The sequence below is a fragment of the Triticum dicoccoides genome, chromosome 3A, assembly GCF_002162155.2.
Source record: "Triticum dicoccoides isolate Atlit2015 ecotype Zavitan chromosome 3A, WEW_v2.0, whole genome shotgun sequence".
Taxonomy (NCBI): Eukaryota; Viridiplantae; Streptophyta; class Magnoliopsida; order Poales; family Poaceae; genus Triticum; species Triticum dicoccoides.
Genome location: NC_041384.1, coordinates 529,584,784 through 529,656,530, shown reverse-complemented (window position 1 = coordinate 529,656,530; position 71,747 = coordinate 529,584,784). Strand labels below are relative to the sequence as shown.

Genomic DNA, 71,747 nt, shown 5'->3' with positions numbered 1-71,747 from the left:
TCCCGGACCGGCGGCGGAGGGAGTGGCGGCTGAGGCGCGGGGCCAATAATGGCATGCCACGTGGCGGCGGAGGGAGTGGGCGGACATGTCCTTCGGTGGCGAATTTTGTCCGGCGCGCGCGAGGTGGCGGATCTAGGGTTTCGGGGGGAAGAAGAAGAAGAAAACGGAGGGGGTCTTTATATAGGCATAGAGGGAGCTAGGAGAGTCCAAATGAGGTGCGGTTTTCGGCCACGCGATCGTGATCGAACGCTCTAGATGATGGAGCAGGTTTAGGTGGGTTTTGGGCCAAATTGGAGGGGTGTTGGGCTGCAACACACACGAGGCCTTTTCGGTCCCTCGGTTAACCGTTGGAGTATCAAACGAAGTCCAAATGGTACGAAACTTGACAGGCGGTCTACCGGTAGTAAACCAAGGCCGCTTGGCAAGTCTCGGTCCAATCCGGAAATATTTAACCCCCACACACGAAATAAAGCTAGAAGTGACCACCGGAGGAGAACGAAGCGCCGGAATGCAAAACGGACAACGGGGAAAATGCTCGGATGCATGAGATGAACACGTATGCAAATGCAATGCACATGTTGACATGATGTGAGATGCCTGACAACGACAACAACACACGGAGACAAAAACCCGAACCCGAGAAAATAAAATAACTTAACGCCGGAAACGGCAAGAGTTGGAGTACAAATCGGGAAAGTCATATCCGGGGTGTTACACAAAAGAAATGGATATTGTAGTCTGCTACTTAAAAGTGTTACCTCATATGATTACATAGTGTCCATTCCATAAATTGCGTACTCGTTGAATTTATATATGAATATTACATATATTACTTCATAATAGAACCTTAAATCATGCAAGGCTAATGAATTTGAATGCAAGAGTAACAATGGTGCATGTACATGATAACTACATTGGTTGTTTGAAGAAACATCACTATGACTTTGGCATGCACAATTTAAAAGGTTTATTTACATAGAAAAAAATGTGATATGTGATTTTCCAATCTTTATAGCGTTGAATCGATATTGTACCTTTGGCCACGATAAGAAGTAGATATTGATTTATGTTCAAGCGATGCACGTCCACGGTCTCTAGATAGTGATACGTGAATGAATTGTGCAATCTAACTCACACGCATACATGTCTCATTTCCCCGTGGGCATAGGAATCACACACGCGCACTTCGTGTATTTCTCTCCCTCCGTCAAGGTTAGAATTCGTCTTTCTACCCCGTCCTACAAGTCTCTCACACAGAAACACGCACGCTCTCTCTGTCGAACATGCCCACCCCTTTAATTCCGCCCACCCACATCCACTAATGTCTCAAAGAATAATTATGTCTCTCACACATATGCCTAAGGTTAACTCAAGTTCCGGAACCATATGAATACATACAATGGGATTCCAGCAGAGCACCTTTTGTTTTGAGATCTCTCTCTCTCTCTCTCTCACACACACACACACGCGCGCGCACACGCAGACATTGTTTATCGCTTCATTTTTCTAGCACTTGCATGCACACCGTTTGTTTATCTCCGTGATGCTTTAAGTATGCCTCGCACACATCCTACCTACCTATCCCTTAATATAGATATGGGTGACACAAACTCCTTCTCACTACTAGCAAGATGCCCATGCGTTGCACGGAACATCAAGATGCATTTGTATGATTAGTTTATCTTGTGGGAGAAAAAGATGAACGAGGGAATGCCTTATTTGCAAATGTGGAGAGGGGTGTGGGTATATTTTTGCAAAATTGCCATAGTTTCCTTCCTATCCATCATATATAAATTGGATGGCCTATATTGCAGGATGGCAGGAACACCATCATCACCAACTCTATTTTTTAAGAGTAGAGATATGTAAGTGTCACTGCCCCCTCCCACCCACCCACCCACACACACACACTTCCCGGCACCGAAGGAGTAGGGTGACACCTCAATCTTGATAGTAATCTATCGAATGGATTCTCTCTCTCTCTCACACACACACACACTACCCGACACCGAAGGAGTAGGGTGGCACCTCGATCTTGATAGTAATCTATCTACTCCTCTTTCAAACACACATAGATACACACACACACACACACTCACTCGCTAGTTGTGCCTCTGTGCCTACCGCGCACACTCTCGATACGTATTTCTCTCCCTCCCCTTCCCCACCCCCAACCCCAACAATGACAGCAGAAGGGTGACAACTCGATCTGATCTTAGTTTGTCAATCGGTTTCTCTCTCAAACATTGTGTCTCTGTGCCTCACTCAAACACACGAGATACATCTTTTTCTCCATAGCCCCCTCAATATGTAGGGGTTGTTTGGTTTTCAGCCACAAATTGCCACACTTTGCCACACCTCACTTTAGGCAAGTTTGACCAAGTTAGGTAGGTGTTTGGTTCTAGCCACACCTAAGGCAAGAATTTTTTTATGAGCAGTGAACCCCACATGTCATAGACATAAAAAGTGTGACAAGATTCCCTTAGGCAAGCCAAAGTGTGGCCAACAATTTGAGCAACTCAAATTAGGCAAGTGTGGCAAAAATAATGTGGCAACACAAGGCAAATATAGTCCCAATCCAAACAGCCCCGTAGACTTCTCGCGCACGCACAGCTGTAGTGATGATGACGCTGAACCCAATGTGCCTTGTTTTCACCAGCCTCATGTGATAGTTTTCACCCTATTTTCTGTTAATTAACAAGACAACCTTTTCTTTGTTACTACTAGTGAATCTGAAATCACTCGGGGCAGACATATAATATATCACTTCAACCCAATTATCACAGTAACTATTTTAAAAGAAACTAGCTAGATGCCCGTGCGTTGCACGAAACATCAAGATGCATTTGTATGAGTAGTTTATCTTGTGAGAGACTAGCAAGATTGTAGCGACCCGACCCGAATGGATCAAGTCTCTGTGCTTAAGTGTCATCCCTGGATCGGTATGCTGACACACACAGTACTCGAGGATTTATAACAGAGGTAAATCACATGTATAAATAACGTAAAATACTATTACCTAAATCCAAAATAGCGGAAGTAACAACAAGGTTGTGGATTCCCATCAACACCAACAGCAAAGTTGAGTGTAGAAATCGTAACCCTAACGTATCACTTACTCGTCGTAAGAAGTCCTGCAACATGAGACGTTGCAGCCACAAAGGGTCAGTACATTGAATGTACTGGCAAATTCACACCAGAGGATAATGATGAATAATAGCTATCACTACATGCATATATGGCTGGTGGAAAAGCTCTATGGTTATAGTTTTTGCGAAAAGCCAATTTTTCCCTACTGCAAAGGAATACATTTTATTTAACTACAAAGTTGGTTGAAAATATTGAGAAGGTTCCTCCAAATCAATCCCAAAATAATAATCATTAACCCAACAAATTATTTAAGTAACATGATGAGATCAATATGATAATCCAAGTACCAGAGACTCAAGATTGTCCATAACCGGGGACACAGCTAACCATGATTAGATTGTACACTCTGCAGAGGTTTGCACACTTTTCCCCACAAGACTCGATCGCCTCCGTTGGATTTCTCGCACTGCATGATGTTTGAGAAACGGATGACCGAGACACGGTCTTTCAGAAACATTAACTCTCTACTCCGGGTAGACCATACCAAACCTACAAAACCCACTACCTGCTGATGAAAGTGCAACTATCCCTAGGTGGTTTTGGTAATTCATAACAACATATAGCTCATTGAGCTAATGCTATTCCAAGATGATTATTTCAGGAAAGCTCAATGATTGGCATGACATGGATGTGAAAGTGGAACCCTCAAAATGCTAAGGACAAAGGATTGGATCAAGCTCAAAAGCTCAAGACTCTTCATTTTACATTTTAGTGATCCAAGATCACATTGAGTCCATAGGAAAAGCCAATACTATCAAGGAGGGATGAGGTGTTGCTTAATGAGCCTCTTGCTTCATGTGCTTAATGATATGCTCCAAAATCCTCAACTACTTTCCCATATCCACATATGACCTAAACCCTAAGCCAAACTCGGTCCTACCGATTCTTCCTATCCGGCGCCACCGAGTTTCACTTGTCATTAGCCACTGCCAAACCCTAGCAATTCGGTTCTACCGATAAGGATCTCGGTCTCACCGAGATGGGATTGCAAACTCTCTGTTTCCCTTTCGTAACTTTTCGGTCTCACCAAAAGAGCGAATCGGTCCCACCAAGATTGCAATGTAAACTCAGTGTTTCCCCTTTGTAACTTTTCGGTCTCACCGAGTTCCACTCGGTCTCACCGAAAGAGAAAATCGGTCCCACCGAGTTTGCCTGACCAACTCTCTGGTTAGCTAATTACCAAATTCGGTCTCACCGAGTTTGTGTAATCGGTCTCACCGAGATTACGTTATGCCCAAACCCTAACCATATCGGTCCTACCGAGTTGCATGTCAGTCCCACCGAAAATCTCTAACGGTCACTAGGTTTACATTTTCGGTTCGACCGAGTTTGTTGATTCGGTCCCACCGAGATTGGAAAACTGTGTGTAACGGTTGGATTTTGTGTGGAGGCTATATATACCCCTCCACCTCCTCTTCATTCGAAGAGAGAGCCATCAGAACACACACACCATTCCAACTCATATGTTCTGAGAGAGAACCACCTACTCATGTGTTGAGACCAAGATATTCCATTCCTACCATATGAATCTTGATCTCTAGCCTTCCCAAGTTGCTTTCCACTCAAATCTTCTTTCCACTAAATCCAAATCCTGTGAGAGAGAGTTGAGTGTTGGGGAGACTATCATTTGAAGCACAAGAGCAAGGAGTTCATTACCTACACACCATTTGTTACTTCTTGGAGAGTGGTGTCTCCTAGATTGGCTAGGTGTCACTTGGGAGCCTCCGACAAGATTGTGGAGTTGAACCAAGGAGTTTGTAAGGGCAAGGAGATCGCCTACTTCGTGAAGATCTACCGCTAGTGAGGCAAGTCCTGTGTGGGCGGTGGCCATGGTGGGATAGACAAGGTTGCTTCTTCGTGGACCCTTTGTAGGTGGTTGCTTCTTCGTGGACCCTTCGTGGGTGGAGCCCTGTGTGGACTCGCGCAACCGTTACCCTTGGGTGGAGCCCTATGTGGACTCGTGCAACCGTTACCCTTCGTGGGTTGAAGTCTCCATCAACGTGGATGTAGGATAGCACCACCTATCCGAACCACGGGAAAAACATCCGTGTCTCCAATTGCGTTTGAATTCTCCAAACCCTTCCCTTTACATTCTTGCAAGTTGCATGCTTTACTTTTCGCTGCCTATATACTCTTTTCATGCTTGCTTGAATCATGTGATGATTGCTTGACTTGTCCTAAATTAGCTAAAATCTGCCAAGAACTAAAATTGGGAAAAGGTTAAGTTTTTATTTGGTCAAGTAGTCTAATCACCCCCCTCTAGACATACTTTCGATCCTACAGCTGATCCACCTCTTTAAGAGCTTCACATAACTTACTCAACTATGCTAGAGCCCATAATAGCTTGTGGCTGCACACGGAAGTTTCTAGCATGAATAATCTTATGATCTCTTTGAGCCTGGGTGGCGCACCATAGGATGATCACACGGTAACCCCGGGATCTCCTAGGACAACACTGGTATATCCTCAGGTGTCCGAGCAAGTCCACTGATATATCCCCAGGGTGCCCCAACCAATCCACCCAGATGTGTATTAAAGTAGCCACCTTAAGTTAAACCTTAGTTAACAATAATCTCTCACATCTTTCATGAATTCTCTCAAACCAATCCACGTCTACGTGCATAGCATAGCGATATAAGCATAACGTATAAGTAACTCCCAGGGTTTGATAATAAAATGGCAATAGGTTCTACCTCATCATCTACTCCCCAACCCACATGTTAATGACATCCTAACCATGCAATGTTTGAGGATTGAAACTGATGCATAAAAACTGGGTGATAAAGGGTATGATCAAAGTGTGAACTTGCCTGTACTGTTGATGAAGATGATTCGTACTCGTCATATTCCGTTCAATCTATCGTGAGCAAGCAGTAGTAACCACACATAAGAAATCATTCAAAAGATCGGGAAGAACGAAGAAGATAGTTCGGAAAACATCAAAACCAAGCACATAACTCTTGCAACATAAAAAAATTTCTAACAGTATCAAAATTATGTGAATTTGGCCTTATCAGAAAGTTTAGGTCAAGAGCTTCGATTTGCAAAAAGAATCAACTAAATCGGAGTTACGAAACTCAAGTTATGTTCAAAAGAAGTTTGAATATGAATCTGAACAAAATTCGAAAATTGAAAATTTTAAAAAGTTGATGTGACAGGTTCACTGGATAGGTGAAAACAAGACGAAGCTATAGGCGCTGGTTTCATCTAATTTGGATAAACGAGTGAAAAGTTATGGCTATTTGAAAAATCAGGGCCAAGCTGTTTTACGAAAGAAAAATAACTACGGTTAAGGTCTGACGTATAAATACTTAGACTAATTGATAATCTAATTATTCTATTGTATTAGTCTAAAAATAATAAACTACGGAAGTATAAGAAGAAGAAAAAAAACATAGAAAGATACCTTTATAAGACAGAGAAAAGATGACTTTGGAGAGAAGAGACAATTTTCCAGAAGTCGCGCCGGAGAGGAGAAAAATATTTTTCTTAAATGAATCTAGTCAAACCAAAATATTGATTTAACCCGAATCAGATGATTTTTGGAGGCTCTATGGGTCTATATTTATTGATGGAAAAGAGGCTTAGGAGTCAAAGGTTAGGCAATGTGGGATTAAACGTAGACGAAAATATACGAAACAGAGAAGAAAAGAGGCGGATGGGCCTAAAGGCGTTCGGCCGGCCGCACGTGCACGCTGCGGCTGCAGTTTTTCTTTTAAAGAAAAAAACAAAATCGGCTTAAGAAAGAAAAAAAGGCTGGCTGGGCCTGGCCCATTTAAGAGAGAAAAAAACAACGGGGCGCCAGAAGCTACTATACTGCACACGTAGGCGATAAATAAATATGGGTCGCACGTACAGTTTTTTTAAATAGAAATAGAAGGAAAACCGAATAAGGCCCATTGGCTCCCCGGGGGGTTCCGGTAACCTCCCGGTACTCCGGAAAATGCCCGAACTTGTCCGGAACCATTCCAGTGTCCAAACATAGCCTTCCAATATATCGATCTTTGTGTCTTGACCATTTCGAGACTCCTCATCATGCCTGTGATCACATCCGGGACTCCAAAATACCTTCGGTACATCAAAACACATAAACTCATAATACCGATCGTCATCGAATGTTAAGCGTGCGGACCCTACGGGTTCGAGAACTATGTAGACATGACCGAGACTCACTTCCGGTTAATAACCAATAGCGGAACCTGGATGCTCATATTGGTTCCTACATATTCTACGAAGATCTTTATCGGTCAAACCACATAACAATATACGTTGTTCCCTTTGTCATCGGTATGTTACTTGCCCGAGATTCGATCGTCGGTATCTCAATACCTAGTTCAATCTCATTACCTGCAAGTCTCTTTACTCGTTCGTAATGCAACATCCCGCAACTAACTCATTAGTCACATTGCTTGCAAGGCTTATAGTGATGTGCATTACCGAGAGGGCTCAAAGATACCTCTCCGACAATCGGAGTGACAAATCCTAATCTCGATCTATGCCAACTCAACAAACACCATCGGAGACACCTGTAGAGCATCTTTATAGTCACCCAGTTACGTTGTGATGTTTGATAGCACACTAAGTGTTCCTCTGGTATTCAGGAGTTGCATAATCTCATAGTCATAGGAACATGTATAAGTCATGGAGAAAGCAATAGCAATAAACTAAACGATCATAGTGATAAGCTAACGGATGGGTCAAGTCAATCACATCATTCTCTAATGATGTTATCCCGTTCATCAAATGACAACTCATGTCTATGGTTAGGAAACTTAACCATCTTTGATTAACGAGCTAGTCAAGTAGAGGCATACTAGTGACGTTATGTTTGTCTATGTATTCACACATGTACTAAGTTTCCGGTTAATACAATTCTAGCATGAATAATAAACATTTATCATGATATAAGGAAATATAAATAACAACTTTATTATTGCCTCTAGGGCATATTTCCTTGAGAGGAAACTTTATACCACATTTTGTATACATGTGATCATGCAAGGTTGTTTTGGGATGAGGCGGAAGCAAGTTTAAGAAGCCGAAGCTCCACTCAAACACTTGGACTATGGATCTCGTTGACACAAGAATGGTGGAGAAGGATATAATGACAATATGCATAACGGTGTGTTGGGCTGTTTGGAGCAGCAATAACAAATTCATGCATGGTGAGGACACGTACCAGCCACACCACTCTATGCAAGTCATCGCCGAGATAGTGAGGCCGCTGGAGATCCCTCCCAAGCTGAATGTGAAGGTGTAGCCAGCGGCACCCAGATGGGAGGTGCCAGACACAGAGTGGATAAGTGTGGACGAAGCGGTGGATCTAGAGCATCAAAGGGTGGAATTTGAGTAATGGTGTGCGACCACTCGGGTGCTTTCTTATCGGACAGGTGTGTGCCATATGTGGGCATTGTTAATCCACTCAGCCTTGGACCTCTTGCATGTCGTCATGGTGTACGGATAGTGAGGGGCAAGGGTATTTGCGGTTCCTGGTGGAGAAAGATACAATGGCAAAGCTATGTTAGGGCAAAACTATGCCATGGCCTGCCCAACCCAGGAGCAATCTCGTACTATGCACCAAGCCCAGGGAAGTGAAAGGCCAACCCAAGAGTAATTTAGTACTCCCTCCGGTCCTTTTTTCTTTGTGTCTAAGTTTTTTTTCCATTTTTCCCTGAATAGTCTGCATATTCCCTCTTTTTAGCATTACTTTCCAACTGTGCCCCGCTGCACCCCCTGGTAATTAGCATAAGCGTGCATCATTTTGGCGGCTGCAGCTTGACTCAGCCAACCAAGGACGCTATGCAAAGGGGCCCATGCTGTGTTATGGCAAGAAAAGAGGAGATATCCAATCCGTTGCATGCATCGGTTAAAATACTTCACCTCTCTCTCTCTGCATGCGCAGTGGCAAAAGTGTCCAAAAATGAACCAACGAGGTGCTCCTTGGTATGTGTGTTGCTGCTTAGACGCAGAGAAAAGCGTACCGGAGGGAGTATAGCTAGGCATGCCCAGACTGCCCAACCATTTATTTCAAGCTCAGCCACTCGACAGATAGCCAAGACATTCAGCTCGTTGTGGGAACAACAAAACACAAGAAGGCCTATGGGCATCCATATTCTCAAGGAGATTGTAGAGCTAGTTCATAGTAGTATGCAAGTGTTATAGCTTTGTTATGCTAGCAGAAATGTTAATTGTGTAGCTCTTTATTGTGCTAAAGAAGCTCATAATGTACAGTCGTTTGTAAACTTTACTGATGTGGCCCCTGGCTTTTTGACGTGCCCTTTGCACGCATATACTCCCTCCATCTGAAAAAACTTGTCCCAAATTTATCTCTCAAATGGATGTATGTAGCACCAAGTTAGTGTTAGATTCATCCATTTGAGGGACAACTTTTTCTGACAGAGGGAGTATGAATGAATAAATCCTGGAGAGCGGAGTGTTGGATTATGGATGGGCTTAGGCCCATATAAGACAATAATCCCTGGTTAATCCCTAAGGCCCATGTGTATGCACGGAAAGTGGTGGGAAGTGTGGGAAGTTTAGTACCATACTGCTACGGTAAGAAGAATGAGACCTCTTTATAAGGGCTGCTCCACCACTTGTTATTGGGAGCTTGGAAATAGGAGACGTACATGCGCGCTCCTCCTTCGCCGCCACCCGCCTCGCCTCGTCACGACACGCACGCGCCGCGGGTTGCAGGAATGAACCGAGCCAAAGATTATTTTTGCCGGTTAGAAATGGTGACTTAATCTCGAATTAATTAATGAGTCACTTACGAAAGTGCCACTGTCAGAGACGTTGGACCGTGGGCTGTTCACGGACTCGGTCATGGGCCTGAGCCCAGGCCCATCTACCTGACGACCTATATAAGAAGGCACTGGTCAGTAGAGTGAACTCTAAATCAGTTCACTCATTACCTCTCGCACAAACCTAGTTGTCATCTACTGTTCATCTCACTATGCTGCTTCCGGCGATCCCATCCAGACGACCGCATGCACAGTTGGTCGAGAGAGCAGGTGCCTCCGGAACCCTGTCGTTCAAGATCCTGCCCAGGAGAACGACAATAAAGTTTTTGGGGAGCGTCTTGGCACGACTGCTCCCAGTCCGTCCCCGTCTCCGTCCGCCTCTGCTTCCACTACTTCCCCTGCATTGACTCCATGGCTAACGACGCTGCTGCCAAGAAGACGGCCTTGACCGATGCCGAGGCTGCTGTCGCCGCCGTCGCGTTGGCCTGGCCAACCGGAGGGTATGACACATTCATCCCCTATTTGCTCGTTCATGTGATGGCTGTATATATGTTGTTCATAGATGTTTCGGTTCTATGTAATGTGCATGCTCACATCCTTAGGTATCGGTATGAGATGCATATCGTATTTTCGTTGTTTACTGTTTACTCGTGGATTAGATTAGTCGAGAAAGTGCTAATATTTCCAACAATCCAAAAACCTTATTTTAGGCACTTTTCGACTCATGGCTTCACCACTACGCTGAAACCGGAAAAGTTTACCGGGACGCATTTTAAGCGTTGGCAGACGAGGACTACCTTGTGGCTCACGGCTATGAACATGTTTTGGGTTGGTGGTGTGTCTCCCACCATAATGATTGCTCCTGAACAGGAGAATGTGTTTAGGGAGGCAACCACCATCTTTGTGGGAGTCGTTCTTACTATGATCGGAGACAAGCTAGTCGACGCGTATCTCCATATGCGTGTTGCCAAGAATTTTTGGGATGTGCTCGAAGCTAAGTTCGGCGCAACCGATGCTGGAACCGAGTTGTATGCTATGGAGTGGTTCCATGATTACAAAATGGTTGATAACCGTTATGTATTAGATGGGGCCCATGAGATACAATGCATCGCTAAGGAGCTGGAGCTCCTGAAGTGTGAGTTATCGGACAAGTTTGTCGCGGGTTGCATTATTGCAAAACTCCCTCCTGGATGGAGGAACTTTGCTACTTCTCTCGAGCACTTGAGACGTGAATTCTCTGTTGAGGATGCCATTGGTCATCTAAGTGTTGAGCAGAACTCAAGAGCAAATGACTCACACGTGAAAGGTGTAGAGGGTTCTTCTAGCGCCAATGTGGTGTAGAAGAATTCCCAGAAGTTCAAGAGAAAGAACTCTGTCCAGCAGAATATTGCCTTTAACAAGAAGGGTAAGAAGAAAGACAAAAAGAGAGATGGTTGCTTTACTTGTGGTTCAGAGGAACACTGGACAAACAAGTGCCCAAACAAGTATGAGAAGTCAGAACAGGACACCAAGTCTGTCAATGTCACTTTGAGCAATAATGATGGGGCATCTAGGTATGGTGATCTGTTTACCGTACTTTCAGTTTGTTAGTCCACCGATTGGTGAGTTGACATTGGGGCCAATATTCATGTGTTTGCTGACGTGTCTTTGTTTACTTCTTACCAGATCGCACGAGATTGTTCTGTCCGGATGGGGAATGACTTGCATGCTTCTGTTCATGGTGTTGGCACGGTAGATCTGAAGTTTACTTCGAGAAAGATCGTGCAACTGAAGAATGTGCAGCATGTCCCCTCTATCAAGACGAATCTCGTTAGTGGCTCCCTTCTATGCAAAGAAGGGTTTAGGTTAGTGTTTGAGTCTAACAAAGCAGTCATATCTCGGTATGGACTACTTCTTGGAAAAGGATATGATTATGGTAGCTTGTTCCGCCTTTCCCTAGAGGATTTCTATAATAAAGTCATGAACCAAATTCATTCTAATGTGAATGAATGTTAGGTTTGGCATTCACGTCTTTTCTCACATAAATTTCAGTTGTATGATGCGGCTAGCTAAGATAAATCTAATCCCGAGTTTCTCTTTAGCCAAAAGCTCTAAGTGCCATGCGTGTGTGCAAGCAAAGCAACCTCGTAAGCCTCACAAACCTGCGAAGGAGAGACACCTGGCACCACTAGATCTCATACATTCAGATCTCCGTGAGATGAATGGTGTGTTGACTAAAGGTGGAAAGAAATACTTCATGACTTTGATTGATGATTCCACTAGATTCTGTTATGTGTATTTGTTAAATACAAAGGACGAGGCTCTACACCACTTTAAAATCTATAAGGCTGAAGTTGAGAACCAACTTGAGAAGAAAATAAAACGAGCCCGGTCTGATCGTGGTGGAGAGTACTTTTCTAGTGAGTTCGATTTATTCTGTGCGGAACATGGTATCATTCATGAGAGGACGCCTCCCTACTCACCCCAGTCAAATGGGGTTGCCGAATGGAAAAATTGTACTCTAACAAATTTGGCTAGCGCCATGTTAGATACATCAGGTTTATCCAAGGCATGGTGTGGGGAGGCTATATTGACATGATGTCATGTCCTGAATAAAGTCCTGCAAAGGACAATGAGACTACTCCCTATGAGCAATGGGAAAAGAAAAGAACTACACTCTCTTACTTACGCACTTGGGGCTGTTTGGCGAAAGTCAATGCGCCGATCCCCCAAAAGCACAAGCTTGGACCAAAGACCATGGACTGCATTAATTTGGGCTACGCTAAGAATAGCGTTGGCTATAGATTTCTAGTAGTGAAATCTGAGGTACCTGACCAGAAGGTCGGTACAATTATAGTCTAAGGATGCTACATTCTTTGAGGATATTTTCCCCATGAGAGATATGCAAATCACTTCTAGACTGGAATCTGATGAGACTCCTGAACCTGCCATTCCGATGGAATATTATGAACACAAAAGTGATGAAAGTTCCACTGAGGATGACGAGGAAGCTCCTATTAGGAGCGAGAGACAAAGGACTGAAAAGTCTTTTGGTGATGATTTCCTCGTGTACCTGGTGGATGATGACACTCCCAGTTCCATTTCAGAAGCTTATGCATCTCCGGATGCTGACTACTGGAAGGATGCGGTCCGTAGCGAGATGGATTTCATCATGGCTCACGGAACATGGGAGATCACTGATCGTCCTTATGGTTGCCAACCACTGGGATGTAAGTGGGTGTTCAAGAAGAAGCTTAGGCCTGATGATACTGTTGAGAAGTACAAGGCTAGGCTTGTGGCCAAGAGTTATACCCAAAAGAAAGAAGTGGATTTCTTCAATACTTACTCACATGTGGCTAGACTGACAACCATTCAAGTGTTACTCGCTTTGGCTGCCTTGCATGGTCTTCTCGTTCATCAGATGGACATTAAGACAACTTTCCTTAACGGAGAGCTAGACGAGGAAATTTACATGCAATAACTAGATGGCTCTATAGTAAATGGTCAGGAAAGAAAGGTGTGCAAGCTAGTGAAATCTTTGTATGGCCTGAAACAAGCGCCTAAACAATGGCACGAGAAGTTTAATACAACTTTGACATCTGTTGGATTTGTTGTTAACGAAGCTGACAAATGTGTATACTATCGCTATGGTGGGGGAGAAGGAGTTATACCGTGTATGTATGTCGATGACATACCGATATTTGGGACCCACCTCAAACTAATTGAGGAGGTAAGGCCTTTTTATCTCATAACTTTGAGATGAAAGACCTGGATGTGGATGATGTTATCTTGAACATAATGCTACTTAGAGACACTAAGGGTGAAATTACACTTTTGCAATCCCACTATGTTGAGAAGATTTTGAGTCATTTTGGATATTCAGACTGCAAACCTTCTGCAACACCATATGATCCTAGCGTGCGGATTCGAATGTTTGAAGGCACGGTTGTAGATCAATTGAGATATTCTCAAGTGGTTGGTTCACTGATGTACCTAGTTTGTGCTATTCGTCCTGACATCTTATTTGTTGTGTGCAAACTGAGCCGGTTTGTTTCCAATCCAGGAGATGTGCACTTGCATGCCGTTGAACGAGTCATGCGTTATTTGCAAGGTACTGTGAGCTATGGAATTCACTATTCTGGGTACCTGACGGTACTTGAGGGGTATAGTGATTCGAATTGGATATCTGATGCTGATGAGATGAAAGTCATAAGTGGATATATCTTCACACTTGGTGGAGGTGCTGTTTCTTGGAAGTCTTGCAAGTAGGCAATCTTAACGAGATCGACTATGGAAGTAGAACTCACAGCATTAGACACATCATGCGTTGAAGCAGAATGGCTTCAAGAGCTTTTGATGGATTTGCCAGTGGTTGATAAACCAGTCCTGAGTGTCCTTATGAACTGTGACAATCAAATGGTGATTGCCAAGGCTAAGAGTTCAAAGGATAACATGAAATGCACAAAGCACATAAGAAGAAGATTAAAATATGTCAAAAATCAAGAAACTCCGAAGTTGTAGCGTTGGATTATATCCAGACTGCTAAAAATCTGGCAGACCCTTTTACGAAAGGGCTGTCACGTACTGTGATAAAAAATGCATCAAGGAAGATGGGCATGAGACCCATGTAAGTTGCCATGGGGTAACCCAACCTATGTGATCGGAGATCCCGTGAATCAGGACCTTGGAAAACAATCCAGCGGTCAAGTCAGGAGAATATCCTTAATTAACCTACTCCATTGGAGATGCAATAATACTCTCAATTCTGTAAGGCAGGCCAACTTTTGTGTTAATGTGTTCCAAAGCTTGTGTAAGTAAGATGCTTACCTAGAGAGTATTCTTTGGAGAAACACACCTATGTGAGCCCGACTGCTGGTCAAAGTCTATGAGATTGGGTAATCTTTAGGAAGCTCATGAGAAGGTACATGGTATGACTAATAAGCTCCATCCGTGGGGTTTAGCCTTCGGCAACCATGTATCAGCTGACAATAGGCGAGACTTCTACACGCCAAACTGACAATTCAAGGCATAGTCCATTGTTCAGTTGTGAAGAACTCTAATCCTATTGCTCTAGGTGGAAGTTCAACTTAATAGTCCCCACTTACAATTCTGATATATCAAACATTGTTTGGAACAATTGACAGCTTCGAGATCTCGTGGGGGATTGTTGGATTATGGATGGGCTTAGGCCCATATAAGACAATAATCCCTGGTTAATCTCTAAGCCCCATGTTATGCATGGCAAGTGGTGGGAAGTGTGGGAAGTTTAGTACCATACTGCTACAGTAAGAAGAGTGAGACCTCTTTATAAGGGCTGCTCCACCACTTGTTATTGGGAGCTTGGGAATAGGAGTTGTACACACACGCTCCTCCTCCTCCGCCGCCCCCTCGCCTCGCCACGCCACGCCTCGCCTCCTCAGGACACGCGCGCGCCGCGGGTTGACATTGGACCGTGGGATGTTCGCGGACTCGGTCATGGGCCTGAGCCCAGGACCATCTACCCGACGGCCTATATAAGAAGGCACTGGTCAGTGGAGTGAACCGTAACTCACTTCACTCCCTCCCTCTTGCACAACCCTAGCCGTTATCTACTGTTCCTCTCAATGTGCTGCTTCCGACGATCCCATCCCGACGACCGGGTGCACGGTTGGTCGGGAGAGTAAGTGCCTTCGGAACTCATTCGAGATCCTGCCCGGAAGAACGACAATAAGATTTTTGAGGAGCGTCTCGACGCAACCACTCCCGATCCGTCCCCGTCTCCGTCCGCCTCTGCTTCCACTACTTCCCCTGCATCGACTCCATGGCTGACAACACTGCTGTCAAGAAGAAGGCCTCGGTCGATGCCAAGACTGCTGCTGTCGCCGCCGCGTTGGCCTAGCCAACCGGAGGGTATGACTCGTTCATCCCCTATTTGCTCGTTCATGTGATGGCTGTATATATGTTGTTTATAGATGTTTCGGTTCTATGTAATATACATGCTCACATGCTTAGGTATTGGTATAAGATGCATATCGTATTTACCATGTTTACTGTTTACTCGTGGATTAAAATAGTTAAGAAAGTGCTAATATTTCCAACACGGAGTCGTAAAAAAATCCAGAAAGAACAAGAATAACGTGGGCGGAGGCAGGCACACACTCCATTGGATCTGCCTCGGTTGGAAGTCCGGTCCTTGCTTTCGACCATCCACGCTGGAAAATCTTTCGGCCGCATCCACGCATCCGACGAGCACCCCATCCCCGCTGGCCATGCCGCGCCCGGTCCCCGGTACGCCGACGCACCGAACGAACCAACAAGGGAGCGTTGAGAAGGAAAGCGGCCCGTTTCTTGGTTCGGCCGGAATCGATCGAAACAGACGTCGTTCTCGCCAAAGATACGGCGCTTTTACAACGCCACCAATAGGGAGCTGCGTTGAGATCGTATTTTAAGTGGGGGGCTCCGGTAGGAGGAGTATATCCACTGCGACTGCTGCCAGGTCAGGCACAGATCAGAGGTAGATTCATGGCAAAGAAAACGAAAGAAATCAGCGAGGGATTTGTTAGATTACTACCACCTTGCCAAGTTTCCCCTGTGAGCAAACCAATCTGTGATTGGATGGTTAAGAGAACCATGGTATCCCCAGTCTATCAGGGTTTAAATCTTGATGCTCGCATTTATTTCTGAATTTATTACAGGATTTTTGACGATGCGGATTCAGTGGGAAGAAATGTTCCCGTCGACGATGAAATGCTTACGATGGCTTTGTAAATTTAAAAATGATATGACGGCTCAGTCTTTCGAAGATGCTCATAGAGATAGGATGTGCGAGTGTGCGTTCATAGAGGTGAGTGTATGCGCGTGTGTATGAGTGCTTGTGTCTGACCTGATGTTAAAAAAAATTCCCCCTAGCCTGACTCCTCTCATTGGTTAAGGAAAAAAGAGGTTTAACCAATTATTATTATGCTAATTAAAGAGGGGCGGAGTGGGAGGAGCAAAAGCTGCGAGGATAAGGCCCCGCTCCCCGGTCGCATTTGTTTAATCGAATCCATCGTGTCTCCACGTGGCGACCCAACCCAACCGCCTTGGAGTAAAGAAGAGAAGACCTTTGAGATTTTAGCCCCGGCCGTCGCCTTTTTATACCCGCCCATGCTGCTTCATTGCCTGGTTCGTCGCTCTGCCGTCTCCCTCCTTCCCTCCCTTCGCCCCCGCCTGCGTCTGTTGCCTCTTCTTTCTCGGCCTCTGCCTCTTCTTAATGTGCGGTAAAACTACCCTACGCACGGTCGCCTGGATATACGGTTGCTGAGCTGAACTTCCAGGAGGAAGACACACACACACACACACACACAGAGAGAGAGAGAGAGAGAGAAGAGAATCAGTACTGGCAATGGTGTTCTACTTCAAGGCGCGGCCGGACGCCGGCGACTACACCATCTACATGGGCGCCGACAAGAACGAGAACGAGGAGCTCATCAAGTACGGCCTCCCCGAGGACGTCTGGTACGAGCATTTGCCAAACTCTAGTCTCTAGCTTCGCCTCTCTCTCTCTCTCTCTCTGTGTGTGTGTCGATCGATGGATATACTCATGGTAGTTCCTCCGTATATAAATATGCACGTGGGGTATAATAGTTAATCCCTAGTTAATCTTGAATAGTTTACCCTAGTTAATCATGAACAGTTTAGTACGAGTACATTTAAACTCATTACGGAGAGAGAGAGACAGACCGGCCGGCCAGCCGGCCAGAACGAGAGAGAATGCAGAGAAGCAGAGGGAGCGCGCGGATTGACTCGTGACGAGGCCATGACGAGGCTGGCAAGGACACTCCAACTACCAAACTGCGTAGAGTAGATACGACCCGAGCTGCTCGAAACATGCCGCGTGCGTGACTATCGTCCCCCAGTCTGCCATCTGCATCACACAACACGAGCGTAGCTAGGGCCAAAACACCCTGTATATATCTATCGTCTAGAGGACCTCGCCCTCGGCTCGCGCTGCAAACTGGACTACTTATTTTACTGGTTTATTATATTGCTGAAAAATAAGCAACCCTCGAGCTCAGTGGATATCGTGCTGTAGTACAACCTAGCTAGCCCGTTTATTAAGCAAAGCAACGATGATTGTACGGGATAATTATTAATCAGGGTTGCTGCATGCACGCTGGCGCACCATCTGCGCTGCAGGTTCCATGTGGACAAGGTGTCCTCGGCGCACGTCTACCTGAGGCTCAAGAAAGGCGAGTCCATAGACACCATCAGCGAAGGCCTCCTGGAGGATTGTGCGCAGCTCGTAAAAGCGCATTCCATTCAAGGTATACATGAAAGAAACTCATTGCATTGTTTATACTGCTACTGAAGATTGTGTTAGCTAGCAAGATTTTCTTGCTACCAAAAAGTTCCCTCAGAAATATGGTACCCCACAAAACATTGATATGTTCAACTATGTTTGCCATCTGAGCACGGACCTCAGAAATTAGCTCGTGCTGTGACTGTGACCGGCCGTGTCTAGTGCAAAGCTGCAGCATGCACATTGCTACTATCTCTTTCTGTGCCCATTACAGCAACTTTTTCTGGTGTATTATTGCCGGCCTCTCTATGCATGCCATGCATGGGCCCCTTTGCATTATCTGCCTTGGGTCGATAACTGGCCTATACTGTATGTGCGAGTGATTGTGATCGTCAGAACGTGACAAGTTGGGCCGATAATGGGTGCTGGCTAAATCATTCATGCATGCATGTGTTTATCGTGCAGGAAACAAGATGAACAATGTGGAGGTGGTCTACACGCCATGGTCTAACCTCAAGAAGGCGACGTCCATGGATGTCGGCCAAGTTGGCTTCCACAACCATCGGATGGTAATCAATTACCACTTCTACCCGTTTGCTAGTAGTACTACTAACGCCTCCATTGGCAGTTATTTAACAAATTTAAGAAGAAAATATGTATATAGACATATGCTTGATCGATTGTAGCGTTTCAATTAGGCTCAGTTGTTAAAGCATGTATGCAGTGGTATCAAGTTATAGAAGCATTTCGAGTAGCACGAACAATAATTGGATAAGAAACCTTTAAAAATTAACTAGATTATCTTGCGCAATAATTGCGAACATTCGATGAGAAAATAACCATTATAACGAAAGCTGCCAATTCATGACCAGTTGAAAGAAATCTGTCTTGTCTTGCGCATACCTGTAGCTGCTTAGCTGCCGGCGGTCCCAACCGTCGCCGATGCTAACTGACTCTAGCATGCTTCATTTCTTGCGTTGGCCCTTGGCTAATCATAATTTATTTATTTTGCGAGTGTTGGCTAATCATAAGTTGATTCATGTCTTTGCGACAAACAAATGTTTATATACAATCTACTGTCCGCCAACAGGTACACGTCTTGACAGTGGAGAAGCGTGTCAATGAGATCCTCAACAGGTTGAATAAGACCAGGGTCGAGCGCCGACCAGACCTCAAAGGTACATACGCATACACAAGCTAGAGATCTCCATTTCGTGTGCACGTGTAGTACACCATGCATGCATGCACGTGCAACTGGGATTTCATTCGCTAATTTGCAAATGTGTGTGTGTGTGTAGCCGAGAAAGATGCATCAAATGCAGCGGAGAAGGCCGAGCGGAAGATGCAGCTGAAAGACAAGGCACGCAACGCATGCTTGCATCATGCATGCCAGCTCGACCTTTCTAGCTAAAGCTGGTTGTAATGGGAAGTATCATATACTAGTATCGTGCATATGATACTAGTCTATGATACTACATCCCTAATGCATAGTATCATATGTTGGTATCATAGAGAACTACATTTATTGCCATACATGACACAAAATAGCACATCATTTAATATGATACGGTATCATAATATGATACTCAAGCCTCTCTTTCTTCATTTAATTCTATGCCATTAAATCAAAATTGCTTAGTTCGCATGCATGATACAATCTATGATACTCTCATTACGGGCAGCCTAAATCAAAGCCTGTCATGGTGACAACCGGCTAACTTTTTTCTCTTGTGGCGTGCGCAGAAGCGCAGGGAGGAGATGGAGAGGGTGGTGAAGGAGCGGCAGGCCGAGATACGGAGCTACAAGGGCCTCATGGTTGCCGAGAAGATGACCTCCAACCGCCAGATCGCCTCCGCCGGCAAGTCCATACAGGAAATGGAGGACGAGTTCGTCTAGCAGCTAGCCTCATGCGTGTGTAGTGTATCATCCATGTCCATGTGTATATATGCCGATGCGCGCATCTTGCATGCGTGTGCGAGCGTGGTCTCGACGAGGCGGGCGATGATCGATCGATCCTCGATGTTACTGACGGTGCAGGTGTACATATATAAGGTCCTTGATTTGGACAGAAATGAGAAAGCAGCTAGCGCAGAAATAAACTGTAAATTCCAAAAATTCTGATGACGACAAAGGGCGGGCATTGCGGTGCCTAAACAAAACTGATCCAGATATGGTATGCTTAGGGCCTTTTCGATTCGCAGGATTCTAAAAATATAGGAATAGAAAAAATATAGGAATGGAGGGCATATATCCTCTTAAATCTTATAGGATTAGCTAGTGTTTGATGCCATAGAAAAAACAAAAAAATTATAAAGAGAGATTGAAGTGGATGTTAGATTTTTTATGAAATGTAGTACAAAAGATTTCATAGGAAATTTCCTATGTAATCCAATTCTATGAATCAAACAACCAACGTAGGGAAATTTTCTAAGGATTTCAATCTTTCAAAAATCCTAGTAGCTTGTGCATCCAATCGATATGAGGCTGTCATTGTCGTTCGACAAACGTGTTCGGCAACACAGTAAACAGAGAGGAAATGGTGTTCCAAAAGGAAATGTGGAAGTTGGTGGCCCAATCTGGGCTCCTGCGGGAGCGGGCTTTAGGAGCTACTCTCTCCGTCCGAAAAAGTTTGTCTCAAGCTTGTTTCTCAAATGGATGTATCAAGTGCTAAATATATCTATTTGTGGGACAAAATGCTTTTTCGGACGGAGGGAGTATTTCTTTTCTATGCCTTTTCTGTGTTGGTTTTCATTGCTTTTTCGGTTTTGGGTTTTTATTTTATTTTTATTTTTACTTGATTTCCGGTGTTTGTTTTCAATGGTTTTTTGTGTCAATTTTCAACAGTTTTGTTTTTAGGTTTCGGCTTTCTTCCTTTCTTTTTCTTTTTTTTTACTTTTTTCAACACATCCCTACTTTTTTCATAACTTCCCTACTTATAAAGGTTAGAGTTGGTGGTGTGGGACCAACACCCTTCACCAATAAAAAAATGCACCCTTACCCACATGTGGGACTATCAATCTTCCAAGAGACATCAATAAATAAATGCACTTTAACTCACATGTGGATTTAAAACAAATTAACAAATACACTACTACTTTTACACTTGAAGAATGCACAAATAAAAAAAAATGTGACTCTAACTCAAAATTATGCTCTTAAGTCGTGGCCTTACACCTTATAATTTAGTTTCGTAGCAACACATGGGCACGCTGCTAGTACATTGCACATTTTTAGTATACATCAGGGACATTATTTTATAAAAGATTCATATTTTTGTAAATACATGATAAATTTTATTAAATATATGTTTTAATATATATAGTTTTATACACGTTGTGCATTTTCGTACACATATGAAGCATTATTTTATACACATTTAACATTTTTCAAGTACATGTTTTTGAACATTTTTTAATACACGTTCTTCCAATTTTTGAATGAGCTGACAAAATTACGCTACACAAATTTTGTAATGTTATGAACATATTTTGAAATGTGTGGCATTTTCTGAAATGCAGCACATATATTTTGAATGGTTCAAAACATTCTTTTTGAATTACATAAGCATCTCTTTACATTATATAGTATTTATTTATAAATTACACGTGGATTTTTTTTAGAAACATGATAATCTTTTTTAAATATCACAAATATTTTTCTGAATGTATCAACATTTTTTTAAACTATGCCAAAAATTAATTTACACTGTGTTAATGATTTTCAAATTCACAGTTTTTAAATTTAAAGTCAATATAAGTTTTATATATGTATTCAGTATTTTCTTTAAATATGAACAAAACGAAAAAAGGGACAAATAAAAAATGAGAAGAAAAATGAACTAACCTGCAAGGAGCTACTACTTGGATATGCCCATTACTAGTGCTGCTGAAGCTTGTGTCTCACATAATAGACAAAGCTGCTCATGAGACCTGCACATAGCTTAAAGGGGGGCTGTTTGGCGCCTTACAAACGTCTGAATAGTTCCCCACCGCTCACGCTCCCCTCTGATAGGTTGGACCAAGAAGAAGGCAAACACTCGACTGGTTTCCCTGGTCGCTCGATCGCGTTTGCTCAGTCATAGTTGACTAGTTGACACAAAAAAGACTAGTTGACTGGACAACCATTGACTTTCGACAAATTACGAAAAATAACAAAAAATATGAACTAAAAATGTTCACCGATTTTTTAAAAAAATTTAAAAAGTATAACAATGTTTATAAAAAGTTATCGATTTTGAAAAAAAATCATTGAATTTGCAAAAAGTTCATCGTCTTTCAAAAAAGGTTCATCAAATTTTAAAAAATAGTTCATTGATTTTGAAAAAAAAAACTCATCAAACTTGACAAAGTTCATGCATTAAAAAAACAAAATAAAAATAAAGAAAGAGAAATAAATTTAATAAAAAGGAAAAATATTAAAGAAAATAAACAGAAAAAGAAAGAGGAACCAAACAAAGACCGGTCTAGCAAAAACAAAAATGAAATAATAAAAGAAACAACTGGGAAGCTTCTAGAAGCTTCTCGCAACCGGGAGAGGTGAGCTTCCTGTGGTATGTTTGGGCCGGACCATTTAGATCGAGAGGACAGAGGGGTGTGTGTGAAATAGAAGTAACGGGCACAGAAGGCGTTGTATAGAAAATGCGAGAGCTTATAGCGTCTCTTAGATCTCGTAGCGCAACAGGTGCTCGTGCGCATGGGCTGGCCCAATAAGCTTGCTAGACCGCCCACATGTGTGTTTGTTCAGCTTGATTTGTTTTTGTTGCTAGCCTTTTTTCTTTTTCTCGTGTTGTTGTGTTGTGCAAGAAAAAAACCAGCTATCGACTTTTTAAACTAAAAAATGTTCGTGATTTTGAAAAAAAAAGTAAAATCTTCATGAGTTTAAAAAAGTTTGCACATTTGTATAAAGTTCATGAAGTTGAAAAAAGTCTGAGAATTAGAATAATGCATTGAGAATGAGATAATTGTCCTATGATATTAGTGTAGCTAGCCATGATTACCTCCCCTTAAAAACTGTTATAAATAATAAATAAAATTCATGTTAGGTCCTTCATTTCTTAACAATACAAACATACTTCTGTTAGACAACTTATAACCACCACGCAGTGTTTCCAATATGTACGGTCACTGGCATGATGGTATACCATGTAAGTTAGTGTAGTTGTAAGAGTAGGAGAACATTGTTATGATTGTTTTGGCTATGTAGAAATGACATAGTTTTTATGGTAAAAATCCATCGTATGCACTCACTCCGTTCATGATCTACTCTATAAGGACCGATGCATCGTCATTGTTTATGGTAGTGCGTACACGATTGGACGAGGTGGCGACAAATGTTTTTAGCCTCGCAGGGTTGGAAACATAGTCCACGAACATGCCCTCCATACACCTTGTGTAAATCGAGTTGTGCATGGTATCGATCTAGTTTAACTTTGCTTTGGTCGTCACCTTTATCTATTCTTGTGTGTGTTAGTGTTGGTTCTTGGTTGTGTTCATCCTAGTCAAGTGAAGCCAGATGTATGCACATTATGCTTTGTATCCTCTTAATGCTACAATATGAGGTAATAAAAGTGACCATGGAAGAAAAATGAGTAACATCATAATCTCATGAGTATTAGAGAAAGTTCTAGAAACAAAAGGTACCTTATAATCTTATATTTAAGTTGCATGTGCGAGCTCTAGTAATTCGCCCTTCTATTTGTGGAGCTCAAGCATCTGTGGATGTGGGTGTAACTAGTAGGGATGTCCTGATCAAACTCTGGGATGATCTTGTGAAACACTTGGGGGAACTTCATAGGCAATACTCAGCATGCATCATCATGCCTTTATCATGCTTATTATTTATTTCATTTGAACTCTATGTTGGGTTTGAATTTGAACTTTAAAAGTAATAAATATATTTGAAATGTGTGCAATAGAGACATCAAGGTCAGAATTGGCATTGTGTGCAAATACAGTCGAAATGGGGTTTATGTATGCGAAAGGAAAGAGAGATCAATGAAAGTTTTATCGGGAGTTAAGATTATGGCAAGGACTAGTTCCCACCCCCAAGCCACTTAAACATTGTGAGGTTAAGTTTAGGAGGTAGTGTATGGAGTTCATCTTTAGGGGAGGGCAAGAGATGTGTAATCAAACAACCCTTGCACAAGTTTCACTTGATATTATCTTTTTTTCTCAAATCATTTGTGGGAGTCGCATGTATTCATTGATATAGAAAGGAGATAGCAACACTAAAGATGGCAGCACCAACACAATGCCAAAGATGGCACAACATGAGAGCACAACACAACCTAATAAAGGATGAACGGTCTAAGGATTGTGTACACAAGCACCAATCAAGCGACTTAGGCAAAAGACTAGCAACCCAAGCAAGAACAAGTATGGACAACACACATGTAAGAAAGCACAACCATACATCAAAAGCACAACCATACATCAAAGGACCTGCATCAACTGGGAGGGATGACCACTATAGCATAAGCACAAGCCTCTCTAGGATGGCATCTGCTAATAGCCCAAAGTCACAGTTGCTTAAGAAAGGGTGTCAGGACGACCACAACATCATAACTGGCATAGGACCGAAGCAAGGAGAGCACGACCACGTAGATGTCTCATTACCAAACAGAAACCAGGTGGGGAAAGATCCACAAAAGAGAGATCAGCCTAGCAACAAGGGCAGGGCATCAATGGCTGGGGAGAGGACCGCACACATCCAAACGACCAAAATAAGGACCATATTCATTCACATCAAGGTGAGTGAGGCGACAAAGAGGGAGGAATGCCAAAATCTTGTGGTCTGACGCTAGGATCTGGACAACGTCGACCAAGGCGGGGTGTGGCACCAGATTTGACTATGGGATGCCGAGATCTGGACGAAGACAAACGAGGGGAGTTGAGGGAACACTAAAGCTCGATAGAAACATCATACCGAGGTCACAAATCAACATCTACTATGGATGACCGGGGGAGGAGGAACTCCAGATACGAACAAAAATGAAGGAGGGAGGAGGAGGATGACTGATACAACTGTTGTGGAACGTAGCATGCAATTTCAAAAATATTCCTACGATCACGCAAGATCTATTTAGGATATGCATAGCAACGAGAGGGGAGAGTGTGTCCACATACCCTCATAGCCCGAAAGAGGAAGCGTTAGCTTAACGCGGTTGATGTAGTCGAACGTCTTCTTAATTCAACCGATCAAGCACCGAACGTACGACACCTCCGAGTTCTGCACAAGATCAGATCGATGACGTCCCTCGGACTCTTGATCCAGCAAAGTGTCGAGGGAGAGTTTCGTCAGCACGACGGCGTGGTGACGGTGATGGTGATCTGATCTGTGCAGGGCTTCGCCTAAGCACTACGACAATATGACCAAAGGAGTAAACTGTTAAGGGGGGCACCGCACACGGCTAAGAAACAATTGATGTTCTTAGAGGGCCCCCTGCCCCCGTGTATAAAGGAGGGAGAGGGGAGGAGGCCTGCCTAGGGCGCGCCAAGTGGGAGGAGTCCCACTTGGACCCCTAGTCCAATTCGCCCCCTCCCCCTTTCCTTTTACCGGAAGGGGAAAGGGGGAAGGAGTAGGAGGGGGAGGAGGAGAAGGAAAGGGGGGCCGCACCCCCTCCCCTTGTCCAATTCGGACTCCCCATGGGGGGCGCCACCCCTTGTGGGCTGCCTCCCCTCTATGGCCCATATGGCCCATATCTCCCCCCGGGGTTCCGGTAACCCCCCGATACTCCGATATGCACCTGATACATTCTGAAACACTTCTGGTGTCCGAATACTATCGTCCAATATATCAATCTTTATCTCTCGACCATTTCGAGACTCCTCGTCATGTCCGTGATCTCATCCGGGACTCTGAAGAATCTTTGGTCACCAAAACACATAACTCATAATACAAATCATCATCGAACATTAAGCGTGCAGACTGTACGGGTTCGAGAACTATGTAGACATGACCGAGATACATCTTCGATCAATAACCAACAGCGGAACTTGGATGCTCATAGTGGTTCCTACATATTCTACGAAGATCTTTATCGGTCAAACCGCAATGACAACATACGTCATTCCCTTTGTAATCGGTATGTTACTTGCCCGAGATTTGATCGTCGGTATCTTCATACCTAGTTCAATCTCGTTACCGGCAAGTATCTGTACTCATTCCGTAATGCATCATGCCGCAACTAACTCATTAGTAACATGGCTTGCAAGGGTTATCGTGATGTGCATTACCGAGAGGGCCCAGAGATACCTCTCCGATATTCAGAGTGACAAATCATAATCTTGATCTATGCCAACCCAACAAACACCTTCAGAGACACCTGTAGAGCATCTTTATAATCACCCAGTTACGTTGTGACGTTCCTCCGGTATTCGAGAGTTGCATAATCTCATAGTCAAAGGAATATGTATAAGTCATGGAGAAAGCAATAATAATAAAACTTAACACTGGTGCGCGTCGGTCCTAAACAAACGGTTTTTAACCCCTTTCCGTGACGGCATTTGGAACCGTCGCCAAGTGAGTGTGGGCGATAGGGGGGTCCTTCCCACACGACCCAGAAACTGTCGGGGATAGGTGTTGGGGAACGCAGTAATTTCAAAAAAATTCCTACGCACACGCAAGATCATGGTGATGCATAGCAACGAGAGGGGAGAGTGTCGTCCACGTACCCTCGTAGACTGCAAGCGGAAGCGTTATGAGAACGTGGTTGATGTAGTAATACGTCTTCACGATCCGACCGATCCAAGTACCGAACATACGGCACCTTTGAGTTCAGCACACGTTCAGCTCGGTGACGTCCCACGAACTCCGATCCAGCATAGCTTCGAGGGAGAGTTCCGTCAGCACGACGGCGTGATGATGGTGATGATGATGCTACCGACACAGGGCTTCGCCTAAGCACTGCTACGATATGACCGAGGTGGATTATTGTCGGGGATATACCCCGCGGTGTAAACCGGCCGGAAGTTAACCCGGTCGGACTTGGCGGTTTATCTGAAGACCCCGCTGACACTTGGCGGTTTATCTGAAGACCCCGCTGACACTTGGCGAGTTACTGGCGACCCACCCTGACCTGGTGGTTTACAAGCAACCTGCCTGGTCATTATGACTCACAAGTAACCCGGCCTGCGGGACAGACGGATGATAAGGCCCAAGGCCCAGAAGGCCGGTTCACGTTTAATGATGGGCCGGTTTAAGAGGAAAGGCATAAGAAATATTTATCTTACAAGGAGTTAAGACCTGGACTTATATCCGGTTTGTATTAGAGATAGACTAGTCCTAATCCTAATAGGACTCCACATGTAAACCGCCCCTTCAACATATATATAAGGAGGGGCAGGGCTCCCCAAAAGGGAACAAGATTCATAAGTTCCACAAGTTGGACAAGTTAGGTTTAGACAATAGCTCTCGAGATAGAGCACTCTTGTAATCGTGATCATCATCATCAATATCAATGAAGCAGGATGTAGGTTTTTACCTCCACCGTGAGGGGCCGAACCTGGGTAAAACATCGCGTCTCTCGTCCCGCTCAACCCCTCTCAAGCTACCACATAGATGCGTTGGCCTCGTGACTAAGTCCTGACACTAAGGACATCTGGCGTGACAATTCCACGACAGTTGGCGCCCACCGTGGGGCTAGCGCACGGTGGTGTTGAGTTCTTGGAGGGATCTCTTATGGGGATCGAGAAGTCCACAATTTTTTGAATGAAGAAGAGTCGTTACAGCAGAATTTACATGATCTCAAGGACAAGCAGTCAGATCGAATACCCGTCCAAGGTTCAAGAAAAACTAGGGTTAACACCTGTTCATCGTGGTAAGCCGCCGAGATCAATAGAGCCACCACAAGTCACCGAGGAAGCAGTCACTGACCAATTATCATTGTTTCCACGTGAAGACTAAGGTCAAACCGTCATGGACCCTGTGCCTTGAGACCGTTCTGCCTTGCGACCGCGCCTTTGAACCGCCGCCCGGCTGCCGTCCTGGTATTGAACCGCCGCCGGGTCAATTTGACCCGGCCTCACCGCCGCCACGGCGGCCGTCCGAGTCGTCATCACCAAGACCCGCCTTGCGCTTCCTCTGCATCCACCGCGTGCTCGACTGGATCTTTGTCAAATCTGAGCCAGCTGGCTACATCTGGTTCTTTGTCCGGTTAAAAAAAAGGGCCACGACCCGGGAGCGAATTGTTCTCGGACCCGGACTCCTCCGTTGACCCGCCCTGTTGTCGACTTATGCATCGCGTCGAGCCGGGGGATCGCCTCCGCCACCTCCGTCAACCCGCGGCCGCAGGAGGCCTCCTCAAGCCATTGCCGCCGTGGCTACTCCGCGAGCCGCCGCCGCGCCCCGTCCATCTGCCTTGCTGCGGCCGACGCGTCAAACCAGTCTGTCGGCCACAGCGCCAGGGAGTCGCCGTGCCGGAGAGTCACCGATCTTCAACCGTGCCCGTCACCACAGGCTCAATCAGCCGAATCGCCGGTGTCCCTCTGCCGCGGTCTCCGCCTTTGCTGCGGATCGTCCGGGTCTCCGAGTCGTTGCTCTTGCTGCGGTAGTGACAGGGTGCCTTGAGCCGCCATCAGTGAGCCGCCGCCTTCGTCGTCCGACGGCACCACAGCTGAGTCACCGGTCTCTGCCCTGACACCAATCCGCCTCGGTTTCGGCTGCGAGTCGCCACCGCCGGAGAGTCGCCTCCATCGTCGCCGCGTTAAGCCGCTGGCTGCCACGCCCAGCAAGACTGCCCCGGTCTCACTTCCTCTCACCGAGCGGCTCTGCCTTTAAATCGCCTCCACCGCTGCTGTGTTGAGGTGCCGGTCGCCGAGCTGCGTGGCTGCACTGGCCTCTGCTAAAACTTACTCCTTTCCAACCAGTCGTGGCCTGCTTGTCCGTCGCTTCTCTGCCGCGATATATTTAAACACCTGAGGAAGCTTGACGTGGGTTAAATCAGTATGGACTACCTGCAAGGTGTCAACCAGCCGCTTACCGCCGTCAGGGACCTCCAATATAATCAGCAGCGTCGCCCTTCCGTCGCATGGTTGATCAGGAGCACCCGGGCAGTTGCCATGCAATGTCAGACACATGTGAAGTTCAATGGATTGGCTCCCTCACATGCTGTGTGTCAATGGATTAATCTGCACATGGGGCGTTTGATGGTTACTAGCACTAGTACAGATGATGTCATAATGACAGTGCTAGTACTCAGCCATTATCCAGTATCAGTGACTGTGTTCATCCAAACAAATCAGGTGATATCAATCCAATTTTGTTTTATTAGCACATGTTGCTTTTGTCAAAAAACAAGTTTATCTTTGCCTTGGTCTGCAATATTATTTATGCAGGGCAATTATTTATGACAAAAAGTGATATTATACCGAGGAGATGGAGGCACGCCAACATTTTTTGGCACAGGTGGTCGTTGTTACTCAACGGACTCCCGCACCGGCTTACAACGCCATGGCCGTCTCTCGCGACTGCGCCGGCTTACAACACCGTGGCCGTCTCTAGCGACCACGCCGGCTTACAACAAGAAGGACAACTTGCCCATCCGCACCGGCTTACAACGCCGCGGCTGACTCATCTATCTGAGCCGCCTCTGATGCTACGGTCGTCTTTGTCGTTCGTCTCTCGCGGCCTGGTCTACATCAACATACCGGGCCGCACCTGTCTGCATGAGCTGTTTATTGGGCGCACAAGTCGCCGCCACTACAGTTTTGATTAACTTCAAATCGTCAGTTGGAAGGAACCATTGGCCGAGTTGCTGACACGTCTCATATGGGATCATTTACAACCCGTCGCAGTCACCTCAACCTTCTATGGATTCACATCGTGCTATCAACGCCAATGATATACAAGTTATGGCGGTTTATATCACGGTCAAATATGGAGAGTCTCAAGCCAACTCCTTGAGTCACTTCTGAGACTCGGGGGCTACGATGACATGACTCAACAAATCTTGCCAGTTTCAGCCGGTTTAAGAACCCCGGGATGATGGAGGGAAAGATAACCCAGTCCTGGAGGCTACTGTTATATTGATGAAAGTTTAAAGGCCGTCAGAAAATTTCCGGTTTAGAAAGTATATGACAGTTACAAAATCCCGGCTCAATGAAGAAGATCCGGGTCATCAGAAAGGATTCCGGTTTGAAATCTGGCTCAAGGGAAGTCAGTCTGACTGCAGCTCTCAAATATCCGGTTTATAGTCCGGTTCAAGGGAAATCTGTTCTCCCACAAAGCTCTGGAGCACTCAAATCCGGTTTAACAATGTCCGGTTCAAAAAGGAATTAACTTCTCGCAAACTCGAGTTTAAAGGTCGTCAGAAAAATTTTCCGGCTGAAAATGAAGATTCCGGTTTAAAATCCGGTTTAAGGGAAAGATGTCTCCCACAAAGCTTTAAAGCTCTCAATATCCGGTTCAAGATCCTGGTTCAAGAAGAATTTATCTCTTGCAAAAAGTTAAAAATTGCCGAAGAGGACCTGCTGCCATGATGCGCGGTTCAAACATGGGTATCCCGCCTTACTAGCCTGATATATTATTGATCACATGGGGGCTTCTGCTTCATAAAGCGGGGTATCTGTTCTTTTACATCCTGTGTGGTTACACGGAGTTGTTCTAAAGCGGCCTCTGGTTTACCCCTTGAGTTCGCTTTTTAAAAGCATCATGTTATATCACTTGGAGGTTTGGTCGTGTCCGAACCAATACCATACCTCTTGATAGGCGAGAGCCACCAGATCACTTGGGGACTTGGTCACGTCTGAACCAGTCATGCCTCTTGATCGGCCTAAGGCCACAGAATCACTTGGGGGCTTGGTCGAACCCGAACCATTGCCATGCCACTTGGTCGGCATAAATGCCACGGTTTCATTTGGGGACCTGGCTGACTAGAACCATAGTTACACCTAACGGGAACTTGGTCGTGTTCGGCCATGGTAACGCCATTTGATCAGCTCAAATAAACCTTTTTTGCAAACGGTTTTGTCATTGCTTTTGCTTCACACTTTTCTTTGCAAGATACTTTTTTTCTTTTTTATTGCGTTTTTTAAACCGACAAAGTTTTCAACCAATCAATTGACGGAACACAGTTCACGTCAATCTGGAGACTATTTGCCCGGTTTGATCCTTGTTGTTAACATCCTCTTATGGAGTAAACCGGTGTTTATCACAACCTGGCACGGTTTTATCATAAACAGGCACAATATGGAAGGAGTTATCAGTACTCAAAATTTGGGTTATTACCTCTACTACAAAAAGTTGGTAAATCAACGATGTGATTCAATGTCACAGGTATGATATATTTCATATTTGATTATTCTTAAGTGCAGCAGGTTATATGTTGGGCAATATGACCCGTCCGGCGGTAAACCGCCAGGACACTTTAAACTTGCTGTATGCAGAAACAGGTTTGTTAAACCGGCCTGGCTTTGGACTATAAGTCGCCAGTATATATATTTGGATTGCGCCATTGGAATCATGCGCTAATAAATCATCGTGTCATATTATTCAAATAGCCAAACTTGGCTGAATTTTCATTATGATATTGAATGAATAAGGTTTTCATACCGGATTATATTATCTTGAATAGCCAACATGGTTGGATTTTTATGGTTATTAATAACCGGTATTATTGAGTTTTCAAAGTCGCTATAGCGCAATGTCTACTATTTTATCAAAGGATATGATTTATTCTATAATGGAAGGAATAGTCCCGAGTCACTGCAGGCTTACAACCGGCACTTGGGGGCTACATTATTCAAATTGAGATTACATGCAAGTCTCATGTCAATGCAAGCATGCACCATGACACTTGGGGGCTAATGCAAAGTCCTTTTTACTAGTCTTATTGAAGACCCGACTCATCATATTATCATGATCCGGCCCTTGGGGGCTACCAATTGCTCCTGTCAACAATTCAAGTATATATAATGTAACACCCTCGATGCGACTATAGCTCCCACGTGTCGAGGCACGACTTAGAGACATAATTGCATTGAAGGCATATGTCGCAAGTGAGGTAATCTTCACACAACCCATGTAATACATAAGGGAAAGAGATACATAGTTGGCTTACAATCGCCACTTCACACAATTACATGAATAAACATTACATCAATCAAATACACTCATGGTCCAACTACGGAACCAAAATAAAGGAAGAACCCCAAATGCGACAAAGGTCCCCGATCGACCCCAACTGGGCTCCACTACTGATCAACTAGAACGAAACCACACAAAGAACAAGATCTTCATCGAGCTCCTCCTGAGCTTGGTTGCGTCATCTGCACGGACTCATCGGCACCTGCAAGCTGGTTTTGGAAGTATCTGTGAGCCACGGGGACTCAGCAATCTCGCACCCTCGCGATCAAGACTATTTAAGCTTATGGGTGAAGTAAAGGTATGAGGTGGAGCTGCAGCAAGCGACTAGCATATATGGTGGCTAACATACGCAAATGAGAGCGAGAAGAGAAGGCAAAGCACGGTCGATAAAAGTATGATCAAGAAGTGATCCTGGACTACCTACGTCAAGCATAACTCCAACAACCGTGTTCACTTCCCGGACACCGCCGAAAAGAGACCATCACGGTTACACACGCGGTTGATTCATTTTAATTAAGGTCAAGTTCAGGTTTTCTACAACCGGACGTTAACAAATTCCCATCTGCCCATAACCGCGGGCACGGCTTTCGAAAGTTCAAATCCCTGCAGGGGTGTCCCAACTTAGCCCATGACAAGCTCTCACGGTCAACGAAGGAATAGACCTCCACCCGAGATGTTCCGATCAGACTCGGTATCCCGGTACAACAAGACATTTCGACAGGGTAAAACTAAACCAGCAACACCGTCCGAATGTGCCGACAAATCCCGATAGGAGCTGCACATATCTCTTTCTCAGGGCACACTCAGATTGTCTTAGGTACGGGTAAGCCAGCCCAGAGTTGCCCCTGGTGGCCACCGGCAGCTGACAGGTGGACCAACACTCAGAGGAGCACTGGCCCGGGGAGATAAAATAACGATGACCCTTGAGTCCGTGAAACCCAAGGGAAAAAGAGGCTAGGTGGCGAATGGTAAAACCAATGTTGGGCATTGCTGGAAGAGCTTTACTTAAGACGAACTGTCAAGGGGTTCCCATAATAGCCCAACCGCATAAGGAACGCAAAATCCGGGAACATAACACCGACATGACGGAAACTAGGGCGGCAAGAGTGGAACAAAACACCAGGCATAAGGCTGAGCCTTCCACCCTTTACCAAGTATATAGATGCATTAATTAAATAAGATATATAGTGATATCCCCACAAGTAAACATGTTCCAACAAGGAACAACATCTCCAAGTTCCAACAAGGAGCAAACTTCAATCTTCACCTGCAACTAACAACGCTATAAGAGGGGCTGAGCAAAGCGGTAACATAGCCAATCAACGGTTTGCTAGGACAAGGTGGGTTAGAGGCTTGGTTCAACAATATGGGAGGCATGATAAGCAAGTGGTAGGTATCGCAGCATAGGCATAGCAAAAGAGCGAGCAACTAAGCAAGCAAAGATAGAAGTGATTTCGAGGGTATGATCATCTTGCCTGAAATCCTGCAAGGAAGAAGAACGAGTCCATGAAGAAGACAAACGGACGTAGATGAACGGGTCCTCACAAACTCGACGTTAACGGAACTAACCCGAAGAAGCAACACCGGAAAGAAGCAAACAATCATGGTAAACAACCATCAATCGATCATGGCATGATGCACAACAAGTATGATGCATGACCGGTTTAATGAAGCAAGGCATGGCAAAGTGCACAAACAAACCTACAAATTTAAGTGGAGCACAATATGCATCGGGATGCATATTGACAAAACACCACATCAATTATTTAGTTCTCTCTTGTTTATGTACTCAAAAATATTAAATGTTGATTAACATGGCAAGAGGTGAAGCACAACAAAACTACCTATCTAGGCAAGTTTAAATGAGGCCGGAAACAACGAACAACAATTCCGGAAAATCCTCATATGCATAGTTTAAGGTTTGATACTGTTCTGCCCTAAACAATATTTTAGAGTTGTTAAACATGCAAAGTAAGGCCATCATGTTAAACTAGGCATTTTTCTACCCCATTTACATATAAAGTTTGTTAAAAACGGAGCTACGGTTATTTAGTTATGAATTAAATCATTTTAACATGGCATAGGAGCAAATTTAAACAAACATCATTTTAAACATTTTAAACATAGATGAAAGTGGCATATTATGAAACTAGATGAAATTCTAAGCAAGTTTCATATATAAATCATTTTAATCCGATGCACGAATTGTGAGTTATTATATGCATGAACATGAGGGTCTTTTCTGCAAAACTGGCCATCTCTGGATAAATAGGAAAAATCCCAGGCGCTGAAAAAAACATGATATGGGCCGAATTTGGAGCAGATTGGGCCAATAGAAGAAAAGAAACTAAGGAGCCGCTGGGGGGGCAGCTCACCATGGGCTCTTGGCCCAGCTGGAGGGGAAGCAGGCCGTCGGGGTGAGGAGGCGCGCTGGGCCTCGTGGCGAAGGGATCTGGGCCTGCTGGTCTGCTCAGGCCCACGAGGCACGAGGGGGGTCCTCCTCCTTGATCCCGCCTGGATCGAGGGAGGCAGGGGGGCGGCGGCGGCGCCGTTCGCCGGCGGGCAGCGGCAAGGAGGGGCGGAGGAGGCTGGCGAGGGCAGGGAACGCGCGGATCCGGGCGCGGGGAGCGGAGGCCGAGGCTGCGGGGCCCGTTCCCGAGGTCAGCGGGGCTCGGCGACGCCGGCGTCGAAGATCGGGAGCTCGGCTCCATGGATTTTCATGGCGGCGAGGGTTGGAGCAGTAGCAGCGAAGGCGCGAGGAACGGAGGCCGGCGAGGGGGACGGACTCCGACGAGGCACGGGTGGCCGGCGGGAGCATCTGGTGCGGCGGCGCGGCTCCGGTCGGCCTGGGGAAAACGACGGCAAAGAGAGGGCCCCGTGGTGGCCCGGTTCGGCCCCGGGGCGGGCCGGATCTGGGCCCCGGGAGGATGGCGGCGAAGTGGGCGCAGGGTAGGTGAGGTGGCGGCTCGGGATAGGCTGGCGGCGGCGGTTGGGTGACGTGGTGACCGAGCGGACTTGTCCGGGCGCGGTGAGGACGCGTCCGGCGGCGCGAGGGGAGGGGTTTTTAGGGTTCATCCGCGAAATGATCTGAAATTTCGGGGAGGGGTGCTCTTTTATAGGTAGAGGGAGCTAGGAGAGTCCAAATGAGGTGCGGTTTTCAGCCACACGATCGTGATCGAACGCTCTAAATGATGGAGCAGAGTTAGGTGGGTTTTGGGCCAAATTGGATAGGTGTTGGGCTGCAACACACACGAGGCCTTCTCGGTCCCTCGGTTAACCGTTGGAGTATCAAACGAAGTCCAAATGGTACGAAACTTGACAGGCGGTCTACCGGTAGTAAACCAAGGCCGCTTGGCAAGACTCGGTCCAATCCGGAAATATTTAATCCCCACACATGAAAGAAAGCTAGAAATGACCACCGGAGGAGAACGAATCGCCGGAATGCAAAACGGACAACGGGGAAAATGCTCGGATGCATGAGACGAACACGCATGCAAATGAAATGCGCGTGATGACATGATATGCAATGCATGACACGCAAGCAATGACAAGGCAACACCAGCGAATAACTAAACGACACCTGACACATCGGTCTCGGGGCGTTACAACACTCCACCACTACGAGAGGATCTCGTCCCGAGATCTAGAATGGCACCGGAGGGAAAGCGGAGGAGAAAGAGAATAGGTAAACTAAGTTGCTTCTTTGACAAACGAGTGAGACCAAAGAACCTTGAGAGGTTGAACACATCCGAGAAAAGAAAACAACGAAGGTGAACAAGGTCGAAAACACTCCGTTAGAAAAGAGGGACAAAGAACATTGCTAAAAAAACCTTGAGGTTGAAAGGCAAGATATATATTGAAGACACGCCGGTTAAGGAAGGGGATCAAGAAAGACCAAATTCAGGCAGCACTCCGGTTGAAAGGAGATGCAAGGCTTGATAAGGCGAAAAGAACTTGAGCAAAAAGGCACAACACTCCGGTTAAACAAGATAGGGAAGGAATAAGAGTGATATAATTTGGACAGCACTCCAGTTGAGAAGGGATGCAAAAGTTGATAAGATGAGAGCTCGAAAGAAAACACGACACTCCGGTTGAATGGATAAGCAAAGAAAAGAATACTATCATGACAAAACAAGAAGATGGGTAGAAGAGAGCAACATCACAATGCCTCCGGAACAAAAGAATAGAAGATAGATAATTGAGATAGGGGAATGGAGAAGAAAATGCCAACTTCTGCCACAAAAGAGCTTGAGAAGGCATCCTTAGGAGAAGGGTCGAATTGGGAGTCCAACAACGAAAAGAGTAAGCTGGCAGTGGGCTTATGGAAGACATCTCAAAATTATGAGGTGAAATTCTGCCACTAACGAAACAATAAATTGGCTTGATATCAAGAAGGATACGAGAAACTATCGCACCAGGAGAATAAATCGAGAACTTGGATCATTTATAAGCACCATAGATAGCAACAATCCTTAGGGAAGGCTTTAGGTGAAATATAACCCAAGGTAACTCCAATGACGAGATTGAAGGATTTAAAATACCTCATTCTTAATAACATGTGAATGATGAACTCAAATTATCAAGAATGATGTAAAACCACCTCCAAAGATACGGTAGAAAGAAATTGTACTTCGGATAGCAAGATCAAGAAAGCTTGAGCTCCTTTGAAAAGAATCTCGATGAACACTTCGAAAAGGAAATAAATCCTCTATGAACCAACAAGTGGAACCTTCATGAAGAACTCCGGTAACAAAAGGATGATCAAACGGAAAGAAAGGGTAGTTGAAAACACAAGGTGGAACCTTGTACAGATTTACATAGATCTCTGTGATTACATAATTGCGAGAGCTTGGAACTCCAGGAAAGAAAAAATGAGCACTTGAAACAAGAATAAGTATGATGAACCACTCCGAAAAAAACAGGAATTGAGCAAACTCGATGAAACAAGAATAAGAATTACATTATGCTTATTCCTCACCAATTAAATTGATGACAAACAATGGATTTGGCATACTACTTATTCTCGTAGAAAGGATTAAAAGAGATATATCAAACTTGAGAAGGTCTTCAACGAACCACCGGTAGAATTTGAAAAGCACGAATGCATAGATATGATACACAAAGGAAGAAAACTTTTGAATGAACCACCATAAGAATTGAAAAAGAATGAAGAAAAGATAAAGAAACACCGGGAAGAATTAGCAAATGAACGAAAATGCTTGCTAGGATTTAGATACATGAGAGCGAAAAGGTCACGAGCTGATAAGAGAATACTTGAACGATGCACCGATAAGATTGGAGAATGGCAACTGAAAGCTGAGAATGAATAAACATGAATTGATGGACTCCGGATAATCAAACTGAGACGATTCTTGAATTACTCCGGATAGGTGAAAAGAATTCTCACGATCAAAACAATTACGAGAGGATGGCAACAAGCTAGAATCACGAATCTTGAAGAGAATGGAGCAAGATTAAAGATAAACTCTTCTTCGGTCTTCAAAAATCTGAGAATTACAACGGGAAACACCACCAAGAATTGTTGAGGCACCCCGGGATGAAGAATGGAAAGGTTGAGCCAACGATGAAAAGAATTTGAAAGATCTTGGAGAAATACATTTGACTGATGATAATTCATTCTTACGTCTAACTTTGAAAAGAATTTGAGAATAACTCCGGAAAAATAAGAAGAGTCAGGTAAGATCCTGGGAAAAGACCTGTGGGTCAAGGCCCACTCAAAAGAAAACACCGTTGATCAATTTAAAAGAGAGGTTGCACCGGTAGAATTAAATGACTAGAATGAGATAACATCCTCGAAATAGGTTGAACGGATTAAGAGCGGAAACACGAATCTTCTGAGATATATTTAGCATTCCGGAACAAAAGAATAGCAAGAAATGACTAAATGTGATGTGCACCGGCATGAGAAAGCATTGAAACGAGGAAAGGATATGATCAACAAAGCTTGACTTGAAACCACCGGAGAAGAGAAGAGACAAAGAATGATAACTTGAAGCTCTGTTACGATCTTCATGAGAATCACCGGATAAGAATATTGACGGAAAAGAATGGCGAGACTTCACAAGAATAAAAGGATACTTGATAAAGAAATCTGGGTCCTCGAACAAACAAAGGGAGGGAGGGTGGGAAAAACAAAGGCAAGAGATGGATGAAACGAACGCCGTTGAGAAGACTTGAGTTGATCTTGCAGATATTGAAATGATCAGATCCACTTGAAGAGAAGCACACCGGTTGAACAAGATTGGCATAACAATCTCAATTATCAAGGAGGATTGGTATCCACATCGGAGTATGAGAACACCATTTAGGAAAAAGTATGGAATCAACATTTGACATTGAAGCAACTCGAATACCATAACTCAAAACAAAACAAAGGATTGGCTTGCAAAATTAGCCAGAGCAAACATATGACTGAGATTTCGTCCGTAGTTTTCGTGGTGGGGCCTACACGGGCTCGATCGTACAGCACCATCATGTACAAGGCAGTGCACATGACATACGAAGCGTCCGCGAGTCGGCATAGCCAAGGACTCTTTAAGACACAACGAGACCACTGTAAAACCGACCGTCAATAGGCGGACCACTAGACGTCGAACCCCAATTTCATATCATACATCTGTCGGAAAGATATCCTAAGAGCTACTTGAATTCCCACCTATGAAACTCCCGAAATTTTCCGATTATGCAATCAGGTGTTGGGGATACAGGGGAAGCATAATATCTCACCCAAAACTAGCAAATCCTACATCCAGCTGTATCCATCCTTCAACACATAACCAAGAAACCTTCGGAAATCATCTACCTCAACCTTTGAAAAGCATCCGTTATACAAGTTATGGCGATACTCCCGAACTCCCGCCCCAGTACTGGGTGGCGTCGAGGTTATCTCACCAACGAACTGCATAAAAGAGATTTTCGATGTCGGCGTACTAAACTCAGGTATTCCAGAACTGCAACGATAAAATTATGACGACAACACCTCAGAGCTCAACTCCCCGGGACACTTCCACTAAACCCCTGACAGGAGGCACCAAGACAATGTTCTCATCATAAAACCATCGGAACGATTCCAAGATACCCGCGTGATCCTAAATTTTTTTTAGTGAAATTTGAGAAGAGAAGAGTCAAAACTCTACGTCAGGATGCCTTACCAGAGCGATGAGGAGACTGGGAAGTAAAAAGAATTCCTAATCTCTCCGATATATAATTCCTAAATGACTCAAAACATTTTTCTAGACACAACTCGACCGCTAAAAACGATCAAGCAATGGGGCTCCTAAGGTCGGGGAAGGCTCTGATACCAACTTGTAACACCCTCGATGCGACTATAGCTCCCACGTGTCGAGGCACGACTTAGAGACATAATCGCATTGAAGGCATATGTCGCAAGTGAGGTAATCTTCACACAACCATGTAATACATAAGGGAAAGAGATACATAGTTGGCTTACAATCGCCACTTCACATAATTACATGAATAAACATTACATCAATCAAATACAATCATGGTCCGACTATGGAACCAAAATAAAAGAAGAACCCCAAATGCAACAAAGGTCCCCGATCGACCCCAACTGGGCTCCACTACTGATCAACTAGAACGAAAACACACAAAGAACAAGATCTTCATCGAGCGCCTCCTGAGCTTGGTTGCGTCATCTGCACGGACTCATCGGCACCTGCAAGCTGGTTTTGGAAGTATCTGTGAGCCACGGGGACTCAGCAATCTCGCACCCTCGCGATCAAGACTATTTAAGCTTATGGGTGAAGTAAAGGTATGAGGTGGAGCTGCAGCAAGCGACTAGCATATATGGTGGCTAACATACGCAAATGAGAGCGAGAAGAGAAGGCAAAGCATGGTCGATAAAAGTATGATCAAGAAGTGATCCTGGACTACCTACGTCAAGCATAACTCCAACAACCGTGTTCACTTCCCGGACACCACCGGAAAGAGACCATCACGGTTACACACGCGATTGATTCATTTTAATTAAGGTCAAGTTCAGGTTTTCTACAACCGGACGTTAACAAATTCCCATATGCCCATAACCGCGGGCACGGCTTTCGAAAGTTCAAATCCCTGCAGGGGTGTCCCAACTTAGCCCATGACAAGCTCTCATGGTCAACGAAGGAATAGACCTCCACCCGAGACGTTCCGATCAGACTCGGTATCCCGGTACAACAAGACATTTCGACAGGGTAAAACTAAACCAGCAACACCGCCCGAATGTGCCGACAAATCCTTATAGGAGCTGCACATATCTCTTTCTCAGGGCACACTCAGATTGTCTTAGGTACGGGTAAGCCAGCCCAGAGTTGCCTCTGGTGGCCACCGGCAGCTGACAGGTGGACCAACACTCGGAGGAGCACTGGCCCGGGGGGATAAAATAATGATGACTCTTGAGTCTGCGAAACCCAAGGGAAAAAGAGGCTAGGTGGCAAATGGTAAAACCAATGTTGGGCATTGCTGGAAGAGCTTTACTTAAGACAAACTGTCAAGGGGTTCCCATAATAGCCCAACCGCGTAAGGAACGCAAAATCCGGGAACATAACACCGATATGATGGAAACTAGGGTGGCAAGAGTGGAACAAAACACCAGGCATAAGGCCGAGCCTTCCACCCTTTACCAAGTATATAGATGCATTAATTAAATAAGATATATAGTGATATCCCCACAAGTAAACATGTTCCAACAAGGAACAACATCTCCAAGTTCCAACAAGGAGCAAACTTCAATCTTCACCTGCAACTAACAACGCTATAAGAGGGGCTGAGCAAAGTGGTAACATAGCCAATCAACGGTTTGCTAGGACAAGGTGGGTTAGAGGCTTGGTACAACAATATGGGAGGCATGATAAGCAAGTGGTAGGTATCGCAGCATAGGCATAGCAAAAGAGCGAGCAACTAAGCAAGCAAAGATAGAAGTGATTTCGAGGGTATGATCATCTTGCCTGAAATCCCGCAAGGAAGAAGAACGAGTCCATGAAGAAGACAAACGGACGTAGACGAACGGGTCCTCACAAACTCGACGTTAACGGAACCAACTTGAAGAAGCAACACCGGAAAGAAGCAAACAATCATGGTAAACAACCATCACACGATCATGGCATGATGCACAACAAGTATGATGCATGACCGGTTTAATGAAGCAAGGCATGGCAAAGTGCACAAACAAACCTACAAATTTAAGTGGAGCACAATATGCATCGGGATGCATATTGACAAAACACCACATCAACTATTTAGTTCTCTCTTGTTTATGTACCCCAACAATATTAAATGTTGATTAACATGGCAAGAGGTGAAGCACAACAAAACTACCTATCTAGGCAAGTTTAAATGAGGCCGGAAACAACGAACAACAATTCTGGAAAATCCTCATATGCATAGTTTAAGGTTTGGTACTGTTCTGCCCTAAACAATATTTTAGATTTGGTAAACATGCAAAGTAAGGCCATCATGTTAAACTAGGCATTTTTCTACCCCATTTACATATAAAGTTTGTTAAAAACGGAGCTACGGTTATTTAGTTATGAATTAAATCATTTTAACATGGCATAGGAGCAAATTTAAACAAACATCATTTTAAACATTTTAAACATAGATGAAAGTGGCATATTATGAAACTAGATGAAATTCTAAGCAAGTTTCATATATAAATCATTTTAATCCGATGCACGAAGTGTGAGTTATTATATGCATGAACATGAGGGTCTTTTCTGCAAAACTGGCCATCTCTGGATAAATAGGAAAAATCCCAGGCGCTGAAAAAAACATGATATGGGCCGAATCTGGAGCAGATTGGGCCAACAGAAGAAAAAAAACTAAGGAGCCGCTGGGGGGGCAGCTCACCATGGGCTCTTGGCCCAGCTAGAGGGGAAGCAGGCCGTCGGGGTGAGGAGGTGTGCTGGGCCTCGTGGCGAAGGGATCTGGGCCTGCTGGTCTGCACAGGCCCACGAGGCGCGAGGGGGGTCCTCCTCCTTGATCCCGCCTGGATCGAGGGAGGCAGGGGGGCGGCGGCGGCGCCGTTCGCCGGCGGGCAGCGGCAAGGAGGGGCGGAGGAGGCCGGCGAGGGCAGGGAACGCGCGGATCCGGGCGCGGGGAGCGGAGGCCGAGGCTGCGGGGCCCGTTCCCGAGGTTAGCGGGGCTCGGCGACGCCGGCGTCGAAGATCGGGAGCTCGGCTCCATGGATTTTCATGGCGGCGAGGGTTGGAGCAGTAGCAGCGAAGGCGCGAGGAACGGAGGCCGGCGAGGGGGACGGACTCCGACGAGGCACGGGTGGCCGGCGGGAGCATGTGGCGCGGCGGCGCGGCTCCGGTCGGCCTGGGGCAAACGGCGGCGAAGAGAGGGCCCCGTGGTGGCCCGGTTCGGCCCCGGGGCGGGCCGGATCTGGGCCCCGGGAGGATGGCGGCGAAGTGGGCGCAGGGGAGGTGAGGTGGCGGCTCGGGATAGGCTGGCGGCCGCGGTTGGGTGATGTGGCGCGACAGGATTGGTCGGAGTGTGGTGGCGACCGAGCGGACATGTCCGGGCGCGGTGAGGATGCGTCCGGCGGCGCGAGGGGAGGGGTTTTTAGGGTTCATCCGTGAAATGATCCGAAATTTCGGGGAGGGGTGCTCTTTTATAGGTAGAGGGAGCTAGGAGAGTCCAAATGAGGTGCGGTTTTCGGCCACACGATCGTGATCGAACGCTCTAGATGGTGGAGCAGAGTTAGGTGGGTTTTGGGCCAAATTGGAGAGGTGTTGGGCTGCAACACACACGAGGCCTTCTCGGTCCCTCGGTTAACCGTTGGAGTATCAAACGAAGTCCAAATGGTACGAAACTTGATAGGCGGTCTACCGGTAGTAAACCAAGGCCGCTTGACAAGACTCGGTCCAATCCGGAAATATTTAATCCCCACACACGGAAGAAAGCTAGAAATGACCACTGGAGGAGAACGAATCGCCGGAATGCAAAACGGACAACGGGGAAAATGCTCGGATGCATGAGACGAACGCGCATGCAAATGAAATGCGCGTGATGACATGATATGCAATGCATGACACGCAAGCAATGACAAGGCAACACTAGCGAATAACTGAACGACACCTGACACATCGGTCTCGGGGCGTTACAACACTCCACCACTACGAGAGGATCTCGTCCCGAGATCTAGAATGGCACCGGAGGGAAAGCGGAGGAGAAAGAGAATAGGTAAACTAAGTTGCTTCTTTGACAAACGAGTGAGACCAAAGAACCTTGAGAGGTTGAACACATCCGAGAAAAGAAAACAACGAAGGTGAACAAGGTCGAAAACACTCCCTTAGAAAAGAGGGACAAAGAACATTGCTAAAAAAACCTTGAGGTTGAAAGGCAAGATATATATTGAAGACACGCCGGTTAAGGAAGGGGATCAAGAAAGACCAAATTCAGGCAGCACTCCGGTTGAAAGGAGATGCAAGGCTTGATAAGGCGAAAAGAACTTGAGCAAAAAGGCACAACACTCCGGTTAAACAAGATAGGGAAGGAATAAGAGTGATATAATTTGGACAGCACTCCAGTTGAGAAGGGATGCAAAAGTTGATAAGATGAGAGCTCGAAAGAAAACACGACACCCCGGTTGAATGGATAAGCAAACAAAATAATACTATCATGACAAAACAAGAAGATGGGTAGAAGAGAGCAACATCACAATGCCTCCGGAACAAAAGAATAGAAGATAGATAATTGAGATAGGGGAATGGAGAAGAAAATGCCAACTTCTGCCACAAAAGAGCTTGAGAAGGCATCCTTAGGAGAAGGGTCGAATTGGGAATCCAACAACGAAAAGAGTAAGCTGGCAGTGGGCTTATGGAAGACATCTCAAAATTATGAGGTGAAATTCTGCCACTAACGAAACAATAAATTGGCTTGATATCAAGAAGGATACGAGAAACTATCGCACCAGGAGAATAAATCGAGAACTTGGATCATTTATAAGCACCATAGATAGCAACAATCCTTAGGGAAGGCTTTAGGTGAAATATAACCCAAGGTAACTCCAATGACGAGATTGAAGGATTTAAAATACCTCATTCTTAATAACATGTGAATCATGAACTCAAATTATCAAGAATGATGTAAAACCACCTCCAAAGATACGGTAGAAATAAATTGTACTCCGGATAGCAAGATGAAGAAAGCTTGAGCTCCTTTGAAAAGAATCTCGATGAACACTTCGAAAAGGAAATAAATCCTCTATGAACCAACAAGTGGAACCTTCATGAAGAACTCCGGTAACAAAAGGATGATCAAACGGAAAGAAAGGGTAGTTGAAGACACAAGGTGGAACCTTGTACAGATTTAGATAGATCTCCGTGATTACATAATTGCGAGAGCTTGGAACTCCGGGAAAGAAAAAATGAGCACTTGAAACAAGAATAAGTATGATGAACCACTCCGGAAAAAACAGGAATTGAGCAAACTCGATGAAACAAGAATAAGAATTACATTATGCTTATTCCTCACCAATTAAATTGATGACAAACAATGGATTTGGCATACTACTTATTCTCGTAGAAAGGATTAAAATAGATATATCAAACTTGAGAAGGTCTTCAACGAACCATCGGTAGAATTTGAAAAGCACGAATGCATAGATATGATACACAAAGGAAGAAAACTTTTGAATGAACCACCATAAGAATTGAGAAAGAATGAAGAAAAAATAAAGAAACACCGGGAAGAATTAGCAAATGAACGAAAATGCTTGCTAGGATTTAGATACATGAGAACGAAAAGGTCACGAGCTGATAAGAGAATACTTGAACGATGCACCGGTAAGATTGGAGAATGGCAACTGAAAGCTGAGAATGAATAAACATGAATTGATGGACTCCGGATAATCAAACTGAGACGACTCTTGAATTACTCCGGATAGGTGAAAAGAATTCTCACGATCAAAACAATTACGAGAGGATGGCAACAAGCTAGAATCACGAATCTTGAAGAGAATGGAGCAAGATTAAATAGAAACTCTTCTTCGGTCTTCAAAAATCTGAGAATTACAACGGGAAACACCACCAAGAATTGTTGAGGCACTCCGAGATGAAGAATGGAAAGGTTGAGCCAACGATGAAAAGAATTTGAAAGATCTTGGAGAAATACATTTGACTGATGATAATTCATTCTTACGTCAAACTTTGAAAAGAATTTGAGAATAACTCCCGGAAAATAAGAAGAGTCAGGTAAGATCCTGGGAAAAGACCTGTGGGTTAAGGCCCACTCAAAAGAAAACACCATTGAACAATTTAAAAGAGAGGTTGCACCGGTAGAATTAAATGACTAGAATGAGATAACATCCTCGAAATAGGTTGAACGGATTAAGAGCGGAAACATGAATCTTCTAAGATATCTTTAGCATTCCGGAACAAAAGAATAGCAAGAAATGACTAAATGTGATGTGCACCGGCATGAGAAAGCATTGAAACGAGGAAAGGATATGATCAACAAAGCTTGACTTGAAACCACCGGAGAAGAGAAGAGACAAAGAATGGTAACTTGAAGCTCCGTTACGATCTTCATGAGAATCACCGGATAAGAATATTAACGGAAAAGAATGGCGAGACTTCACAAGAATAAAAGGATACTTGATAAAGAAATCTGGGTCCTCGAACAAACAAAGGGAGGGAGGGTGGGAAAAACAAAGGCAACTGGAGATGGATGAAACGAACGCCGTTGAGAAGACTTGAGGTGATCTTGCAGATATTGAAATGATCAGATCCACTTGAAGAGAAGCACACCGGTTGAACAAGATTGGCATAACAATCTCGATTATCAAGGAGGATTGGTATCCACATTGGAGTATGAGAACACCATTTAGGAAAAAGTATGGAATCAACATTTGACATTGAAGCAACTCGAATACCATAACTCAAAACAAAACAAAGGATTGGCTTGCAAAATTAGCCAGAGCAAACATATGACTGAGATTTCGTCCGTAGTTTTCGTGGTGGGGCCTACACGGGCTCGATCGTACATCACCATCATGTACAAGGCAGTGCACATGACATACAAAGCGTCCCCGAGTCGGCATAGCCAAGGACTCTTTAATACACAACGAGACCACTGTAAAACCGACCGTGAATAGGCGGACCACTGAACGTCGAACCCCAATTTCATATCATACATCTGTCGGAAAGATATCCTAAGAGCTACTTGAATTCCCACCTATGAAACTCCCGAAATTTTCCGGTTATGCAATCAGGTGTTGGGGATACAGGGGAAGCATAATATCTCACCCAAAACTAGCAAATCCTACATCCAGTTGTATCCATCCTTCAACACATAACCAAGAAACCTTCGGAAATCATCTACCTCAACCTTCGAAAAGCATCCGTTATACAAGTTATGGTGATACTCCCGAACTCCCGCCCCAGTACTGGGTGGCGTCGAGGTTATCTCACCAACGAACTGCATAAAAGAGATTTTCGATGTCGGCATACTAAACTCAGGTATTCCAGAACTGCAACGATAAAATTATGACAACAACACCTCAGAGCTCAACTCCCCGGGACACTTCCACTAAACCCCTGACAGGAGGCACCAAGACAATGTTCTCATCATAAAACCATCGGAACGATTCCAAGATACCCGCGTGATCCTAAATTTTTTTTAGTGAAATTTGAGAAGAGAAGAGTCAAAACTCTACGTCAGGATGCCTTACCAGAGCGATGAGGAGACTGGGAAGTAAAAAGAATTCCTAATCTCTCCGATATATAATTCCTAAATGACTCAAAACATTTTTCTAGACACAACTCGGCCGCTAAAAACGATCAAGCAATGGGGCTCCTAAGGTCGGGGAAGGCTCTGATACCAACTTGTAACACCCTCGATGCGACTATAGCTCCCACGTGTCGAGGCACGACTTAGAGACATAATCGCATTGAAGGCATATGTGCAAGTGAGGTAATCTTCACACAACCCATGTAATACATAAGGGAAAGAGATACATAGTTGGCTTACAATCGCCACTTCACATAATTACATGAATAAACATTACATCAATCAAATACAATCATGGTCCGACTACGGAACCAAAATAAAAGAAGAACCCCAAATGCAAGAAAGGTCCTCGATCGACCCCAACTGGGCTCCACTACTGATCAACTAGAACGAAACCACACAAAGAACAAGATCTTCATCGAGCTCCTCCTGAGCTTGGTTGTGTCATCTTCACGGACTCATCGGCACCTGCAAGCTGGTTTTGGAAGTATCTGTGAGCCATGGGGACTCAGCAATCTCGCACCGTCGCGATCAAGACTATTTAAGCTTATGGGTGAAGTAAAGGTATGAGGTGGAGCTGCAGCAAGCGACTAGCATATATGGTGGCTAACATACGCAAATGAGAGCGAGAAGAGAAGGCAAAGCACGGTCGATAAAAGTATGATCAAGAAGTGATCCTGGACTACCTACGTCAAGCATAACTCCAACAACCGTGTTCACTTCCCCGACACCAACGGAAAGAGACCATCACGGTTACACACGCGATTGATTCATTTTAATTAAGGTCAAGTTCAGGTTTTCTACAATCGGACGTTAACAAATTCCCATCTGCCCATAACCGCAGGCACGGCTTTCGAAAGTTCAAATCCCTACAGGGGTATCCCAACTTAGCCCATGACAAGCTCTCACGGTCAACGAAGGAATAGACCTCCACCCGTGACGTTCCGATCAGACTCGGTATCCCGGTACAACAAGACATTTCGACAGGGTAAAACTAAACCAGCAACACCGCCCGAATGTGCCGAAAAATCCCGATAGGAGCTACACATATCTCTTTCTCAGGGCACACTCAGATTGTCTTAGGTATGGGTAAGCCAGCCCAGAGTTGCCCCTGGTGGCTACCGGCAGCTGACAGGTGGACCAACACTCAGAGTTGCACTGGCACGGGGGGATAAAATAATGATGACCCTTGAGTCCGCGAAACCCAAGGGAAAAAGAGGCTAGGTGGCGAATGGTAAAACCAATATTGGGCATTGCTGGAAGAGCTTTACTTAAGACGAACTGTCAAGGGGTTCCCATAATAGCCCAACCGCGTAAGGAATGCAAAATCCGGGAACATAACACCGATATGACGGAAACTAGGGCGGCAAGAGTGGAACAAAACACTAGGCATAAGGTCAAGCCTTCCACCCTTTACCAAGTATATAGATGCATTAATTAAAAAAGATATATAGTGATATCCCCACAAGTAAACATGTTCCAACAAGGAACAACATCTCTAAGTTCCAACAAGGAGCAAACTTCAATCTTCACCTGCAACTAACAACGCTATAAGAGGGGTTGAGCAAAGCGGTAACATAGCCAATCAACGGTTTGCTAGGACAAGGTGGGTTAGAGGCTTGGTTCAACAATATGGGAGGCATGATAAGCAAGTGGTAGGTATCGCAGCATAGGCATAGCAAAAGAGCGAGCAACTAAGCAAGCAAAGATAGAAGTGATTTCGAGGGTATGATCATCTTGCCTGAAATTCCGCAAGGAAGAAGAACGAGTCCATGAAGAAGACAAACGGACGTAGACGAACGGGTCCTCACAAACTCGACGTTAACGGAACCAACCCGAAGAAGCAACACCGGAAAGAAGCAAACAATCATGGTAAACAACCATCACACGATCATGGCATGATGCACAACAAGTATGATGCATGACCGGTTTAATGAAGCAAGGCATGGCAAAGTGCACAAACAAACCTACAAATTTAAGTGGAGCACAATATGCATCGGGATGCATATTGACAAAACACCACATCAATTATTTAGTTCTCTCTTGTTTATGTACCCCAACAATATTAAATGTTGATTAACATGGCAAGAGGTGAAGCACAACAAAACTACCTATCTAGGCAAGTTTAAATGAGGCCGGAAACAACGAACAACAATTCCGGAAAATCCTCATATGCATAGTTTAAGGTTTGGTACTGTTCTGCCTTAAACAATATTTTAGAGTTGTTAAACATGCAAAGTAAGGCCATCATGTTAAACTAGGCATTTTTCTACCCCATTTACATATAAAGTTTGTTAAAAACGGAGCTACGGTTATTTAGTTATGAATTAAATCATTTTAACATGGCATAGGAGCAAATTTAAACAAACATCATTTTAAACATTTTAAACATAGATGAAAGTGGCATATTATGAAACTAGATGTAATTCTAAGCAAGTTTCATATATAAATCATTTTAATCCGATGCACGAATTGTGAGTTATTATATGCATGAACATGAGGGTCTTTTCTGCAAAACTGGCCATCTCTGGATAAATAGGAAAAATCCCAGGGGCTGAAAAAAACATGATATGGGCCGAATCTGGAGCAGATTGGGCCAACAGAAGAAAAAAAAACTAAGGAGCCGCTGGGGGGGCAGCTCACCATGGGCTCTTGGCCCAGCTGGAGGGGAGGTAGGCCGTCGGGGTGAGGAGGTGTGCTGGGCCTCGTGGCGAAGGGATCTGGGCCTGCTAGTCTGCTCAGGCCCACGAGGCGCGAGGGGGGTCCTCCTCCTCGATCTCGCCTGGATCGAGGGAGGCAGGGGGGCAGCGGCGGCGCCGTTCGCCGGCGGGCAGCGGCAAGGAGGGGCGGAGGAGGCCGGCGAGGGCAGGGAACGCGCGGATCCGGGCGCGGGGAGCGGAGGCCGAGGCTGCGGGGCCCGTTCCCGAGGTCAGCGGGGCTCAGCGACGCCGGCGTCGAAGAGCGGGAGCTCGGCTCCATGGATTTTCATGGCGGCGTGGGTTGGAGCAGTAGCAGCGAAGGCGCGAGGAACGGAGGCCGGCGAGGGGGACGGACTCCGACGAGGCACGGGTGGCCGGCGGGAGCATCTGGCGCGGCGGCGCGGCTCCGGTCGGCCTGGGGCAAACGGCGGCGAAGAGAGGGCCCCGTGGTGGCCCGGTTCGGCCCCGGGGCGGGCCGGATCTGGGCCCCGGGAGGATGGCGGCGAAGTGGGCGCAGGGGAGGTGAGGTGGCGGCTCGGGATAGGCTGGCGGCCGCGGTTGGGTGATGTGGCGCGACGGGATTGGTCGGAGTGAGGTGGCGACCGAGCGGACATGTCCGGGCGCGGTGAGGACGCGTCCGGCGGCGCGAGGGGAGGGGTTTTTAGGGTTCATCCGCGAAATGATCCGAAATTTCGGGGAGGAGTGCTCTTTTATAGGTAGAGGGAGCTAGGAGAGTCCAAATGAGGTGCGGTTTTCGGCCACGCGATCGTGATCGAACGCTCTAGATGATGGAGCAGAGTTAGGTGGGTTTTGGGCCAAATTGGAGAGGTGTTGGGCTGCAACACACACGAGGCCTTCTCGGTCCCTCGGTTAACCGTTGGAGTATCAAACGAAGTCCAAATGGTACGAAACTTGACAGGCGGTCTATCGGTAGTAAACCAAGGCCGCTTGGCAAGACTCGGTCCAATCCGGAAATGTTTAATCCCCACACACGAAAGAAAGCTAGAAATGACCACCAGAGGAGAACGAATCGCCAAAATGCAAAACGGACAACGGGGAAAATGCTCGGATGCATGAGATGAACATGCATGCAAATGAAATGCGCGTGATGACATGATATGCAATGCATGATACGCAAGCAATGACAAGGCAACACCAGCGAATAACTGAACGACACCTGACACATCGGTCTCGGGACGTTACATATAAAGTCCCAGCTCAATATTATCTTACTGAGCTGGCCCTTGGAGGCTACATGTTGCTGTTAAAGTCTACATGATCATATTTTCAAAGTCCCTGCTCATTCTTTACATAATGACCCGGCCCTTGGGGGCTACACTGGTTGAAGTTTTTTATGAGCATCGGGAAATTACAAGTCCCAGGTTGCTGCAAGCATGACAACCCGGCAGTTGGGGGCTACATATATGGAGTATTCAGTTTATATGATTGAGATGAACTAATCGGATTTCTTCAAGGTTGAAACACTTATTGGAGCAAGTCTTAAGTTATCACTATGTTCTCCTCTTAAGACTTGGGGGCTACAGGTATTATGCATATAAAGGAGGAACATCTTCATTTTATCAGTTTTGAGCAAATCAGGAAGATCAATTACATGACCCGGTGTCGACAACAATTATGACCCGGCGCCATCAATATTTATAAACCGACCATTTTGGTAATATTAAACCGGCAAGTTTTACATCTTCAAACTGGCTGAATATCAGATAAGTATTTTCAGATCCATATTTCTTAAACCGACGCTTTGGGAGCTGAGTCAAAGGAGTTATTCTTCACAATATTTCTCGGTGACAAACCAATGTCGGCAAATTGATTATGAAGCTGGTCTGTTGACCCGGACTTCCCAGAAGGAGGAAATAACAAGGACTTAAGGATGATCAGGTACCGGTTTACAAAAATTCTTAACCCGGAGCATAACCTGTCAAATTTGTTCTTGTGTTTATTTTGCAGCATAAGTTTACCATGAATAAATCCAAGCTAAACTTGGGGGCTAATGTCGGGGATATACCCCGCGGTGTAAACCGGCTAGAAGTTAACCCGTCCGGACTTGGCGGTTTATCTGAAGACCCCGCTGACACTTGGTGGTTTATCTGAAGACCCCGCTGACACTTGGCGAGTTACTGGCGACCCGCCCTGACCTGGCGGTTTACAAGCAACCTGCCTGGTCATTATGACTCACTAGTAACCCGGCATGCAGGACAGACGGATGACAAGGCCCAAGGCCCAGAAGGCCGGTTCACGTTTAATGATGGGCCTGTTTAAGAGGAAAGGCATAAGGAATATTTGTCTTACAAGGAGTTAAGACCTGGACTTATATCCGGTTTGTATTAGAGATAGACTAGTCCTAATCCTAATAGGACTCCACATGTAAACCGCCCCTTCAACATATATATAAGGAGGGGTAGGGCTCCCCAAAAGGGAACAAGATTCACAAGTTCCACAAGTTGGACAAGTTAGGTTTAGACAATAGCTCTCGAGATAGAGCACTCTTGTAACCGTGATCATCATCATCAATATCAATGAAGCAGGATGTAGGCTTTTACCTCCACCGTGAGGGGCCGAACCTGGGTAAAACATCGCGTCTCTCGTCCCGCTCAACCCCTCTCAAGCTACCACATAGATGTGTTGGCCTCGCGACTAAGTCCTGACACTAAGGACATCTGCCGTGACAATTCCACGACAATTATGGTGGAGGGGGGCACCGCACGCGGCTAAAAGATCAACTGATCAACTTGTGTATCTATGGGGTGCCCCCTGCCCCCGTATATAAAGGAGCAAGGGAGGAGGCCGGCCGGCCCTAGCAGGGCACGCTAGGAGGAGGAGTCCTCCTCCTAGTGGGAGTAGGACTCCCCTTTCCTAGTCCCACTAGGAGGGGGAAGGAAGGAGTGGGAGAGGGGAAAGGCAAGGGGGGTGCTGCCCCCTTCCTTGTCCTATTCGGACTCAAGGGGAGGGGCGCGCGGCCCTGCCCTGGCCGGCCCCTCTCTCTCTCCACTAGGGCCCAACAAGGCCCATTAACCCCCGGGGGGTTTGAGGGAGTCCTAGACTAAGGGTCCTCGGGCGTCCTGCCTGTTGTCTATGGGCCGAACTGATGGGCTGTGAAGATACGAAGACCGAAGACTACACCCGTATCCGGATAGGACTCTCCTTGGCATGGAAGGCAAGCTTGGCGAACAACTATGAAGATTCCATATTATGTATCTGACTCTATGTAACCCTAGATTCCCCCGGTGTCTATATAAACCGGAGGACTTAGTCCGGATTGGGGATACTCGATACCTTAGTCATACAGGCTAGACTTCTAGGATTTAGACATTACGATCTCGTGGTAGATCAACTCTTGTAACACTCATATTCATCTATATCAATCAAGCAGGACGTAGGGTATTACCTCCATCAAGAGGGCCCGAACCTGGGTAAACATCGTGTCCCCGGTCTCCTGTTACCATCAACCTTAGACGCACAGTTCAGGGCCCCCTACACGAGATCCGACAGTTTTGACACTGACATTGGTGCTTTCATTAAGAGTTCCTTTGTGTTGTCGCTGAAAGGTTTGGTGGCCCCTTCAATCGTCAATAATGGCGCTATCTACGGAGAAACTTTCCTCCCTAGAAAGATCTTTGTGTTCGGCGGCTTCGCACTGCGGGCCCACTCGTTTGGCCATCTGGAGCAGATCGAAAGCTACGCCCCTGGCCATCAGGTCAGATTCGGGGGCTTGAACTGCGTCGCGGACATCCGTGGAGACTTGATCTTCGCGGGATTAAATATCACAGTAGCCGCTCCCGATCACCCTGATGATCATGACTTAAATCTGTCATTGGGCCGCATCCAGGAGATCGCTCCTATAAACGCTCGGGCCCTAGAGCCGGAGCAGGCCGCGCCATCCAAAGATGGGAGGATTAACCCCACCACGGAGGCCGCAGATTACACGATGTTGGAGCCGCACATGGACCTGGTCACACTCGATGCCTATGCCACCGGAACACCGGACTCGTCTCTGACTGTAGGTTCCGAACCACGTGAGCCTGCGGACACCGAGCTTGATCGTTTATCGATCTTCGAATTCAGCGCCGCAGACATCTTCCAGCACTCGCCTTTGGGCAATGTGCTAAACTCGCTAAAAAGTCTGTCCTTAGCGGAGCATTCTCAGCCGAACTATATCCGACTCGAACTAGGGGCTAACGATGGAGAATTTCGCTTCCCACCCGCCACCCACTTTATAGCCACGGTCGAGGATTTGACCGACGAACTTGATTACGACTCCGAGGACATCGACGGTATGGACGACGATGCCGGAGAAGAAAAAGACCAGAACCCGCCGTTCACCGGACGCTGGACGGCCACTTCCTCGTATGACGTATACTTGGTGGATGCACCAAAGGAAAACAGCGGCGACGACAAGGAAGACCCAGTTGAGGACAAACCTTCTGAAATACAGTCCAAGCGCCGGTGTCAGCAGCGCTGCTCTAAGTCACGCCACAGTAAAGATAGCAACACCGGCACAGGAGAGGATGACACTCCGGAAGGTGCCGAAGACAACAAAGACAACAAAGACACAACAAACAAAAAAGATGAATGGGGAGATGCGTAGGTTAGCCCTGTTAAACAGGCCATGCACAAAGATTCGGAGGACGATAGTTACCTTCCGCTCTCCGAGGACGATGTGAGCCTCGGCACCGAGGATTTCATCGTGCCTGAGGAACCTCTTGAGCAGGAGCGCTTCAAGCGCTAGCTAATAGCCACTGCAAGGAGCCTGAAGAAGAAGAAGCAGCAGCTTCAAGCTGACCAGGATCTGCTCAACGATAAATGGACGGATGTCCTAGCAACCAAAGAATACGGCCTCAAGCACCCAACCAAAAGCTACCCAAAGCGTAAATTGCTACCTCAGTTCGACAAGGAGGCGCTGGAGTATATACCACCATCGTACAATGCGGCTGACCGTCCACCGTGTGGCTGGGACAAAATGGCAACCCATGCTGAACACCAGCCCGCCCCGCCTCGTCACTCAGGCAAAGGTAAATTCGCACACGGCCATACATATGACCTCCGGCAGAACCTGAACAATAAAGCAGGACCTAACAGATCAATCTACGGATCGCGAGGACGCACCTCGACACGTGACAACGGCCACCTATTCGGACGTGACAAACCCAGTCATGCGCAGGATGAACACCACAGGTGGACTTCATCAGAGCTGCGTCATGATACGACCCGATACAGAGGCCCCGCACACCCTCATTGCTTCACTGATGAGGTCCTGGATCACGAATTCCCCAAAGGATTCAAGCCCGTGAACATAGAATCATACGATGGGTGAAGGAAATATGCCCTAGAGGCAATAATAAAGTTATTATTTATTTCCTTATATCATGATAAATGTTTATTATTCATGCTTGAATTGTATTAACAGGAAACATAATACATGTGTGAATACATAGACAAACAGTATGTCACTAGTATGCCTCTACTTGACTAGCTCGTTGAATCAAAGATGGTTAAGTTTCCTAGCCATAGACATGAGCTGTCATTTGATTAACGGGATCACATCATTAGAAAATGATGTGATTGACTTGACCCATTCCGTTAGCATAGCACTTGATCGTTTAGTTTGTTGCTATTGCTTTCTTCATGACTTATACATGTTCCTATGACTATGAGATTATGCAACTCCCGTTTATCGGAGGAACACTTTGTGTGCTACCAAACGTCACAACATAACTGGGTGATTATAAAGGTGCTCTACAGGTGTCTCCGAAGGTACTTGTTGTGTTGGCGTATTTCGAGATTAGGATTTGTCACTCCGATTGTCGGAGAGGTATCTCTGGGCCCACTCAGTAATGCACATCACTATAAGCCTTGCAAGCATTGCAACTAATGAGTTAGTTGCGGGATGATGTGTTACGGAACAAGTAAAGAGACTTGCCGGTAACAAGATTGAACTAGGTATTGAGATACCGACGTTCGAATCTCGGGCAAGTAACATACCGATGACAAATGGAACAACAAATGTTGTTATGCGGTTTGACCGATAAAGATCTTCGTAGAATATGTAGGAGCCAATATGAGCATCCAGGTTCCGCTATTGGTTATTGACTGTAGACGTGTCTCGGTCATGTCTACATAGTTCTCGAACCCGTAAGGTCCGCACGCTTAAAGTTCGATGACGGTTATATTATGAGTTTATGTGTTTTGATGTAACGAAGGAGTTCGGAGTCTCGGATGATATCGGGGACATGACGAGAAGTCTCGAAATGGTCGAGACGTAAAGATCGATATATTGGACGACTATATTCGGACATCGAAAAGGTTCCGAGTGATTCGGTTATTTTCGGGAGTACCGAGGAGTTACGGGAATTTGTATTGGGCCTTAATGGGCCATACGGGAAAGGAGAGAAAGGCCTCAAAGGGTGGCCGCACCCCTCCCCACGGGCTGGTCCGAATTGGACTAGGGAGGGGGGCGCCCCCTTCCTTCCTTCTCCTTTTCCCTTCCCTTTCCTTCCCTCCTACTCCTACTACTTGGAAGGGCTCCTAGTTCTACTAGGAAAGGGGAAATCCTACTCCCGGTGGGAGTAGCACTCCCCTAGGGCGCGCCATAGAGAGGGCCGGCCCTCCCCCTCCTCCACTCCTTTATATACGCGGGCAGGGGGCACCCCAAAGACACAACAATTGATCTCTTGATCTCTTAGCCATGTGAGGTGCCCCCCTCCACCATAGTCCACCTCGATAATACTGTAGCAGTGCTTAGGCGAGGCCCTGCGTCGGTAGAAAATCAACATCGTCACCAAACCGCCGTGCTGACGAAACTCTCCCTCAACACTCGGATGGATCGGAGTTCGAGGGACGTCATCGAGTTGAACGTGTGCAGAACTCGGAGGTGCCGTGCGTTCAGTACTTGATCGGTCGGATCGTGAAGACGTACGACTACATCAACCGTGTTGTGCTAATGCTTCCACTTTCGGTCTACGAGGGTATGTGGACAACACTCCCCCTCTCGTTGCTATGCATCACCATTATCTTGCGTGTGCGTAGGAAAATTTTGAAATTACTATGTTCCCCAACAATGGGACCACGGACCCCGTGGTGTGGATCGAAGACTTCATTCTCCACATCCATATGGCACGCGGAGATGACTTCCACGCCATCAAATACCTCCCTCTCAAACTGAAGGGGCCCGCTCGGCATTGGCTAAACAGTCTGCCTGACAATTCCATTGGCAGTTGGGAGGACCTGGAAGAGGCTTTCCTCGATAACTTCCAAGGTACATATGTTCGTCCTCTGGACGCTGATGACTTAAGCCACATAGTCCAGCAGCCCGGAGAGTCCGTCAGGAAATTATGGGCAAGGTTCCTAACTAAAAAGAACCAAATCGTTGACTATTCGCACGCTGAAGCTCTAGCAGCTTTCAAACATAGCATCCACGACGAATGGCTCGCTCGCCACCTCGGCCAAGAAAAGCCAAAATCCATGGCGGCCCTCACGGCACTAATGACCCTCTTTTGTGCGGGCGAGGACATTTGGTTGGCCCGTAGCACAAACAATGCAAGCGACGCCGGCACCCCTGAAGTTAAAAATAACAAAGACAAGTCTCGACGCAATAGATACAAGCGTCGAAACAACGATGACAACACCGAGGATATAACGGTCAACACCGGATTCAGTGGCTCTAAGTCCGGTTAGCGGAAGAAGCCGTTCCAAAAGAACAATTCGGGCCCATCCAGCTTAGATCGCATACTTGATCGTCCATGCCAGATTAATGGCACCCCCGACAAGCCTCCTAATCATACAAATAGAGAGTGTTGGGTTTTCAAACAGGCCGGCAAATTAAACGCCGAAAACAGAGAAAAGGACCGCAAAGCGAGGACAACAACGAAGAGCCACAATAGCCAAACACAGGGGGACAGAAGAAGTTTCCCCCTCAGGTCAAAACGGTGAACATGATATATGCCACCCACATCCCCAAGAGGGAGCGCAAGCGTGCCCTTAGGAACGTCTACGCGATAGAGCCAGTCGCCCCAAAATTCAATCCATGGTCGTCATGCCCGATCACTTTCGATCACCGGGACCACCCGACCAGTGTCCGTCATGGGGGATCAGCTGCACTAGTCTTAGACCCAATAATTGATGGGTTTCACCTGACTCGCGTCCTCATGGACGGTGGTAGCAGCCTCAATCTGCTCTACCAGGATACAGCGCGGAAAATGGGCATTAACCCGTCAAGGATCAAGCCTACAAGGACCACCTTTAAAGGAGTCATACCAGGTGTAGAGGCCCGTTGTACCGGCTCAATCACATTAGAGGTTGTCTTCAGATCTCCGGACAACTTCCGAAGCGAGGAGTTGATCTTTGATATGGTCCCATTCCGCAGCGGCTATCATGCACTGCTCGGACGAACTGCGTTTGCTCGATTCAACACAGTGCCATACTATGCTTATCTCAAGCTCAAGATGCCCGGTCCACGCGGCATCATAACAGTCAATGACAATACGGAACGCTCTCTCCGTACAGAAGAGCACATAGCTGCCCTAGCAGCAGAAGTACAAAGTGGTCTTCTCAAGCAGAACCTTCATTCGGCTGCCGAGCCCGCGGACACCCTTAAGAGGGTCTAAACTACTCTGCAGCAGGAGAGCTCGGTTCGTCAGGAGATCAACTAGCAATCTGGCCTCCATCTCAGTCTTGATCAACTGGTGGCATTCGTGCTGCGCGTACATAACTACACACTTAAAATTTCATGGGCATTGACGGAGGCACAGATAACTTGTGACCCATGGCACGGCTCAACTGACATCGGATACAAACATACTTTCACTTTTACTTGTTTTCTTTTCAGGTCTAAATCCCACAGGCCCCATCGGGGGGTCTGGTCATTGGTCCTTTTGTAGGATAAATACACCAAGACGGCGAGAAGCGCGGACATATGGGGAACTTTTTAGGTGATTCCGTTAACGATAACTCTACCTGCTTTCCAGGACCCATATGCAGCTCTCCCCTGGTTTCGGCAAATTAAATAGCCTATTGCTTATTGCACTATTTGTATCAATACACCTTGACGTACTAATTACATTACAATGAAAACAGTTTGTAGCTGGAGCTTTAGGACCCCAGCTTTTCACCTTTACGTCTTGTCTGTTTTCTTTCTCTCTTTTCTATTTCAGATTCCCTGTGGATAACCCCATCAAGTAGCACCTCTACACTTTGGCACGTTTGACATTTGCCAAGGGCTTTATAGCACCTTACACTACGGCAACAAAAGTCCAAACACTTTCTATAAGTATAGTTCGGCACCCCGAATTTAGCATTATATGCATTGGCTCCGAATCATGTCTTTGGTCAATAGTTGGATTGCCCGGCTCCTGTGCTTGCTACCCTACGTTCCGCTATATTGGCTAGGGTAATAAAGGGATAACTACTACGATTGTGTCCTGGTTTAAACCGGATGAGCACCTCAGTAGAGAAAGCCGAAAACTGACTATCATGATGCGGCAAGAGCTGGTCAGCTGTTCGAAGGTTGCAAATTGTTGGAGTTTTTTCCGCATTTCGTGAAGGATCTGTACTTCCCGACCAGACGCTGACAGCACTCTGGTTCGTATACTAGGGGCTGCGCCTATGTTTTATTATAAAACTCCTATGGCTAAGTGAGGGTGTTCAAGCCGTATAGTCTGGTTGCCTATTTCGTTGCGCTAAACAACTCCATCAAGGACCATATAATTGGATCAAGATTGTTTAGATTCCATCCCGAACACCTTCGTACTACCTACGCGAGGGCTAAATCCGATGACTGGTTAACCCTCAGATTTCATACAACACGGCCGCACAGGAGGAAACAATCAAAACATAATAAAAATTATATATTACAAGGTGGATTTGTTCATACAAGGCAAAACATGGATGTATTCATTCGAGAATAATGTCCTGCCCGCACTGTGTTGCTACAAGTCGAGATCCCTCCAGGACATCTGCAAAATATCACTCGGGTGTGCGGTGCTCCTTTCCCTTCGGCGGCCCTCTATCCACCTCGACGGCATCCATCTTCGCCCACCACATCTTGCAACGAGTGAAGGCCATGCGGGCACCCTCGATGCAGACGGATCGCTTGACGATGTCTAGCCGCGGACACTCCTCCTTCACCCGCTTCACAAGGCCGAAATAACTACTAGGTATAGCTTCGGCCGGCCATAATCAGATTATGAAATCCTTCATGGCTAGTTCGGCCACCCTATGCAGCTCGACCAACTGCTTCAGTTGATCGGAAAAGGCCACCGGATGTTCTGGCACAGCATACTGCGACCAGAACAGCTTTTCCGAAGAATCCCCTTCCCTGGCTCGGAAGAACTCCACAACCTCAGATACACTGCATGGCAGACCCACAAAAGCCCCTGGGCAACTCCGAATTCGGGTTAGTAAAAGGTACTTCCTCTCCACATACTTGCTTTGCATGTTAAATGCCTTACCCGCTGCGATCTTATTCGCCTTCTGGATCTCCTGGAGAGCGTCCTGGGCCTCATTCCGTGTGGCCTCTGAGCTCTGACGAGCCTTTGTAAGTTCGGCCTCTCGAGCCGACGCCTCATGCTCCAAAGCTTCACACTTCTTCACCACGTCTTGGAGCTCCTGCTGGACCTCCCCGACCCGAGCCTGGAGCTTCTTACGGGCGGCTTGCTATTGGACAGCCTTCCCCTCGGCTTCGGCCAGGGCCTTTCTCAGGGCCTCGACCTCGGTCGTCGCTTCTGTACAAATCATGGCATTTTGGTCAACGCATACAATTTTCTTCTTTTCGAATATATAACAGGTTATTGCTTACCTTGTTTCTCCTGGAGCTGCCTCTTCGCTTGGCCCAGCTCCTCCTCGGCCTCCGCCAGTTTCTGCTTCAGTCTAGAAACTTCGGCAGTATGCGAGGCCGCGGCTAGCAACGATGCCTACATTTCAGAAAAGTTAAGTTAGTTTCCTGTTAAAACGAGATTGATCCTCTGTCCAGCTTTTTCTTTCCGAACACCGGACAGTGTCTCAGGGGCTACTGGTCTATACTGGGATTTTCTCCTTGTTTGGCTTCTCTTACCTCAAAACCTGTCAGCAAGCTACTGCAGGCTTCGGTTAATCCGCTCTTAGCGGACTGAACCTTTTCAATCACCACGCCCATAAGGGCACGGTGCTCATCCATAATGGAAGCGCCTCTTAGCGCCTCCAGCAGGTTATCCAGTGCCCCTGGTTAGACAGGGGCCACCGGCGCAACTGGCATCCCCCTTCTTTCGAGGAGGGTGCGTGCTGGATTTCGGAGCCGCCTCGGTCTCCGGAATTGAGTCCGGTTGAGGGCCGAACTGTGTACGGCCCTCTCCGCCAGTCTCATTGGGGATTGAGTCCCCTTGGTGTCCGGCGATGGAGGTTTCGCCCTCGGGCGCCTCCTGAGCCTCTCCCCCGCCAGAGACAGTCCTTCGGGACATCACCTCTGCATCCTCCTTGGTCTTGGGGGAGTGTGCGTCCGGCAGGGAGTCGCTGGCCATCGCCTTGGAATCCAACGAGTCTCCTGACGAAGATCATTGGGAGCTGTTGTGGGACGGACTACAATAACATTTGCCAATCGTTTCAATACAATGAGGAGGAAAAACTTTATGGGCGGATAAGGTATTAGTACTTACGATGCGGCCCGAGGCTTAGCGCGGGGGCATCCCTCCGGACTGTCATCAACGTCCCATGCGGAGTTACCCGCTAGGGAGCCCTTCCCCTTTTTGGGCGCCTCTGCCTCCAGAGTTGTGGAGGCCGCCCTCTTCTTCCTCCCCCAGTCGGGGGGAGAGTCGCTCTCCTCCTCCTCCTCCTCCGCGTCGTCTTCGGCGGCGGGGGAATGTGCCTTGTCTTCGGACGCTGCGTCCGAAGTACCCTTGCAGCGGGGCCACTCCGGACCCCCTTGGACTTTCCTGTGGCCTTCTTCTCTGGTGCCTTCTTCTCTGGTGCCTTCTAAGGCGCCGGCTCCAGCATCTTCGCTAAACACAGAGTGACTGGCTCTTCGGGCAGGGGAGCCGGACACCGAATCTTCTTCGCCTGCTTCAACCAGTACTGAAAAAGCAATGGTAATGAAAGCATTAGATATCACCCTTGAAACAAGCAAGTACAGATGTGTTAAAAATAACATAGCTCATTGGGGAGGTGATTTATGCCGTGGCCACAATCCGAATTGGTGGCCGGCGGTATCTCGTTGCCCTTGAAAAGCAACTTCCAGGCATCTTCATGAGTCATTTCGAAGAGCCTCACCAAGGTATGGTGTCTCTTCGGGTTGAAGTCCCATAGAGGATAGCTTCGGCTCTGGTAGGGGAGGATCCGTGTAAGTGCATCTAGTGCCCCCCTAGTTGGTTTTGGAGTATTGACGACAAACCTAGTTGAGGGACTAATGTGTTTGTGAGAATTGCAGGATAACACAGGTAGAAGTCCCTCATTGATTCGGTTTTCCTACCAGAGATGACCCCTAAAAATGTATGAAGACATTGATGTCAAAGGTGGTTTATGAAGATATTCTCATTGAAGACTATGACAAGAGAAGGCATCGCATGAAGCCTATGGAGCTCGAAGACTTAGATCTTTCGTCATTCTTTTTCTTCTCTGTTGAGTCATAGGAACCACCGTACTGTTAAGTGGGGTCCAAGAGAACCAGTTAGAATGACTGAAGTGATGCTTAACCAAAACCTATGTCTTCGAGTGAAGACTATGAGAGCGAATCTTGTCCAGAGTCGGACAAGTCAGCTTTGCTTGTAGCCCAAGTAAAGTTGCCGTGTGAGTTTGAAATCTGACCGTTGGAACACGTGTCAGTTCCTTAGTGACCCAAGGTCATTTCGGACAAATCAGGTCGGGTTGCCTAGTGGCTATAAATATCCCACCCCCTACAACCATAAACGGTTGGCTGCTCAGAGTTATAGTACGACTTTTGTCGTTTGAGAGCAACCCACCTCGAAGCCTTTGAGAGAGAATTCCTTGCGAGGATAAAGCCCTAACCACCCAGAGCCAAAGAGTGTTACGCATCACTTAAGTCTTCTTGTCTGTGTGATCTGAAGACTTATTACACTTGAGGACTGTGAATCCTCCAGCCGGTTAGGCGTCGTGTTCTGAGCATCCAAGAGACATTATGGATTGCCGGTGAACGAAGTCTGTGAAGGTTTGGGAGTCTACCTTGAAGACTTACCAGAGTGATTGGGTGAGGTCTGTGTGACCTTAGCTCAAGGGGAATACGGTGAGGACTAGGTGTCCTGAGCTGCGTGTTCAGGACTGGGTGTCCGGGACTGTGTGTCCTCAGGTTTAAATACCTAGCCGCCCTAACCAGACATACAGTTGTCACAGCAACTGGAACTGGTCCAACAAATCATTGTCTTCAATGAGTCACTGGTTTCATCCTTCCCTTCCCTTTACTTACTGTTGGTCCTTGTGAAGTCATTGTATGATTGCACTATCTTTTGTCTTCACTGAGTGACTGCGTGTTCTGTTTGGCTTCATAATATCTTCCTACCCGATCCTCACTACATTGCTGCTATTAGTCATTGTGCTTTCACTTCATTGAATACTTGACTATGGTTTGCCTAGTGTAGTCTACCTTCCGCTGCATGGTAATAGGTTTATTTCTATCGTTTGTCTTCGAAACTTCCACGTTTTGAAGACTTTCATAAAAATCGCCTATTCACCCCCCCTCTAGTCGATATAACGCACTTTCAATTGGTATCAGAGCAAGGTACTCCCTTGTTCTGTGTGATTCGATTTAACCACCTGGAGTTTTAGCTATGTCGACTGCAGGGATAATCAAAGTCTCCACTGCGTGCCCCGTCTTCGATGGAACTGAATATCCCTACTAGAAGAATAAGATGCGCATGCATCTTGAAGCCATTGACGTCGACCTATGGTATGTCGTCAAGAACGGCGTTCCCGAGGCTGGAGAAGGTGTCACTGCTGCTGACGTCAAGAAGTTCGTTCAACTGGACTCTACTGCCAAGAATATCATCTATGGTCATCTGACCAAAGGATAGTATGGCCGCGTGAGTGCTTTGGAAACATCTAAGCTAGTCTGGGACTGGCTCTCCAAGGTCAATGAAGGCGTCTCAACTCAGAGAGATCAAAGAATCAGTGTCCTTCGCAACCTCTTCAACCGCTTCAAGCGAAATGACAATGAGAATGTCCAGCTCACGTTTGATCGACTCACTGACATCACAAATGAGCTTCAAGCCCTTGGCGCTACTGAGATCACCAAGCATGAAGTCGTCAAGACACTACTGAGATCACTTGACAGTTCGTTTGACACCCTAGCCCTGATGATTCAAGAACGTCCTGATTTCAAGACACTCGATCCGTCTGACATACTTGAGAGGCTCAACACACATGAGTTTCAGCTTTCTGAGAAAAGAGATATCTATGGTCCAAACTATGGGCGAACTCGTGCCTTGAAGGCAAAAGCTGTCTCCTCATCTGAAGAAGAATCTGACAGCAGTTCTGATGATCCTAAAGACATTGGAAAGGAACTTGCTATGCTTGTGAAGAAGTTCCAAAAATTCACCAAGAAGAAAGGTTTCAGAAAGTCTTCACGATCAAGCTCAAGGAATGATGAAGCTTCTGCTCATGACTACAAGAAGAAAACATGTCACAAGTGCAAGAAACCTGGCCACTTCATCTCTGAGTGTCCGCAGTGGGACAATGAGAACAAAAAGAAGAAGAAGAGCAAGGAATATGACTCTGACGACAAGAAGAAGAAGAAATACTCAAAGTCTTCTTCCAAGTCTTCCTCAAAGTCTTCATCACACAAGAAGACCTCATCTCAAGGCACATGCGTTTGTTGGCAAGGAAATGGATTCAGAGGAGGAGTCCGCTTCTGAGGAGGCGGAGGTGGAGTCTGAGGAGGAGTCTGATTCTGGCGTTGCAAGTCTGGCTACAACATACGTTGCCAAGTCCATCTTCAACACTGAAGACAATGACTTCATCACCGACACCGATGCAAATGACAAGGACTACTCTGCTCCTACCTACTGCTTCATGGCACGCGGTGCCAAGGTAAACACACGCACTACTCACTATCAAACATCTAGTGAAGATGACTCTGATTGTGGTTCAAGACCCAGCTACAAAACACTTGCTAAAATAGCAACTGAACAACAGAAAGCTATGGAACATATTCAAAAACTGTTAGACAAAAGCGATGATCTGTTAGGCGCTGAAATGACTCGATCTGAGTCCTTAATTGAAGACATAAAAAATCTTCACGTTAAGTATGAGGAACTTGAAAGTCGTCATGAAACGCTCTCAACAACTCATGAAAAGCTTTCCCATGATTATCTTCAAAGGAAGCAAGATCTTGAGAAATTGAGAGCGGCTCATGAAGATCTTCAAAAGGAAAACGAGTCACTTCGCGCCGAATAGATCAGTTCCGCTCAGGAAGGATTTGAACCACCATGTCTTAAATGCATTGAGCGTGATAATGCTACTTCTGTTGCTGAATGTTCTGCTGCTGCTACTGTTGCAATATCTTCAACTGTTGATGTGGGAACTAACCCCTCTGCTGAGGATACCACTGCTATTGCTGATGAGAATGCTAGGTTGAAGACATTGCTTGAAACAGGGATGTACAAAAGTCTTAAAGGGCATCAGACACTATGTGATGTCCTCAAAAGGCAGATCCTGAACCGAAACCCGAGGAAAGAGGGTGTTGGGTTTGTAAGGAAAATGAATGCTGATGGCTCTTACTGGAAACCTGAGCAGAACCCCAAAACCACATGGGTTGCTGCAAAGGAATCTTCAGCAGATCCATCCACTCTATCTGGCTTCACTTGTGCTAACCCCATTGTCATTGATGAATCCTTTGATGCAAACTATAAACTGTTTAAGAATCAGAATGGTGAAGTGTTTGCCAGGTACATTGGTACTAACTGCAGGAATGGACCGCCTATGAAGAAGATCTGGGTGCCCAAAAAGGGTCTGGTGAATCTTCCTGTGAATGTCATCATGACACCACAGGTGAAGAAGACAAACCCCAGACCACAGGCTTCATACGGTCCAAAGGCTTCATATAGACAGAGGACTCACCTGAGTCGCACTAACGCAAATGTTTTGCAGGGAAACCATACTCAGGCCTATGAATATGAGCGCGGTTCATCAAATTGCCATGTTCAAGAACTATTCTGCTTATTCTTATGAGTACTATTGTCCGCCTGCAAGACTGTTTGCTAGGGTTCCAAAGCCAAAGTTCTCAGATGCTGCACTTAGACTTATTGCTTCTAAGCCACCCTTGAAGATGTGGGTGGCTAAGAAAGCTTAACTCTCTTTTGCAGGGAAGGATCTCCAGCAGAAAACCAAATTCGTCTGACGCTATTGCTGGGGACCTTAAACATCTTGTAGGGCACAAGATCAAATGCCCGAATGGTCTTATTATGTACTTCATTCCTGAATCGCTTGCTACTCTCCCTGTCAGTCCTAATCTGGATCTAAGCTTTCATAACCCACTGGTTCGTCAAATGTTTTTGCTTCACAATTCTCTTCGTGAAGCCTATCCCCCTAACTGCACTGTAGGGTACGACACCAACGTCTTCAGAATGGATTATTGATAGTGGGTGTACCAATCACATGATTGGCAAAAGAAGCCTTCTTATGGACTCAACCTTACGTCCATCCGACAAGAGTCACATCACATTTGCTGACACTAGTAAAAGTAAGGTATTGGGTCTAGGTAGAGTTGCAATCTCAAAGGATCAACACATGGATAAAGTCATGCTTGTTGAATCCCTTGGCTTCAACTTAATGTCTGTCTCAATGCTTTGCGATTTGAACATGATCGTAATGTTTGGAAAATATCGTTGCCTGGTTCTAATGGAATCTGACAAGTCTCTAGTGTTTGAAGGGTATCAGAAAGATGATTTGTACGTGGTAGATTTCTCAGCAGGACCACAGCTTGCCGTATGTCTTCTGGCAAAAGCTTCAGAATGCTGGCTCTGGCATCGGAGGCTAGGGCATGCTGGCATGAGGAACCTCCACACCCTTGAAAAGAAGAAGCATGTCATAGGCATCGAGGGCGTCAAGTTCAAGAAAGATCACTTATGCAGTGCCTGTGAAGCAGGAAAGATGACGAGGGCCAAACATCCCTCGAAGACAATCATGACAACAACTCGACCCTTCAAACTGCTCCACATGCATCTTTTCGGTCCCACTCATTACTCAACTCTTACTACTACTGCTTGTCTGTATGGCTTTGTCATTATTGATGATTATTCTAGATATACTTGGGTGCACATAATCCTCTACAAGACTGAAGTGCGGGATGTCTTCAGACGCTTCGCCAATCGAGCAATGAACAACTACAGCGCCAAGATAAAGCACATCAGAAGTGACAATGGCACTGAATTCAAGAACACTGGCCTTGATACATATCTTGATACCTTGGGCATCACACATGAATTCTTAGCTCCATACACGCCACAACAGAATGGCGTCATCGAACGCAAGAACAGAACACTCATTAAGATGGCCCGAACGATGCTAGATGAATACAAGACTCCAAGAAAATTCTGGCCTGAAGCCATTGATACTGCATGCCATACAATCAATCGTGTTTACCTTCACAAGCTTCTGAACAAGACATCTTATGAGCTCCTTACTGGCAAGAAGCCAAATGTTAGTTACTTCAGAGTATTTGGAGCCAGGTGCTGGATCAAGGATCCACATCACACTTCAAAATTTGCACCAAAAGCACATGAGGGTTTTATGCTTGGATATGGAAAGGATTTGCACTCCTACAGAGTCTTCAATCTCTTTCATTATAAAGTGGTTGAAACAGTGGACGTGCGGTTCGATGAGACTAACGGTTCACAAAGAGAGCACCTGCCAAATGTGCTAGATGAAGTTCCATCCAGCGAATCAATCAAACTAATGGGAACTGGAGAAATCATACCCTCTGAAGCTCAACCTGAAGAGGAACTTATCATCTCCGCACCTGATCAACCTGAAGACAATGCTCAGCCTGAAGACAATCCCACTAACAATGACAATGATCGACAAGAGCAAAATCTTCGCCCTGTACATCCTCGTGTTGCCAATGAAGTGCAGATTGAGAGAATAATTGATAGCATAAATGCACCCGGTCCACTCACTCATTCAAGGGCAACACAGCTAGCAAATTTCTGTGGGCACTTCGCATTCGTCTCAATAACAGAACCCAAGAAAGTTGAAGAAGCCTTCATGGAACCTGAATGGATTCAAGCCATGCAAGAAGAGCTTCAACAGTTTGAGCTGAATAATGTATGGGAACTGGTTAAGCATCCTGATCCTCGGAAGCACAATATAATAGGGACCAAATGGATATACCGCAACAAGCAAGATGAGCATGGTCAAGTTATCAGAAACAAAGCTCGTCTCGTTGCTCAAGGATATACTCAAGTGGAGGGAATTGACTTCGATGAAACATTTGCTCCTGTGGCTCTACTTGAAGCCATACGCATACTCCTGGCCTATGCAAATCATCATAACATACTTCTATATCAAATGGATGTGAAGAGCGCTTTTCTCAATGGCAAGATTGAAGAAGAAGTGTATGTTGCACAACCGCCTGGCTTTGAAGATCCAAAACATCCTGACATGGTATACAAGCTCAACAAGGCACTGTATGGCCTCAAACAAGCCCCTTGGGCTTGGTATGACACACTCAAATATTCCTGAAGAGCAAAGGCTTCATACCTGGTTCCCTCGACCCCACTCTCTTCACGAAGACATATGATGGTGAACTGTTTGTGTGCCAAATATATGTGGATGACATCATCTTTGGCTGCACCAATCAGAAGTACAGTGAAGAGTTTGGATATATGATGCAAGAGCAATATCAGATGTCCATGATGGGAGAGCTTAAGTTCTTCCTCGGTCTTCAAATACGACAGCAACGCAACGACATCTTCATATCTCAAGAGAAGTATCTCAAAGATTGCCTGAAGAAGTTCGGTATGCAAGACTGCAAAGGCTTCACGACGCCAATGCCAGCCAAACATCATCTGGGTCCCGACGACAATGGTAAAGAGTTCGATCAAAAGGTATACCGCTCCATGATTGGTTCTTTACTTTATCTATGTGCATCTAGGCCAGATATTATGCTTAGTGTTTGCATGTGTGCTCGATTCCAAGCGGCACCAAAGGAGTCGCATCACTTAGCTGTGAAGCGAATTCTTCGATATTTGGCTCACACCCCAACTCTAGGATTATGGTATCCAAAGGGCTCAGAGTTTGATCTGGTTGGATTCTCAGATGCTGATTATGCTGGTGACAAGGAGGATCGCAAGTCTACATCAGGCACATGTCATTTTTTGGGACGATCACTTGTATGTTGGTCTTCAAAGAAGCAAAACTGTGTATCTCTCTCCACTGCTGAATCTGAATACATCGCTGCTGGATCTTGCTGCGCTCAGCTTGTGGATGAAGCAAACACTCAAGGACTATGGCATTCATCTGAAGCAAGTGCCACTCTACTGCGACAACGAAAGCGCCATCAAGATTGCCAACAACCCAGTTCAACACTCGAAGACAAAGCACATTGAAATTCGCCATCACTTTCTCAGAGATCATGTTGTGAAGGAAGACATTGATATCATACATGTCAACACTGAAGAGCAATTGGCAGATATCTTCACCAAGCCCTTGGATGAGAAGAGATTTTGCAAGTTACGGTGTGAGCTAAATATCTTGGAATCCTCAAATGTCTTGTGATCAGGCACACATCCTAACACTTATGCATATTGATGACTTAGATGTGCAACACACGAAGTAAAGTATATCTTCAATCAATGAAGACATACATTCTAAGTGTGAATATATTAATGTGGAATTTGACTTCGGAGCGCCACGATAATTGTGCGCCGTGTCTGGGTTTAATACTTCCTATACGGTGGGTAATGCCACCACCAAAGGTTCTGTTTGAAGTGTTTCACTCATGGCGTTACATTTGCTATGTATTCACATTTGGTTTGGCTTCAATCTCAACATGTCTTCATGATTATCTTCGCTATGTTGATTATATATATATACTAGTGTTCTGTCCTCTATAGCATTCACTTATAGCTATGTCTTCTTGTTGAATCTTTTGAACTAAGTGAATGTGATCGGACCCTAACCTCTCTATGCTTTCTATCTCAAACTCTATCTCTCCAAATCATATGCATTCTTTTGAAACTATCGAATGTCTTCTCTGCGTCCTTGTCAGCAGAAGATATAGAGACAAACATTAAGTCCGTTTTCAATGCTCATTCCTTCACCTGAAACCCGGAGAAGTGGGAACGACCACCCGACAATCCAGGCGTGCATGGGACGTGGAACAACCCCCGATATGCTGCATGATGGCCACGTGTTCCTCAGATGTGAATCGCCAGGGGCACCTGTGTAATAGCACTGAGCCGCCCCTGTCCCTATAAATACATGCCTCACCACAGTCATTATCTCTTCTTCCACTCTCACAGGAACCCTAGCGCCACATCTAGCTCTCGACGACGCCGGTGACGAAGCGCTTCGCTGCCGCAACCTCTCCGACGCTGTCTTCACGTCGGCCGTGGACATCGTCTTCTCCGCCGTCGCCGTAGGTGTCCTCCGTCGCCAAGTTAGGGCATGGATGATCGAACTGCTCGGCCTCCTCTTCCACTCCGTCTAGCAGTTCTTCGTGTGGTAAATAAAACTTCCTTTTTACGGCCCCTTTGATCCTATAGCTTTGTCACTTTCTACCACAAGCAGTTTCTATTCACACAAGTGGATCTCTTTCATACTGCATCTCATAATATGCCTAGTATATTCACTTATGCTTCACAAAGTTGTTAGACTCCTCACTTGTACTGATCCATGGATTCGTACAAATCTGGAACCAACTCCTTATCTATGAGTGAATGTCTTCGAACGATGAGGTCAATGTCTTCTAAACTGATTTATCTTCAAAATCTTCTGAGAATGCATATGACCTCTTCCCCTTCCCTCGCACCTTAATGTTGTCACAGGTACATGTCCGTGGGAGAATCCCTTGGTTCTCATAGTCTGCATTCATTTGCAGAATTCTTACAGCATCATATAAATTCTCCCGATGCCAGTTCCTGTTTGTCCAGCAAGCGAAAGCCTTTGAAGCCTTTGAATGTATTGAAGCCTTTAAGTTTAAAGTTCATGGCTTCAGAGAAATCTGCAAGGAAGGGAGGCAGGCAGCGTTGTGGGGGAACATCAAGAGATTTGCCTGATGACCTCTCAGAACTTTACAAGACAGATCCTGAAGAGGATTATAATCAGCGCAAGACCCGAATCCAGTGGATTCGAAGATATTGGGTAGAACAGTGGTACAAATACAGATTCGTGACCAAGGAATATGCTGAGAAGAGTGCTATCAAAAGTCCTTGGGGTGATATTCTTTTCTGAGGCCTTCCACCCAAGAACAGAGCTGAAGCTATTGCTCAGGGTTTCTATCCCTGTATGGTCTATGGACCTCAGCCTGAAGATGCTGACCCATCATCATTGCTATGGTGTCGTGACGATAATCTCTTCAAGCGCAACTTCCAGCATGCAAAGGCATCGGCCAAGGAAAACAAGAAGTCATTGGGACTAGACTTCAACCCTGGTCCTTCTGCTCCCCGGGCCGACGGCACACGCGATGCAGAACCCAATGTCATCGGTCCTTTCTACAACCTTGAAGGTCTCATCGCCCATACCGTGGTTCAAGGGACTGCCGTGAAAGAGCCTGCAGATGACGCTGAATCAGATGAAGCGCCTGCAGCGTCGAAGCCAAATAAAATGAAGCAGCCAAAAGCTTCAAAGCCTGCCTCTGCACCAAAAATCTCACGGGCGAAGCCACTAGCCACTGCACCTCCTAAAGACAGTGTGCAGTCTGAAGACTTGTCACGCGTCTCCAAGCCCCAGAAGGTCAAGATGCCTCTGCCACACACCGGCCAAGAACTGACAGCTGCTGCTATTCTGCACAACGATGCCATTGATCTGTCCAGTGATGAAGATCTTGCAGATGACGCTCTTGAGCACTGATCAAGAGCAAAGAAGAAGCAGAAATCTTCAACAATTTGCCTCTCTTTGACATGGCAATCATCAACGACTTCA

General features: G+C 46.0%; 1 protein-coding gene across 1 annotated transcript; it reads left to right on the top strand.

Annotated features, from left to right (window-relative positions):
* The first annotated feature begins 17,003 nt into the window (after positions 1-17,003).
* LOC119269001 (coiled-coil domain-containing protein 25-like) lies at positions 17,004-20,247 on the top strand. The gene is made up of 6 exons (XM_037550741.1): positions 17,004-17,348; positions 18,030-18,157; positions 18,598-18,701; positions 19,223-19,310; positions 19,431-19,492; positions 19,876-20,247. The coding sequence occupies exons 1-6, from the start codon at positions 17,236-17,238 to the stop codon at positions 20,026-20,028; spliced, it is 648 nt and encodes a 215-aa protein (XP_037406638.1). The 5' UTR covers positions 17,004-17,235; the 3' UTR covers positions 20,029-20,247.
* The last annotated feature ends 51,500 nt before the right edge of the window (positions 20,248-71,747 follow it).

What these genes read in the sequence shown, in the direction of transcription:
- LOC119269001 (XM_037550741.1), top strand. Translation starts at nt 17,236, where the DNA reads ATGGTGTTCTACTTCAAGGCGCGGCCGGACGCCGGCGACTACACCATC. An exon ending in AAAAGCGCATTCCATTCAAG is followed by an intron (nt 18,158 to 18,597) that starts GTATACATGAAA and finishes TTTATCGTGCAG; the next exon opens with GAAACAAGATGAACAATGTG. An exon ending in GCTTCCACAACCATCGGATG is followed by an intron (nt 18,702 to 19,222) that starts GTAATCAATTAC and finishes GTCCGCCAACAG; the next exon opens with GTACACGTCTTGACAGTGGA.